At 40.3% G+C, this 72089-nt stretch overlaps 2 protein-coding genes across 2 annotated transcripts; both read left to right on the top strand.

Annotated features, from left to right (window-relative positions):
- Positions 1 to 29118: 29118 nt before the first annotated feature.
- scn2b (sodium channel, voltage-gated, type II, beta) lies at positions 29119 to 42030 on the top strand. Its single transcript, XM_084559141.1, has 4 exons — positions 29119 to 29259; positions 40644 to 40804; positions 40883 to 41099; positions 41665 to 42030. Exons 1-4 carry the CDS (start codon positions 29184 to 29186, stop codon positions 41859 to 41861), a joined length of 651 nt encoding a protein of 216 aa, XP_084415267.1. The 5' UTR covers positions 29119 to 29183; the 3' UTR covers positions 41862 to 42030.
- An 11358-nt stretch (positions 42031 to 53388) lies between these two features.
- On the top strand, positions 53389 to 71627 carry LOC311498390 (sodium channel regulatory subunit beta-4-like). Its single transcript, XM_084558948.1, has 5 exons — positions 53389 to 53689; positions 62798 to 62961; positions 63149 to 63368; positions 63575 to 63704; positions 64612 to 71627. The coding sequence occupies exons 1-5, from the start codon at positions 53596 to 53598 to the stop codon at positions 64703 to 64705; spliced, it is 702 nt and encodes a 233-aa protein (XP_084415074.1). The 5' UTR covers positions 53389 to 53595; the 3' UTR covers positions 64706 to 71627.
- The last annotated feature ends 462 nt before the right edge of the window (positions 71628 to 72089 follow it).

The raw sequence follows: 72089 nt of genomic DNA, 5'->3' as shown, positions 1-72089 counted from the left end.
CACTCATTGGAATGATTCCACAATTTCTATTTCACATAAAAAACTAATTTCACCAGCACTAAAACACCACATTTTAGTGCTTTACCAGCCCTGATATGAATGGCTGAATAGAGTGTTTTCGCTTAAAATCACAGCACTGAGCTGTCCTTAATGTCTCGTTTGGCACACACCTTTCTAATTTAACACAGATCATCACAGAAAGCAAGGTTAAATAACACTGAGCGGTGTTTGGTTGCCCAAGCCAAATCGAAAATCAAAGCCCTTTTCTCTCCGTTTTGTTGGTAGCAGTGACCATTTGTGCACTGGAACTCACTTGACAATGAAAGCATCACAGCAGAAAATTAGCTTTTGCTCAAATGCATTCACAATATGCTGAATATACAAAAGGTTTCATACTTCCTAGACTAACCTTGATATGTGTAACAAATAAACAAACAATAACACCATGGGAACAACACAGAATTTAAGATCCTTGAAAGAAAACCGCAGAGCAGATAGTTTGTTACTGTGTAAAGTGCATGTGCATGTGTCCTCCTGCAAGTTGCTGCATTCACCAAGAAAGCTCTATCATCAGCTCGTCTTCCTCAGTGCCCCCACGGCAGCAGCAGTGCCTTTAATATCTATCAATATTTCAAGGAATCGATTTGAGCAATGACTGTTCCATTATGCAGCCCTGTGTTAAGGTTCAGATTTAACCTCACTTAGCATGAGCAGGTATGTTCTCAATCAGCCACTGAAGTTGCTTATGCAAAACAGGAAGATCAAGAAGCCGGGGGGTTGCCAATTCTATCGTCATTCCTCTTTCTGGGGAATCCAATTCAGCTCTCGTCCTGCCGGCAGCATGCATTATAGATCAATATGCAATCCAGCCTAGCCCCAGTTAGGATGTGCTGTGCTGTTGTGGATGTTGTCTGTCAGCAGAGTAGCTGCCTGTTGAGAATATAACCAACAGGTTTCCGCAGTAACAAAATGCAAATTCACATTTGTTCCAATGAGAGCAAAGAAATAAAAATACTAATGAAAAAATACACTCAGTACACTCTGGAGCGTCTAGCAGACAGAACTGTCAGTCCAATAAATCCTTCATAGTGTATTTATGCGCATTCCTTCATCCTACATATGACCCTGCTGAGCTTATAAGCAGACATGTGCATGTCATTGGAGTGGGGGAGGACACCTGACACCCAGGAGAAACTTGGATAACACGCAGAAATGCTCATCTTGCATATGTGCTCCTCCACAGCATTTTGTGGCTATCCACCCCATCTTGCTCTTGTTTAGCTCTTCTTCTGGAGATACATTTTTGTTCAAGCCTTTTGGAGTCAGGTACTGACTTTTTCCATTTAGCTAACTCTCTGTTTCCATTTTCCTTTCTGTTTCAGTCAGATCCGTGCCTTTGTCCTCTTCTCATAAAATCCACTGACTCATCAGTTATCCTTGACTGTTACCAGGTTGTTTTCGGGATGCAGCTCTGATCTGGTCATTGTCCTCATTCCAGGAATCTCCAAGCAGAGCTGTTTGTCCCCTGTTTGTCTAGGTAAGACGAGTTCCCCAAAGGAAAGGGATTCTCCATTAGTTGACTTGTTTTATATCCTCCTTCTACCTGTGTTTGATGTTCAATTAGCTGTGTTTGCGTTCTTTGTTCTTCAGAGCCTTCTCTGAGTTTCTGACATTTTGTTCAGTCAGTGTTCGCTGAAGATTTATTTTCACTCTTAGTTTCTTTACTCTGTCCTCCCAACTGAGTTCCTTGCTTTTTGCCAATGTCTTCCCTCAGGGCTTCATTTATGTAGACTTCATGGTTAGGGCCTGTTTAAGTCCTTTCAAGAATAAGCTGGAAGCCCGTTGGTATGTGCGAAGCATGCTGCATGGCACTCAGACAAATACCTGAAAGGCACACATGGTCAAAAACGCTATAAGGGAGAGACAAAGAACTTTTAGAATCGTGAGTAGAAATCGATGAGAAAACTTGCTAAGCCACAGATGGCAGTTTTATGACACATGCCAACCCTCCTCCCACAACTCAAACCGAGAAAACATAACAAGCCAATCGAGTTGTTGCACCGATGCGAGTACACAGTTTAAGTTCATTACGGATTCAACTGCCTACGAGCCGGTCGTAACATGGTAGGAGAAGGTTAATAAGGACCACACCTAGTAAGTGTTGTTAGTTTATGGACTTATTGTATACATAACATGAATAAGCATGGCTAATTAGCAAGTACTCCAGTGGGATCAAGGGCGCTAGTCTTGTAATGCCCTATCATGGAGTCTATAAATGTGGTGTTGTAAAAGCATTTAAAACCTTATTTTGAGCCAATATCACTTTTTAAGTGTTTCATCCGATTATTTTATACATGCACTTTTTAGGTTCCAGTAACCAATGAAATTGCCGTTAAGGCTGTCCCCATTCATTTGGATGGGGGCCCTGGTCTTGTTAGTCTAGAGCAGGGGTACCCACACTTTTTTTCTTGAGTTGTTGTTGTTGATGTTGTTTATGGCTGTGGATGTATGCCACTGACCTGAGGGCACGTTTGAATAAAAAGTAAAAAAAAAGAAGGTGAAAGTTTCTCTTGTGTTCGTTCTGGAATAACATCTAAAACATTTTTTCAATGGCATGCGATCAACATGTCGGGCAACTGTACTCTAGAGTAACTGCCTGGTGACATTACCAAAATGCCTGCTGAGTGACATAAGCTGCTTAAGGGACTCTGTTTCACTGCAATTTGTGTAATAGTTACAATTTCATCAACTGATTCGTGTACCGTATAGGAATTGTTCCCTTTTTTTTGCAAAGAACGAAAAGTAGAACTAGAAACAATGTTTCATCATTAACACAATTTTCTCTTTTTTTTGTGACACTGACTTGTATGAAGGTGTGGTGTTTGCGTAGAAAGACTAACGGTATTTAATTTAGCCTTACTTAAATCAAGTCAAACACAATCACCAGATAATTTCACAGAGCCCAGATCCTGAGCAATCACTAAAACACTGGTGACAAGGAAAAATGAGAGGGACAGAAAAGAGGGAGATGGGAAAGAAAAGATGGTAGGAGAGCAGTAGAAGGACAACTCAGAAAAGGTTATACATGCGGCATATACTATACATGATACAAAATAAAGACACTTGGTGATGCATGACTCACTGGAGACTGAACATGGATGAAAAGGATGGATAAAGGCAGCATTCATGATATTATTACAGGACAGCTTAGTTTGGTATACAGTGCACACAGTACAGCCTTCAGTGTGTTTTAGCTGACAGTGCAGCCCAATCTCAACATAAGACAGCAAGTTTAGCTCTAATATGTACATATTTAAACCAATATGTTTTTCACATCTGCAGTTAAAGAGAAAGGCAACACACCTCTGATGACTGCTCAACATTAATGAACATTTTCTTGTTCTCTATTTTGTTCCCTCACCCAGATATTTCTCAGGTCATTACTTTTATCAGTCTTCACCATGAACACCGCTGAGTGTTCCTTGATGAGGTTCAGAGCTACTTCCATCCAACTACAGGTAATAGTCTTTTTAGATAAATGGTAATGGTAGAATAACACTACAGGCTGTTGATATATTTTCCTCATCCCCATAATTGTTTTTACAAGGGAAACCAAGCCTGTGCATGAAACAAGTTATACCATTTTTGGAGGCCAGGTTTAAAAGTGAGAGAGAGGGGGGAATCAATACTTGAACCTGAGCAGAAGGCCAGTCTATTCTTCTTGGAAGTGAACACAGCAGCTCCTGATGTTACACACACATCAGCCGTCAAGGAGAGTTTTGAGCTAGTGTGCGTGTGTGTGTGTGTGTGTAATACGCTTTAATGCTGCTGGTGGATGGGCCAGGTGGCCGTCCAGTTGTGTGGGAGGAAGTAAGTCTTGGCAGACGGATCCGATGGGCACAGCTTTCAAAGAGGACTCTCAGATAAACAAACTCATACTACGCGCCCATTACTGGGCCTCGGCGCGCAGATGAGGGCCAGAGGACTACAGCTCGTCTAGCCACAGTCAGAGTTTTTTAAAGGCTACTCTGAACCACAGAGCAGTCATAGTTGCACCTGTGTGACCAAAAGAATTTGAATATTTCTGCATGCAGTATTTCAGACATAAAGGATAAAGGAATAATCTAACAAGGCAAGGTAAATTCCCTGCTACATACCACATTTTTCTGTATGTTTTACACTGTTCACACAGAAATAGTTTTACCTGGGGACCTCTAGTAATTTGTAATAATAACAAAGGCTGCCTATGATCATAATCCCATGTGAATCGGCCATATCCACAAAAATGACACTGCAAATTATCTACCCTATTTCTCCTAACACAGACGTCTTATAATGATACTGTTCCAGCGCTAATTGGCATCTCTGTGGTTATTTTGTGTGATTCAGGTTTTTTTTCTGCCTCTTTTCGCTTAATTATGAAGGCTGCGTTATAAATCAAAGTTCGGACAGATGTCAGAGTGCAAAGTCAAGATGTCGCTAAACAGTTCGCAGAAAAAAGCAAACTCCAAACCTGCAGGTGAACTAAATGGTGGAGGATGATGAGACGAGGCGTGGCAGCATATATCGATGTGTTGGATTTATTTTTTTGCGATGCATTGATGTGTTCATCACATCGGTAAAGGAGGGGCTGATTTAAATGCTGACAGCTGGTTTGTGAATTCTCCCCTGGGATCAATACAGTCCCATCACATCATGTTTTATTTTAAAAAATATAATGTTATTTCTTATCTGACAATAAGCTTTATGCATAAATACACTGAGACCAAAGATTTTATCCTTGCCTTGTCAAAGCAGAGCATGGGGAGGACAGGTGCTTGACAGATTCATTGAGATTTACCAGAGATTCAAATAAATTCTGGCAGTTTCAGTCCCCTGTAGCTGAGGTATGCTGGAATCTTAGGCGATGCATTTGAGTGGAACACTGAACGTTAATGTTACTATTTTCTGTGTGTGATTTAGAATCAAACATTAGGTTTTAAGGATATTTATTCTGAACATATTGTGCAAGCAGTACTCAGATTGGGGCCGTCTAAGAAGAGATTAGCAACTACATGTAACCACGAAAGCAGAAGTTGCTTCTACAAATCATGTTACTAAATAGAGCAGTAGAAATGCAGTCAGTTTTCTTTTTAAAAGGAAATATTGTGGCAGAAAATAGTGCATTCATTTCAGTGCGAGTTTTTTTATGTACATACTCTGGATCATATGTATATGTACAGTATATATAAATGCAATTCCACAAAGCGTTGACTTGGCTTGGTCACTGACAGATGCTTGAGCGATGTGCAGGACGTTTAAATGAGGCGCAGCACAGCACAAAACAGACATTTACATAGAGTTCAGGTAATTTAGGAATAGCAGTAGTGTTGTTGGTAGCCTATGACTGGTCAGGAGTCTCCGAATGCATTTAAATGCAAATGATTTGGCCACACAATCATATATTGAGGACATAGTGATAAACATGAAAGATAAAAGAAATTAAATATACACATACATATTTACAGTACATGGATTTTAAAGACAGATATGAAAGCAAAAACACACAGCACAGCAGGATCACACAACTTGCCCAGAGCGAAAAAAGTGCAAGACAGCCCTTGCCTTCTGTATCTCTCTGTCTTTCTCTCTGGCGCTCAATGGAAAATATCTGCAGGGTTTCCTCTTCTTCTATCAAACAATTGTTTGTCCTCATTATCATAACTCATTAATCGTGATCAGACTCAATCCCACTATTTGTCCCGCTGTCTGTTTTTTCTCTTCTCCTCATCTTTCTCTTACACACGCAGTTACACACTTCATTTGTTTGTTCCTCTATTCATAATTCATATTCTGATCAGACAGAATGTTTGATAAGGTTTACAGTCTGGGCTTGCCCGGGCAGAGAGGGAAACAACGAAAATAAACAGTCATAAATATATACATGGTAATACCCAGTGGATGGTGTGGGAGGCAGAGTTAATGTAACAGTACTGTTGAAGCTATTGATGTGCCTTCTGTGCTGCATTCTCTGAGTGAGAGGGATTTCCAAAACATTCATTAAACATGTTTCTATAGAATACTGTAATGAAAAGTCTTGGTCTTTTCTAGCACAAAGTGACTTAACCAATATGTGAAGGTGAAGTCTCCCTTCTGACAGTGAGTATAATTAAAGACAAATTCACAACAGTGCACATCAGTATTTATTCTCGACATAAACTGTGAAACGTATAATTTTAGCCAAAATATGAGGCCTGCTCATTCAAACTAAGTCAAACTCAACAACAACACACATGTCCATTGTGAAGTGGATCAGATATACCACTGGCGAGAAGAGCAAAGAACACACACTTCCACATTAACAGAGTGGAAAATACATGATAGCCAGTGACAGTGAGTATGATCCTGTCGTCTTTAAGAGAAAGAATCTCAGGAAGTGGAGTGCGGTAAAGTTTCTCATCATGCCAGACCTATGGAAATGAATTGATTTACATGTGTAAATATCCAATGCCCGGCTCGAGAACTTGAGATGAAAATCAAAGTACATACATTTTCACTCAGCCTAAATGTTTATCCGCTGGCTTGCCCTATAGTAAATAAAGATAAACAACAGATAAACATTCACAATGTTAGTTAGCGTTCAGTTTCCACATGATTAGTACCTTGATGCTACTAGAATGGTTGCTGTACAGAAGTGGTTCTGAATGCACCCATGTTCTCAAACAGAAGATATAGATGTTAATAAAACTAGAGCCGCTGTGTTTATTTCTTAGGTTATTACAGTTCTATCTACATAGAATAGCTTTGTTTTAAAATGCACTGTCCTAGTGTGTGATTTTTAAAGTTGTTTAAGTACATATGATAGTTTGGGTCAAATACAATCATTTTAAAGCAACAGTACCATATTTCTTTGTTTCCCATCTGGCAAGACTGCTACCCACGACTTCACTGCTGTCCCATGAAGCTTTAAGCAGGAAGTCGACTAGTCGATCATGTGACAGTAACAACACAGACACCTCAGAGAAGACAGGTGAGGAGCCCAGTGGGTCATTGCAGCAAACTAGCAGCGGTTCATCAAGTGTGTGGAAATACTTCACTAAAGATGAAGCCCAGTCAGTCCTGAAATACAACAAATGCAGTACTGCAATACATACTCATCTGAAAAGGCATCAGCTAACACTAGCAGAGGAACGGTCCATATCCTCTCAACGTCAGTCAGTTCACCTACGATAATGGAGAGAAGGAGACTCCAAATCAACAATTTGTTGCTAGACCTTTAGCTGCTACACACAGAAAATGCTTCAGAGATATAATGCATGTGTTTTTTTATCCCGGCTACATTATGCTATCTATCAACACGCCGTGAAGTACTATTAAACGCTATTGATGGTGCCGATTTATATAGACAATACATATCTGTAACAAACAGTATTAATAAGTGCATGTAGTCTAATGGTGGCAGACTCATGGTGTTTACGGTGTTGACGTGGGCTAGGCCGACAGTATCCTGTGTTCAAGCTTCAATCACCTTGCAGAAAAACCTCCATAGCTTCCTTTGTGTGAGACTCTACAATATGTATTCAGGTCAAGAATATAGATTTCATTGTTGCAAAACATTACTTTCTACTGTGTTTTTATGTGTGACGTCATCGACTAGTCGCCGTCGACTTGATTTTCACCATATATTAGTCGACTTGAAGTCATTCAACACCTGCTACCCACCCACTGTGTGTTGCCTAAAGGCCATGACACACCAAACTATCATCAAACAACTACGGACAACGAAGGCCGACTCAAATCACCTGTTTGTTGAACTTTTTGTCCCAAAAGATTGCACTTGAACACATTGCTATAGGATGGGCAATAGCCAGCTAGCACATATGTTCTGCACCGGCATGAGAGGGTCCTTCATACCGGCAGGTGGCAGTAGTCTGTATTCGCCATTCAAAGACGAGCTGCAAGTAGCTGGAAGGCAAGGAAGAGCTACAATGCGTTGTACAGAGCTGACCTCTCCTAAATCATGCTCATCAGCTGGTCTACAGTTTATTCACTGGAGATGATAGTGTTGTTGTGGAAATATTCGTGCATTTGGATGTTCAGATTAGATGAAGAACTCAAATGAGAAGAGCCCTCTGTGTTTATTTACGTCACTTTCTCTTGTCATGCTCTGATTCCTTAGACTGAGCAGCCAATCAGAGTGATCCCTCTGACCGATGCCACCAATGTAACATGCCGAATGTGCTGAAAAGGCACTGATAGCGGTTTGTCACATACAAACATTGCAGGATGCACCACCCAACATTAGAGCCACAGACTCTTACCAATGGCCAGCAGCTGATTGTTGGCTCGGTGTGTCACAGGCCTAAGGGATTTCTCGCTGAATTTCTGTAAAATTTTATAGTGTTTTGCTGCTGACAGTCTCTTCCTGTGTGCACACCGAATCATTTGATTATAAAGGATAAAAGAGGTGCCAGTACAAGGACTCTATGTATTGAATTTAGTGTATGCATGGTTTACTGTTTATGCACAATACACTGTGTATACATGGTTGATAAATGAGTGCCCTTGGTCAGTGAATCCATTTACATGCAAATAGCTGATAACAGATTCTTTACATGGTTTAAGCAGATTAGCAGCACTATGTACCATTAAACAACTGACTAACAACGGAGAGGAAAAACGATAAACACAAAACTCAACATAGCCTCATCAAAAAGAGGTTTGTGTTGAATTCTGGGAAAGACAAACAAGGGCCCTGTTACTGTGTTGAAAACACACAGGAAAGGGGTTAAGAGATGTAATCTAAAGTTAGCCTCTATCGCTGTGCTTTGTCAGAATTCATTGCGAGCACTCTTCCTAACAAAAACATTGGACAGCGAGGCAGAGAGAGGCAGACGCACACACAGAGAGAGCAAGTGAGAGATGCGCTTGAGTATGAGACAGAGATTGATAGGAAAAGCAAATCCATCCCAAAAATAAAGACTAATCCAAACTGAGTCTGATGGATAAGTTCGGAAATTGCGTAAACAAACTCATCCCTCTCTTCGTTATGAGGTGCCAGGAAAAATCTTGTCATACTAAATGGAATCCAAAACAGGTCGGTTTGGTTCAGATGGGGATAATGTTGGATAAGTGTGAGCACCAGTAAGAAGGAGGAACGAAAAAAAAAAAAAATAAATCTGCCAAATAAATGATGATCTCAACTCAGATTGACAGACTCAGAGACACGGTAGCAACAGAAGCTAGACCAGATACTGTACAAGAGACAGACAGAGATATGGAGATATGAAGAACTGAAGAAAAGAGGCAACAGAAATGGTGAGAAAGGAGGTTATGGAGAGTGTGAAGCCAGCCAAACCAATTATTGGAAGAGGAATGTGCTCTGATAAGCTTGGGTTGTTACAGCATGAGGAGCTGTGTCTTGGTGTTCAAGTGGTAAAATCAGACATAAGTTGTGAGAACATCACTGCTAGGGAACAATTCAGAAGGCCCATGTCCATTCTCTGATGAGTCACAACTGTTTAGGAGGCACAAGGGAGACCTATACAATATTAGGAAGGTGGTCATAATGTTATGCCTGATCAGTGTATATTCTGAAATTTTGAAAACTCATTATGACTAAATTACAGTATATTAACTTAACACCCTTTCTGGAAGCGACAGCAAACACGCCGTGTCTCATGGACTCCGACTGTTCCAAGGTCGTGAATACTGCGCCATACCGTTCATGTGGACTTTTCTTGTGATCACTGTAAACACAACCCCTTTTGAAAGAAGTAATTTTCAGAAGGGGCCTTATTAGTCCCTTTGGTATCAGCTTCAAAGGCAGACGTGACATGAAGGAGTCCAGAACTCCAGCTGGAACGTGTTGCTAGCGTTTATGGGTACAACGCACGGCAAACTAATTTGATAACGACACATCACAAGGGAAAGTTTTTCACAGGCCACTGATGAAGGTTCTACACTGAGATTTTGCTGATGTAGGAAGTGCATCCCTAGGTCACTGATGGTAGGGGTTGTTCTGTCTAGCTTGTGGAAAGGAATGTAAATATTGCAGATATATCCATTCACCTTTATTTAACACATTGATTAGCATGTTTTACACTGAAAACCTGAAAAACACATCACATTAAAATGCATGTGTGTGACAAGGTTTTGTCATAAACAAAGGAAAACCAAGTGTTGGAGTCTGCAAAACTTTTTGCGCCCAAAACTTACTTCCATCAAAAGTAAAAGAAGCAAAAACAAGACTGATGTAATGTGTGCATTTCTTTTTTTGGTCCAAACTTTATTTTTTTTCAATTATTATTTTGTGTTTGGTTTGCTTTTCTCCATCTTATATCTCCTTTTTTATATAACACACACACACACAAACAGTTGCATTTGATCCAGTACACAAACATTCCAACAGGAAAAGTTTCATCCCTCCTGTAGAAGTAAGGATTGTGATATATGCCAAAAATCATCTGCCATATGGAAATCCATTCCTTGAGGAAAGTATGAAGCTAGTATAAATTTAAAAACAGTGTAGTTTTTTCTTCACTCTGAAGGGGAGAAAACAAGAATGGTGATGTTTCTCATTATTTATTTTTTTCTGTTAAGACTGTTCCTGACTGTGCTGGCTTTTGAACAGAGAAATGCATTAGCAGCCGAGAGTAGAGGGAAAATCTGTTGATTTTTCCCTCATTTACACTGGGACCCTTTAAGGCGAAGCTGAAAGCGAGAGGAGACATGTGGCTGTGGCAGAAAGGAACATATGGCATCTGCTCTAGTGGAAAACCTTAATACGGGGTGGAGTATTGGCACCCGTCGCCTCACTAGCATTAACATGCTGTCAGAGTTGTTCTGGCAGAACACTAAGTGGAGCACACTAGCCTAGCACTATTCCTCAGAGTGTTGCAGCATGTCCCCTCCCAGTTGCCATCCACCCTGGGCCGTGATATCAGCGCCGTTATAGAAAGGCGAGAATACAAACATGCTGGAGGAGCTTTGTTTATCTGATCTTGGGCCAAGGATCCAGTCATGCACACTGGTCTTGTTAACTTGGTGAGAAAAACAGTGGGGTCCAAGTGTCAAGGACCAAATCATAAGTCTGCCATATATTCATGTGAATCAGAAACACTCTTTAAATCACAGACAATATGACATGTTAAATGAAGGCAAATATATATAAAAAAATGTTTAAAAAGGCAAAATATTTACAATTCTGAACTATTTGTAGGTCAGAAATCAAGTCCAAGAATATAGAGTCAAATTAATGGTTGAAAGTCACAAGTCATGACCGACAAGCTCACACCCAAGTCCCAAGCTCTAAACGAGATCCATTGACTGTATATAACAATGGACAAACCCTCAAACTCACTTTTATAGCCAAAGTCGCGTGGCAATTCAAGGAACCCCCATTTCTGTGTTGGCTTCATTTTTCAACCCTTGAGATCTGTGCTTGGTCCTGACAAATCTTAATGTGCCTTTCCCCACTGTGGGATAAGGATTATCTTATCTTGTTAATTGGTGCTGAGATCAGTTTTCATGTAAAATGGTTCCGGCTCCCAAGTGTGGAGATTTGCTGCTTTTTCTTTTCTTTCTTTGTATTACTATAATCATTTTAATGTATTATTAATCACTTGTAAGTTTGGACTGTTGTGTAGACCATGTGCAGCTACTTATGTTTGTGTACTTGTTGATACAAAATATCAGTATGAGTACTTCATCATAACATTAGAGCTCTAACAATGATTCTCAATAAATACATCCAGTATAGACAACACATTTAACCTGGGGATGAGTATAGGTCAGTGCAATGCAGTTGACAGATTCCATATACAGTTGAAACCAGATTTTTACATACGCTGTGTTAAAAGACACTGTCTGAAGTTAAACCAGACTAAACCTCTCCTGTTTTAGGTCAGTTAAGATTACCAAAATTATTTCTATTTGCTAAATACCACAATAATGAGAGAGAGAATCTGTTAGTGAATGTTTTATTACTTTTTTCAAAGTCAGAAGTTTACACACATTTCCTTAGTATTTGGTAGCATTGCCTTTAAACTGTATGACTTGCTTCAAACCGTTTGGGTATCCTTCCACAAGCTTCTCGCAATAGTCTGCTGGAATTCTGGTCCATTCCTCCTGACAGAACTTGTGTAACTTAGTCAGGGTTGTAGGCCGCCTCACTCGCCCACGCCTTTTCAGATCGGCCCACAAATTTTCTATGGGATTGAGATCGGGGCTTTGTGAGGGCCACGCCAAAACATTGATTTTGTTGTCCTTAAGCCACTTTGTAACTACTTTGGCAGTTTGCTTAGGGTCATTGTCCATTTGGAAGACCCATTTGCGTCCAAGCTTTAACTTCCTGGCTGATGTCTTGAGATGGTGCTTCAGTATTTCCACATAATGTTCTTTCCTTATGATGCCATCTATTTTAGTCCAGCTCCTCCTGCAGCAAAACAGCCCACAACATGATGCTACCACCCTCATACTTCACAGTTGGGATGGTGTTCTCAGGCTTACAAGCTTCCCCCTTTTTCCTCCAAATGTAACGATGGTCATCATGGCCAAACAGTTCCACTTTAGTTTCATCACCCACGGGACATGTCTCCAAATATCAAGGTCTTTGTCCCTGTGTGTATTTGCAAATCAGGCTTTTTTATGTAGCTTTTGGAGTAATGACTTCTTCCTCACTGAGTGGCCTTTCAGCCCATGTCGGCAGAGAATGACACTCTCTTACCAGCTTCAGACATCCTCTTGACAAGCTCTTTAGCTTTTGTTTGGGGGTTGATTGGACGTTTCGGACCAAAACATGGTCACCTCATAGAACCCGTCTCCTTCCTGATCGGTATGATGGCTGGACAATCCCATGGTGTCTATACTTGCGTGCTTTTTTTATTATTATTATTATTTATTTTATTATACTTTATTGATCCTGAGGGAAAATTATGTTCCTGCTGTTTGACCCTGTTTGACCGCAGCCATGGACACGGCGGGAGTTGAACCTGGGACGCCACAGCTCCCCCAATCAAAATTGTTATAACTGTATAATTGTTTGAACAGATGAACGTGGCACCTTCAAGCATCTGGAAATTGTACCCAAGGATGAACCAGTCTTGTGGAGCTCCACAATTCTCTTCCTGATATCTTGGCTGATTTCTTTTGATTTTCCCATGATGTCAAGCAAAGAAGCAGTGTGTTTGAGGTGTAGCCTTAAAATACATCCACAGGTGTGCCTCCAATTAACTCAGATGTTGTCTGTTAACCTATCAGAAGCTTCCAAAGCCATGACATCATCGTCAGGGCTTTCCTTCATTGTTTAAATACATAGTAATCTTTGTGTATGTAAACTTCTGACTTTGAAGAAAGTAATAAAAAAAATTCTAAGAAATTCTCTCTCTCATTATTGTGGCATTTAGCAAATAGAAATAATTTTGGTAATCCTAACTGACCTAAAACAGGAGAGGTTTAGTCTGATTTAACTTCAGACAGTGACGAAAAAAGGTTTATGTGTATTTTAACACAGTGCATGTAAACATCTGGTTTCAACTGTAAGTGAAACACCTTTTGACAACAGATTGCCTTCATTGCTTTGACGCCGTTGGACAGAAGTCTCTGAAGTATGGTCAAAGCGACTGATGTAAAAGCATTAGAGGAGCTCACGTTTTAAGATCCAAGATTCACAACAGACAGTGTCTTTTCAAGAAGTCTGCACTGGTGAGTGGTGAGATTGTGTGGGAGTTCATAATTGGACCAAAATATTTCCAGAACCCACTTGTGCTCACTGAGAGGCTGCAGCATGCAGTGTGTGCTGAATGTCTTCCAGGCAGGAGTAGGCTAAGACGGAGTGTTTAAATTTTCATGTGCAACTGCCACTGTAGCTGCAACACTTCTCTGAGCAACACACACAGAGCCATGGAGTCCAAGTCTCACTCCTGGCCTTGATCATCTTTTTGGTGCTGTCCCAGAACGCAGCGTGAACAGAACATTTGGGAATGTCCCGCATCTGAAGTATATCTTCAAACGCACCTGCTCAGCGGAAGAAAGCGTCTAGAGACAACACGCTGTCTGTAAAAATATCAGAAGCTGTTACCTGGTGCGTAGTTGTTGATGACCAGTGGCTGTCAGTTGTAAGTAAAATGGGACTCTGTCGTCTTCTCATTTACCGGTGCTCAGGTATGAGATTCTCAGCCCAGGTCATGCTTGCAACTTCCATGAAGGACCGTCTACCCTAACCTGACTTTCTCTGTCTCCCCCAATACTGCATTTAGAGGAATATACACACACATCACACTTTCAAAATAAATAAATAAATAGGAAGAATATGTACATGTAAAAAAGACATATGCTTAATCTCAGTGCAAACCTGGTTAAATACAGCAGAAGCAAAAAAAGATTTCTGATCCCCTCTAGCTAAATATTCCTACAGTGTGGACAGTTGGTCACAAAATTAAAATTCTGCTCTATATAGTTGATCAATCTCCCGTCATTAGAGGAGGAAAACACAATCTGCTCTCTCTAAAGCAAATGCTAAATTCATTTTTGATTAGGGTGCTTTTCAAACCTATTATGAGTTATAGGAAGAAATTAGTTATAATTAACTGAAAATAATGTATGCAAATACTGCCTTTTTTGAATTCTTCAAAGAAGCAAAATAAATATACAGTATTATCAATCTGGATAAAAAAAAGACATCCAAATGTAAATCTGCACCGGTGAACTTTAGATGAAGGCCCTTTGACAGAATGTTAAACTACAGAAGTGAAGGTTAGGCTGCCGCTCTTTGCTTCTCATTATGCATTTTTCAGGACTGTTGACAAATGCGACCTTGTGACTCCAAGAACAGAGCGCCTTTTTAATTACTGTTGCCTTTCAGCATCAAATATCCTTTTAATGAACACACACGTTGCGCATGCAAGCAGTGTTCAATATTTATCAGACGTCACTTTGTGATTAATGAACTTAGCCAGTCAGAGTAAACCAGAAGCCATCATTATCCGCATGAGAAGGGCTTCTATTTCTACGTAAGGGGAAAGAAGTAATGAAAGGACATCTGCAAACGGATATACAAATGTGTCCTTTTCCACAACTGCATACACTCCGCATACAGTTTGCATGTTCTCCCTGGGTCTGCCTGGGTTGTCTCCAGGTATCCCGGCTTCATCCCACCGTCCAAAGACATGCTGAGTCTAAATTGGTTGTAGGTGTGCAATTGAGTGTGAGTGAATGTTAGCCCCATAGACTGTAAAAATGTGGACAGCATGACAAAAGCCACTCAAAAGTGAAGCCAAAGCATGTGGAGCTTCCCCTGGTGGGTGGCTGCAGTACAGGTCATAAGCCACACCTCCTCCATGTTAGTGGATGGTGCTTAGGCCAAACTAAAACACTAAAATACACATCAAATAATTGTTTTCAAAGGAAGGTTGTTAATATAATGCTGATGTACATTCAAGTGTCCATTGTTTTAATCATTTCTTTGATACTATAAAAATAGGATGTGACATAATAGTGACTGACAGTTGCCACTGACAACCACCCTGTGCAGTCCCATATTACCGTGCAACGTTAGGGCGATGCAATGATCACGTAGGACTGTGAGGCCATGAGAGAAGAGTGTGAGTCTCGGAGGGTCACTGTTAACACGGCTTCGCTCTCGGACAGTACTGCTCCGACTCTGGATCCAAACTGCCCGTATCCCTGGGATACTAGCTTCAGTGTGGCTAATTGGAGGAAGTGGGATTTGTCGTCCATTTTTTTTTATAGTCTGTGGTCCAGTTTTGGACCAGTGACCTGTCCAGGGTGTCTCACCCAATGCCTACAGGGACAGACCCCAGCTCCTACAACCCTCTAATAATAGGAAATGGATAATATAATATTCATTCATTCATTCATCTTCTGTAACCGCTTTGTCCTGTGAAGGGGTGTGGGGGGGCTGGGGCCTATCTTGTCATCGGGAGAGAGAATATAATATAATTTGTAGTATAGAAGATGATAATAATATTTGCTGACCATAAAAGGGGGTTGTGACCCCCAATTAAAGAACCACGGACAGAGCCAAATATACTACGCTACGTATTAGCCTCCTTATGGCTTCAATCTTCTACCATTCCAGTAGCGTATATATATATTTTTTTATACATGTTGCAATGATTGCTTTAAATATAACTGATTGTGCTGCTGGGGAGGAAAATGTTTGGTTCAGGTTGTATATTGCTCGTGGCTGCTCATCCAAATAACCACCACAAACAACACAGCGTATTTTTTTCACATAGTGCTGGTTCAAACTATGGGCTTATTGTGGCATTATTAGAAGAAATATGGTACTTGGAAGCTCTCGTGATTGATGAAGTCATTCTGTTATGGCAGTGTAACAGAAAGCCGCTCTTCCACTCGTCTTCAAACTTCTACAACCATAGTACAATGAACAAACGGGCTGTGGAGAAAAGAGAATGACTGACCCACATACAGAGATTGCTTCCTTTATTAGTGAGGGTGTAGCTATAGTAACTGCTAGTGAATATAAACTGACAATATCAGCCATCTACCATAAAACAGCTATTTATTTTTACTTGTTCTTTGGACATCAAACAGAATCAAATGCAGACAGGTGGAGTAAAGGGGAAGACTGACGTTCAAAGCAAAACACAAGACACGCCGATGTGTCAATATACTGCAAAATGCTGATGGTACAGTTTGAAAATGTTGCTTTGCTGTGGACCTTTGAACCCCCCACAACGGCTGAATGACGCTGCTCCCTGGGAACCAAATTGGATCTGTATTTGTCATTATGACATTAGCTCTGCGTCAGCTGTCAACAAAGGGCCACAGTATAGGCAGGCTTGTTCTCTTGCACACACACACTCGTTGTCTCTATTCTACTTGACTAATCTCCAAACAAAGCTGGGAATGTTAGCCTCTAAAATCCTTTCACTTTGAATTTTGTGGAGAAAAAAAAATCCTGGGAGAAAAGCAAGAAAAAAAAAAAAAAAGGGACGATGCAGGCAAAGAAAGAGATGAAGGGACGGACGGGTGTGAGCCAACTCCTGCTGAGACCTCTTTGATAGATGCAGAGTTTTTCTAAACGGGAGTGTGGTTCATTTGCAAATCTCTCCACAAAGACTCTAGGCATTTTGTGTGACTATTTGCACTTGTGTGTGTGTGTATATGAGTTCATTTTTTCAGTCACTGAGTGTAGACTACATGCATACAGTACATGCTTACTATGGAGCAGTGCAGGGTTTTCTTTGTATCCTGCATGTATCTGAAGTTCCATGTGATTTTTTTTGACAGTCCCTTGTGTCTGAATGCTGGAGTTCTCATTGTGTAATCTGTCTTGTATCCTTTGGAGAGCCATTAGATTACCTTGATGTTTTACAATGCAGTAAATTGGGCTTACTGCAATCCCACCACTAATAAGATTAAGCTTTCCTTTTCACTGTTAAAAAGTGCAGTTGCTGTGCAAAACTGACAAAGCTGGGGAGTCCTGGTTTTACCCTCTCCGCGTGGCAGAGAAATAATAAGATCACTCAACTTTGGGCCTAGATTTAAATGAATGGAGCACAAACAGGGTGAGCTTCATATTTGATAAGAGCCTCTATCCTCTGCTAAACCCAGAATCAGTAGAGAAGAGAAGAGAAGAGAGTACTTTTTATTCAATTAGGGAAAGAAGTACAAGTTATAAAATAAGTAGATATGCATGAGATGACAAGCAGTGACGGTGAGGTTTGAAACGGGAAGAATGAAAGCAGTTACTGAGGCTTTGCATGAAATTGTAGATTTTTGTTAGGTAATGTTTGGCCTAATGGAATATCTGCAAGGCTCCCTATTATGCACGGAGTGAACAGCTGTTAATGTCCTTGAGGCTGCATACCTGCTTAGGATTTATCTATGCAGAATTTTCTTGTAGCATAATTATTTTCACGGATTTGGTTCGGATTCAGTGTTTAAATCCGAGCAGACTTCGTATACCCTTGCTGGGGTAAGGATACCTCTTGTGAGGCTATTAAAATAAATAAAAATGTTATGTATCACCTTGGCTTCATGTCAAACGAATGAAAAACACTTTACAAAGTTTACACTGGTGTGTGTAAAATCCACCACATACAGCAAATGAAGAGTGGAGTTTAAAGTGGTTAAAGTCGGGTATAGATTGAGTGTTATTGTATTAAAAGTTCATACAATCCACGCAAGCCTTTATTCTTGACTTGACTCTGCAGATTCTTATGCCAGCTCCTGTTTACTCGCCACCCTTGTCTCTTCCCATGCATGCAGAAGTGCAGGGTGTATGCTGTAGAATACTGAACTCACCACTCAGATAGGATGGCCTCCTGTCAGGTTTTAGGTCTGACAGTCCGGTTTTGAGAAGCCACGTCCATCTGGCATCGCAGCTTTGAGGTGGATGCTCACCTGTGCTGTTTTTGACATCGACTCGGTTTTATATTTCTTTAATAGTTTATAATCAATAAATATACAGGCCATAACAAATAAATGAGCTAATGCATCGACAGATAGGATTAGTTTTACACTACAGCCATTTGACTTAATAAAACTATAAGTGAATGTTTTAAATAAACATTGGGTGGAACAGTGGTGTGGTGGTTAGCACTGATGCCTCACAGCAAGAGGGTTCTGGGTTTGAGTCCGTTGGCCTTTCTGTGTGGAGTTTGCATGTTCTCCTTGTGTCTGCGTGGGTTCTCTCCAGGTACTCCAGCTTCCTCCCTCCGTCCAAAGACATGCTGGTTAGGTTCATTGGTGATTCTAAATGGCTGTAGGTGTGAGTGTGGTTGGGATAGGCTCCAGGCACCCCGCGACTCTCCAGAGGATAGTTGGTAACAGAAAACGAGATCGAATTTCAATGAATTTCCTTGGTGAGCTGAACCAAATTAGCCACTGGAGGTCACTCTAAGCATGCAGTGTATAGACAGTTTCTGCTGTTAGCCTGGCGATGCCAAACAAAATCTTAACCTTTCAGGACATCCATTGCAAACAAAAAGCTTTTAAAAGCAGCCAGCAAAGACCAAAAGGAATAGAAAATAAATTCCGTGTTGGCACTAATTTTCAGCTTCTCTTACTTTTATATAGTTTCTCTCATCTACCTTATTCAGTTTTTTGTATCTTTTTGTATCTTGCACTGTTCCCTGCAGCTGTAGCACCCTAATTTCCCCACGAGGATAAATAAAGTCCTGTCTTATCGTATCTAGTTTCCACAAACCGTCCTCCTCTTTGGTGTTACGGATCTGGCCACTCTACACTAAGGAACTCACCAGATCTGGTCAGACGGTCAGACTCAATGCTCTTTAGTGGAGATTATATCACATGTCTGATTACACAGGCGTCAAACACTTACAGGCAGCATGGCTGCCTATAAACATCCTGCTAATAAGAATCGAATGTGTCTAATCTTGAGTTAACCTATTTGATGAGTAAAGCAGTTGTGGGCTTATTAGCTAGCCATCTAAACAACTATAAAGCTATTCTTCTGGTATTCATTTTAGCATTTGCAAAGCTGCTTAAGGTGCATTAGGACCACCTGCTGGGCTGGAATGGGGTATAGCCACTTTGTATTCAGATCATGAAACAGCAAGGCAGAAGCAACCTGATTGGAGATGAGGTTAACTGGGATACATATACTGATTTTCTTTCTGCAACAGCACCACCCACAGTAGGTTCTCTTACTTAACATGTTGGAAGCGTGAGGGATGTTGTTGAGCGGCTTTGGCTGTTCAGTATAAATGTGGCTGAAGGTAAACCATAGCGTAAGTATAGTCTAAATTGGATCTTTGTCCAGATATGATAAATAAGTGTAATGTTGCCCTCTTACTTACTGAATCGATCTGTAAACACATTCAAGGGGACAAAACAGGAAGTTCAGTTAATTTTCCACAAGTGACAATATTAGTTCTCCACTCAGCCATCGAGGGCGGAGAGAGGATATCATGGAAATCATGACGTGATTATTCAGCACTTCACCCTTGTGAAGGACAGGATGATGTTCCTCCCGGTTAGCACAAGTCAGATGTTCCCACTCTCTCTATTTCTGTGTCTCTTGGCTGGCTATTTGGATTTGTAGACGGATGAAAAGACCACCGTGGCTGTGTGTGTTTGCCCCTATGTGCCCCAGATAAATGTGCTCTGTTTCTTTATTTGTATTTATAGGTGTGTGTTGTGTTTTATTGTAGGCAAGACACAGGCAGAATACACACTATAAACTGTCCAATTTGACGATTAAGAATTTGTTGTTATGGTTTAGTCCACCTTAAAGGCCTGTATTGGCCTCACCCGTGGCCACTCCAAACTTAGCAGTTAACCTGAAATTGAACTCAGGAAGACACAAAGTCAATAAATCAGCAACGGAATCTTCAGTGGAGGAAACTGGCAGCTGTACTTCTTGTCACCTTGACAGATGAATGACACATCTCCTTGTTATCCCATTGAACATCTTTACTTTTATCATTTCTTTGTCTCTCTCTTATCCCCTCTACCTCTGTTATCATTTATCTTTATTTCCGCCTCTTGCACTGGGTCTCAGTCGTGTTCTCCACCGAGCTCTAATAAATTCTTTCTTGTGCGTTTTATTTTTATTATTTCTTGCAGCCTGCCTTTTGTGTTTTTGCTTCCCGTGTTTCTCTTTTGTATTTCTGTCCTTGCATCCCGGTTGTTTGAGGACGTGGTACGGCGTTGTGTCTCAGGCCACTGGAGGACTTTTAGAAGTCGACAGAGAGAGAGAGAGAGAGACTGGCGTGGTCTTCCTGCAAGCGCACACTCATTCACGCACAAATTCAATCACACACGCCAGTGTTAAGCTCTCGAATTCCCCTCAAAGAGTTTCACTCCCACAAGGCAAGATGCCACAGAGAGAAAAAACAAAGAGATGGAATATTCTCTCTCCATCCTCTCCGTTCCTTCCCTTTCTCTCCTCTCGCTGTAGTCTTCAGTGGTGCTCTGCAGTGCAGTACAAACATGCCGCGTGATCAAAGAGTGTGGGGTGTCAGGAGCGAGGGACAACTTGGGACGCGTGTGGAAGGCAAGATGAGAGAAGAAGGCAGTGGAACAGAGCTGTCAATCAAACATCCTATCAAACTCAGTGGAGCTTGTATGCCTGTGGCTCACCTGTGGACTTCTGAGCTCACCTGGGGGACCATTGGTGTACCATCATACCTTCTGATTTGTTGCCATTACTGTGCCATTATGACTTCATTAGGGACTTTTAGGAATATTGCCAGTGTCTTCCCTTTCTAAATAAAAACCATGCACATTAACACTAAAACTATGACACTGTGTCCTAAAACAACCTAAAGTCAACATGACAGTTTAGTTGTATTTTTCCTCATGTCTGATCTAATGAGAGGCAAAGTAAAAGTACACTCATTAGGGAAAACTAGCCTAGACCACCATTAACAAACTCAGTCAGTGAGAAACTCTCACTTTTCATTTTGAAGAAGCATTTTATCCGCAACTTGAATTCTGATACTGGTGCTTATTAAGCTCAAGAAAACTTGCAGAGTAAGTTTGCTCAGAAAGAAGTCAAATTAATAAAGTTTAAATGATGACAAGTTTATTGCAAAGCATTGCGGTGTGAACCGTGGAGTCACAGCACCCTCTTCTGGATCCACAGACAAATGCATTTACAGTTTTGTGCATGTGTGTGTTTTCTGCGTTTGTGGATACTTGTCTACAATACAAACATTTGGGAAAATGATGTCTTATTTAATTTTATAGAATTAACTTAAAATAGGTACAAACTACGTACATAGTGTGCTAATCAAGGAAAGCTTTCTTACTCTTCTGCATTGCTCTTCTTCCTCAGTCTTCCTCTATTCCTCATGCTGCAGACAGGAAGGCTGCTGTCTGTGTCCCGGTATCTGTGAGTGACCAGTGTCACCATCCACCTGTCCTTTTTTTAGTGAGGTGAAACTGGACATGTCACGCTGTGCATAGTATCCCTGACAAATCATTGATCAGTTTGCATGAAGAGAACTGGTCAACATGATTTAGCAACATCCGTAGTTACTGGTAGTACCGAATGCATACAGAGCTGTGGGATCAGCAAACGAATAACTACTGACATTGTAATAAAGAAGTCAGGCAATAATTGATCTTTTTCCATCATTATGTGTGATATCGTGATCTGATTTTAAAGTTGCATCTGTGCAGCCTTTTGTCTGCAGCTCTTCAGCAGACAACTCACTGTGGCTGCTCCCTCCTGTTCCATTGCTCCCTGTGATATTTCAAACTGATCCACTGACAAACAAAGGGCAAAAATAATGGAATGGTTGTTTTGCAAACTCATTGCAGTACCAGTGGCTACTTCCTAGTGAGCTCAAGTCAGCTCATGTCTTACCTGCTACATGCTGTTAACTTGGATCTTCAGCAGTTGGAAATGTTCAGTTTGCACTGTCTCTGAATCCACTGGCTATAGTCGGATGTAGTCTCATAACCAGATATATGTTTACTGAGATTACTTCAGCAGTTACTTAATACAGCATTTTTCCCAAGAATGTCGCCACAGACATCTAGTTCATAATAACTTAGATATATAACTACTTCAGTACATTATTCATTGGGCAATGTCTCAGTTATTGTGTTAACTTATTTGGTGATAGACAGTGACAGATATTTATTTAAATGAAAAGTTCAAGATTGCTACTTTAACCACTAAACTGTACAACTAGATTAAACACATTAAAGTTTTGAATGAATATATGTTTATTTATTATAGAGGTGCACTCTGACTTCAAGCACTATGCAGTGTACCATGGCTTACTTTACCATACCATCCAAACTCAGGTGGTTGGTGAGATGAAGAATACTGTCCACAGTCTGGAGATGGAGGTCAGTGGAGAAGAAGACCTGGCTGGGTGTGGTCACCAAATTGTAGTGTCGCTCAAAAATAATGGTACATATGGATGCTTCTCTGTGTGCTTGTAAGGCCAAACATTCTCAAGTTTAAGTTTTGTTTAAACTATTAAGAACTTGTTAGGAACATTTTCTGGAGCTTCGTTTCACAGTCCAGATTGTTGCATTTCAAGAAAGCATTGTAAGACAAGGACCGTTAGCATTCAAGGTTAATAGTGCATAAACTCCAGTTATCCAAGTAGCCCTGCGTGTCCAGACTGCTAGCAGGAGCAGCAGTGGAGTTTGGGCCTCACTTCCATACAGTATACTTGTGTAATGGGGTTTCCACTGGTGCAAACACAGCCTGTATATAAATATGGACAACGTGTCCCCACTTCCTTGCATTGACCAAACTGATGCTGTCAGGTTGGTTCCAGAGCCTGCACAGTGCGCTCTAAAAGTGGAGCCAGTGGAGCTGTGTTATCGATGACCCGCCCACACTTCCTCCAAACTTACTTGCTCACATTTTTGTTTAATTAATACTGTGTCCTGCTCTATCTCCACCAGTTGCAAACCAATGTTGAATTATACACTGTACTTACAGTATTTTTTTTTTCCACTCTCACAGTCCTACGGTAGTCATCATGATGTCACATCCTGTTTCTATAGAGCCAAATAACTAACTGAAATTAAACTTATTTGAAAAATGGAAACTTGAACATACATCGATATTACATCAACTACCTAAAACGACTGAAACCATCCTTGATTTATTTATTTATTTATTTATGTGTACTGTAGTGTTTTAGTTTGACCCAAGTCCCATCCACTAACATGTAGGGGGTCGGGCTTATGACCTATACTGCAGCTAGCCACCAGGGGGAGCTCTATTCGACTTGGCTTCACTTTCTGTCGCTCATCTTTATACAGTCTGTGGGTACAAATAACAGTCAACACACAAATAGTAATACATGTTGGTCACATTTTCCTTCTTGCCAGCAAGTGGCCTTACCTGATTGGTGGAGCTTGATTGTCTTGACTGGAAAAACAATGCCAATATTGTTGGCTAGCTTTGGCTTTCGCGTTATTATTTCTTGAACCTTTTCCTGCAGTTGCATACCTCTGCAAAGCATTTTTTCATATGTAATGTATAAAAGTTTCTATATTTTGCCTAAGCTTAGCTGGAGACTATCCTTGAAAAATATTTCACTGCAGTTGTAGTATATGTTGTATGGGACAAATAAAAGTCTTCAATTCTTAAAGTGACTTTATTTCCCACAAACACAACTCGTGCTACTGAGTCAAAACAATCTGCGTGGCCTGAAAATGAGACAAACAGTGGTGGACAGTAACGAAGTAAATTTACTTGAGTACTGTACTTAAGTACAGTTTTTGAGTATCTGTACTTTACCTGAGTATTATTTTTGGGGGATACTTTTACTTTCACTCCACTACATTTGAAGGACAAATATTGTACTTTTTACTCCACTGCATTTCTGTTGATGCTCTCGTTACTCGCTATTTTTGAGCTTACGTCAGCTGATTATTTTTTTATTTTATTTTTTTTTCAAAATTCTGAGAAAATAAACTGTTTCTGTTTCAGAGAGAGAGAGACCGAGACTGAGACTGAGACAGAGACAGAGACAGACTGGGTGGGTGCGCGCGCGCGTTAGTGATGTTCTTTTGGCTGTGATGCATGATATAAGTAAAGTAAACTTGCCAGTAAGTTGTTTATCCGTCAATATAAGTTATTGTACTGCCTATTTAACTGAAGATATTTAGTTCATATTTTCTATCTTTTTTTATGTAGAGAAAGCATGGATGTCAGATGCAAAAATATACTGAACTGACTGCAGCTGTCTGCAAGAGAAAGAGTGAGGCTGTGGATTGTAGAGTGGATTGTATAATGACAATAAAGCTACTTTCCTTTCCTGTATTTCCTGAGATACTTTTTAAATACTTTTACTTAAGTATTTTTTTAAGCAAATACTTTAGTACTTTACTTAAGTAATATTTTGACAAAGCTACTTTTACTTGTATTGGAGTAATATTTGACAAGGAGTATCTGTACTTTTACTCAAGTAGTGAAGGTGTGTACTCTGTCCACCTCTGGAGACAAACTAGTATATTATAATAAGGTATGCCACTAAACTAATAAGCACTAATAGCAAAATAAAATATTTGTTTAAAATTGCACTTAAAAATGTGTTTTAATATTGTTTTTAAAGCTGGAGACCTTTAATCCTGTGTAATTTATGTGGGAAACCTTTTGAGCCCATTACCTTAACCTTTGATGTATATATAATACCAGTACCAGTACTGCAGGGTTGCACTCTTGCACAATATCCCTGCTGCCTAGGAACAAAGGGCCATGCTTTATAGCAGCATTTCCTCTCCCTGCAGAGAGAGAGAGAGACAGAAAAAAAAACAATCCTTACTTTTAATAGCTTCCGTTTGAGAAGTTCTAAGAGGAAATGTGTGTAACTAATCATAATTGTCTGCAAAAGGTTTGTTCATATAGTAAGTTTTCATGTTGAGCAATAGTCACAGTGACATAGTTTAACAGAGATATGCATAGAACAAGATGAGTATCAGATATGCTGATAGTAATACTGTAAATACTTTTATTCTTTCTGTTCTGTCAAACCCAGTCTGAACATTTCATTTCATAGAGCATATTGCCTCTAATGCTCCACTAGATCATACAATGGATTTTTTACGCCCCAAAACAAACAAAAATAATAAAAGATGTACACAGAATTGACCTTTACCACAAAAGGAAAATACATCACTTACCATGTTGCTATTTTTTTCAGTACTTCAAAACTCCAATGTGAATACTGATATAAAAAATACTAACTGTATACTGCACTAGTTATCATGCTGGAACAATGTTAAAGATCAGGCACACAACATTATACACTGCCTCGCCAAAAAAAAAGTCGCCACCTGGATTCAACTAAGCAAATAGATAGGAGCCTCCTATTGGATAATTACTGCATGGGTGATTATCTTTCAGCTGGCAACAAGTTATTTAACCCCAACTGATGCAATGAGTAGCTTCTCATTTCTTAAACAACCATGTTGAAAGACACATCCGTTGTCGTAGAATTGATGTTAGTCTGTTTGAGAAGGTTCAAATCATTGGCATGCATCAAGCAGAGAAAACATCTAAGGAGATTGAAGAAATTACTAAAATTGGTTTAAGAACTGTCCAACGCATTATTAAAAACTGGAAGGACAGTGGGGAACCATCGCATCAGGGTAAGAAGAGAGGCAGATGAAATGATGCACCCATCATGCCTAGTGTCTACTGTACAAGCCTGTGGGGGCAGTGCTATGATCTGGGGTTGCTGCAGTTTCTCAGGTCTAGGTTCAGCAACATTATGTGCCCAAAGAATGAGGTCAGCTGACTACGTGAATATACTGAATGACCAGGTTATTCCATCAATGAATTTTTTCTTCCCTGATGGCACGGGCATATTCCAAGATGACAATGCCAGGATTCATGGGGCTCATATTGTGAAAGAGTGGTTCAGGGAGCATGAGACGTCATTTTAACACATGGATTGGCCACCACAGAGTCCAGACCTTAACCCCATTGAGAATCTTTGGGATGTGCTGGAGAAGGCTTTGGTCAGTGGTCAGACTCTCCCATCATCAATACAAGATCTTGGTGAAAAATTAATGCAACACTGGATGGAAATAAATCTTGTGACATTGTAGAAGTTTATCGAAACAATGCCACAGTGAATGCGTGCTGTAATCATAGCTAAAGGCGGTCCAATGAAGTATTAGAGTGTCTGACCTTTTTTTTTTTTGGTGGCGACTTTTTTTTTGGAGAGGCAGTGTACATTATCGCTAATACTTCCTGGTCACTCATCTTTATTCACTGACGGCTCAGACATGTGAATGAGTATAGTGACACCCAGCAGGCGGACTGGAGGTGACATTGCACGTAGATGCAAATTTGGAAATGACTGATAGAGAAATTTAAAGAGATCTCTGACCCTGTATTTTTTTTTAAACCTATTCAACTATTTGTTGGTTGAGACGAGGCATTCATATGTTAACATGCTAAAATGGAACATCGTGACATGGAAAAGTGTAATTTTGTAAGGTGCAGAGAATCTACTCATTCGGGACTCATTTTAATGCAGTCCAAAGACAAAATCTCTAATAACTGCTTGTCCTGTGGAGGGTCGTGGGGGGCTGGAGCCTATCCCAGCTCTCACTGGGAGAGACGTGGGGCACACCCTGAACAGGTCGCCAGTCTATTGCAGGACTAACACAGAGAGACAGACAACCATTCACACTCACATGCACACCTACGGCCAATTTAGAATGACTCAATCAGAAGATGCAAACTCCACACAGAAAGGCCCAAGTCAGTCAAGATCCTGAAGAACACAGCCTTGACTGAGGCAGACTGTGAAAATGTATGTTTCATCAGATGTACTCTTGATTCACTCTAACTTTGTAATTATACCAGTTCAAATAAATGAAATAGACTTTTCTGCATCTTGATCCAAAGGCTCTTTGTGTTCTTTAATTTCCTACTCAAGAATCTAAAAATGTGTCTGCAGCAGTCTTTATTTAAAATGCACTAAATACATAAAATATTTGACAAGCTCGGATAAACGAAGGACGCCATCTTGTAGTATTCCCAAACTTGAAAGGGTTCACAAGTCGAGACGAGCTTGATAATGTTTTTAAAATGCTAGAGGCCATGGAAGATGTATTTTGTCAATATATATCAGTTTATTTCCATAGTTTCTTCTTAATTTTTTATAATATGTCAGGGGAAAATGGTGATATTCCCCAAGGTCTTGTCTCCTCGTATCTGCCCATTCTCTCCATTCACCGCACTTATTAATCATTTGGTAAGGCTTTAAGCGGTGATGGACAGAAGAGCAACATGGCATCTGAGTGCCAGTGAGTTGATTTTGTTTGCAACAAAACAGCTGTAGTCTGAGAAGTGAGATGTTTAGATTACACTATGGCATCTGTTGTAAAAAAAAATTTAAATGTAAAGACTGAACAGTTGGAGTGATGAAGGCATTTGTTATGTCACGTAATCTGCTGTTCTGACTGATTGCAGGACTATCCAATTGCATGCGGAGGTGTTTTTTCTCTGTGTCAGTTGAAACACTAGATGTAGTATGTCATAACCACAGGTGAGCCCAAAAGCCGGTGTCAGGATCAGCTGAGTCACACACACACACTAACAGCCTACACAGCTAATGACTCTTTAAGTGGACTGTGTTTATGGCTCCTACTTCATATGGAAAACCTCCACGGCTTTGACTTTAGAAGTGCTTTCTTATTGTAGTCAGCAGTGTTTTTATGCTAACCACAGAGTGGCAACCACCCCCACCCTCATCCTCCACTCTGCGCCTAATGGCTTAATGCCTTTAAACCACTCTCCTGCTTTCCCCTCCCTCTTCCTTTTCTCTAATTCACCTCCCTTCTTTTTATCCTGACAACACCAATTTGTCAGGGAGCTGAGATTATCTGTCCTCCTGTGCTTCATCCTTTCCTGTGCTTCATCCTTTCCTCCGCCTCACTCTGGCCCATGTCCCGTTGCCAAACATATGGCACATTTGCCAATAAGTGAACTGACAAATAGAAAGGATACCTGTGACTGCCAGTGAGTGTTTGTTGTGTTTTGTGAAATGTCGTTGTGTTTAGACCTTCAGGGCCACCGTACTATCCTCTCCTCCTGCCTCCCACCCTGGTAGGATCATTGACTGTATATACTAGGGCAGGATGGATAGAAGCTGGGGATGGTCCCCCTGCTTAATTCTTTGTTTGTCTGCACGCCAGCCTAATTCCTCCGAGCACTGCCTTAACACCCAGCTTCAGAAAATTACATTGACAGCTGTTGCTCCTATACTACAAATATAAAAGTGTGTAACAGCTTTACACAAAGGCACGAGAAATAACACCATAAAATGCTAAGCTTGTTCACAGTCACTCACATGATCTGTCAAAATGACATAAAACCCGGCGAACGTGAATATTCCTGCTTTCATGCATTCCAGGGCTCTCTTTATCATCCATAATTGTCTTTAAATTAAAGTGCTCTTGCACTTTAATGTACTGGGTGCAACATGTTTGTTTATGGGCTGTGTCTTCATGAAGTGTTTTCTGCCCTCCTCTGTCTCCTCCATCGCTAGCAAACCTACAACCACGAGACCAATCGTCATAAGGCTACAGACACTGCCAGCCATGTCCTGCCTCTAAAACTAAAAAAATACCTGTTTTTAGCATTTTAACGCACACGCCAAGAGGAGACTTCTAATTCTTTTTTTTCTATTTGACTATATATATATTTATAGAGATATAAACGTTGATTTTTTTTTTAACCAGAAGGAGAGAAAATGTCTTCCCCCGCGCAGGAGAGATCTGGCGTTCAGCTGGCGAGCGCGCTGATGCTGCTGCTGCTTTCGCTCTCCGGTAAGAAACACAGCAGCCGAACCGATCGATGCTCTGATGCATTGATACGCGGATCAAAAGCCCGATGGGATGAGATCTGCTGTCACCTCCTATTGTTTCTGTGTGTGGTTGGTTGCAGAGGATTAGAGAGAAGATGGGCTAATGGGTGTAATATGAGATCATGTCGGTTTATTGCCAGCGTTTTCCACAGCTCTACAAGGCCACCCATTAAAACGAGATTGTTGTCTCCCACGATCGAAAACCGATTTCTGATCGGTTATGCTCCCCACCACTGCGTCTCCGTTTATCCGCCGATGACAGCTAAATTAGTGCCATGGTGCGTCGCGGGCTTTAAACGGGAACGTGGTGCGCTATGTAAAAATAAATATTGGCTCAGTCTGCGCACATAATAATAGTGTTCAGCTGGGTGACTCAGTGTTGTGAGTGCTGCAAGTGATAGATGAAAACAGGCCTTTAATGAGGAGCTAACAATGTGCTACTCATATTTATAGTTATCAGTAGCAGACATGTAAACATGGGTGTCATGTCATTAATAGAGCCAGAAATTTACTTAAGTTCCATATGGTTATATGTTTGGATAGTTGCACTTTTTTGTTATATTTGCTATTTATCAAATCACATTCATGTTACAGTTATATAACCAATATGGGCTTAAAGTGCAGAGGAAGCGTTAATTTGGTGGTACTAAAATCCATATTGGAGGAAAACGTTTAGTAGAACTCCTTTAAGAGACCAAAGGTGATTGGACACTTAGTTCAAAAGCTGTTTCATGGACCTACCCAGCTGCCAAATCACAACATCCTTCCACAAAAGGTGGCCAACAGCATCATATCTCAGACTGAGGATAGGCCAAATATGAAGCCTGTGCCTCAAACAATGTCAGCTTCCTACAGTGAATATACAAGCCAGTGCTGTGTTGAGACCATAGGTTGTAAATAAAGATGTTGGCCAACAGCTCCCCAAAAGTGAAGCCAAAGCAAGTAGAGCTCCCCCTGGTGACTGGCTGCAGCATAGGTCATAAGCTCCACCTCCTCCATGTTAGAGGATGGGACTTGGGCCAAACTAAAACACTTTTAGTAGTAGTAGTTAATATAATACTGGTGCATACTCAAGTGTCCAAGTTTCGTTTTAGTTGGATGCTATGGAAACAGGATCTGACATCATGATAACTACAAGTCGCCATGCCAACCGCTCCATGAGGTGGTCCAGTAGGACCATGAGAGTTGGAAAAAATGCATAGATAAATAAGTACAGTGTATACCGTAGACTGTACCGTACTGTGCAGACTCTAGCTCCAAACTCGCAAGATGGCACCACAGTATGCCCTGGAAAATAGTGTCACCTTGGCCGATGCAAGGAAATGGGGATGCATTGTCCATATTTATATACACTCTATGGTTGAGACATTAAAGGTAAACACACCAAACCAACATCAAAGAACCAACAAAGGTCTGTACCAAAAAGATGCACTTGAACGCTAGACAAAACGTGAGATGAAATAACTCTCCATACCAGCAAGTGACAGTAGTTTGCATTCGCTACTATTTGACAGGAGGCTATGAAGAAACTGTCAAGCTGCTCTCCTGTTGGTCCCTCAGTTGGTCTTAAGTTACATTCTCGATGATCAGGTTGTTCTGAAAATATCTGTTTATTTAAATGTTCACATTAGATGAAGATGTAAAACAAGAAGAGCTTCTGTGTGTGCCCTTCCAACGCTGTCATTTTTACTCTTGTCCCTTTTCGTTTCTCAACTCGAGCGCTGGTTTGGTAAGCAGAACAGCCAATCTGACTCTGGCCTCGAGGCCGATTGAACATGCTGAATGGGCTTAAAAGCTGCTAACAGGGGTCCAAGGGCTCACCGACGGTTGGGCACTGGCACACGGCCAAGCATTGGGTTGATGTGTCACAATTTTAACACAGCTCTCTGTTCTCTTGCAGGAACAGTATAAAAAACAACAAAAGCGACCTTGTAACATACACTTTATGTTAAGCATACAACTAGAACTCACAAGTAACTTCTTCCTAGTTCTTTAAACAATAAGTGCTCATGTCTTTTGCCTAGATTGACACCATCATTATAAAACTACCTCATTAAGTAATACTATTTGCGGAAGGAAATGACATTTAATGATTTTTTTAAATTATTGATTTCATTGTAGACTACGCATTTACTTTCAGCTACTGTGCCTCTTCACTATGCCATTGTAAACAGGATGTTATGCTGGATCATTAGGAGAGTACATCAAAGACACAGAAGTATATTTAGGGTAGATTTAAAATCTACACTTTACTCATTTCAATTTGTATCAGTTGTTTTCTTATGTGCCACCATGCCACGCATGAGTTAAAATTGGGTTTTCAATATATACTGTAAAAAGTAATGGGAGAGAACAACAACATTATCCTGGTTTCTAGGGGGGCATGTTTTTTTTTTCTTTTCTTCCACATGTTTTGGCAGGCAGCTGCTTTTTCACGTTTGTCTACTGGAAATAGATATCCAAAAGCTTACTGTTGCTGGGAAGTCTGTTGCATGGAGACCAAGCTACTAAGCTATGACGTTTTTCAACAGGAAGAAATACTAATAACAAGAGATCAAGATTTCCTTCCAATTCTTATGTAAGCTGTGCTTTTCTCATGAAAAAAGACCTAAAATACAACTCCACGGGCCTGTAAATTGTAAGACACCACAGCAAACAAAAACATTCAATTGTTAACAATTGAACTAATTAACCAATCTTAATTCAGCAATAGCGATCCACAGTTGGACATACAAGGTGGTTGAGGCACTGTGTAGCATGCTACCTGTTTGAGTAACAGGTGTTGCCACACCCTGAGCTCACTCAGGAAAACAGCTCATGTTAGTACTGCTTACCCTGCACACATGGGACAAAGGAAGGGACATTTTGCACTGAACAAGCAATAATATGTTGTTTCATTCAACATACCCACTGCACTCCATTAGAGGGATTTAATTCAGACAGGAGGTTTATAGTAATACAGTTTTCATGCTTTGTATGCTGTATTGTAAGGGGCCACCTGTAGTCTAGGCTAAAAGCAAATCTGTCACCAGTATTTTGCATGTCTATCTCTTTAGTGCTGCCACACAGTTGCAGTTCTTACAGAGAGGCACTAGAGGGCAGCAGTACAATAAGAAGAGGATGCATGTACTGTAAATACACTGGCATGGACTTTGGACATGCCAAAGTACAGCCTTGCATTACTACGTACAGGAGGATTAAATTACAGCAGCTGACTCAAAAATTCAACATACTGAAGTGTGCTGCAACAGTGTACTGATTGCTTCAACATCCTGATGCCTGAACGTGAATTTGCACCAATGACAGTATGCCCATGGGCGCTGTGGCTTAGTTGGTTAAAGCGCCTGTCTAGTAAACAGGAGATCCTGGGTTCGAATCCCAGCAGTGCCTTTTAACTAAATAAAAGAAATTTAAACTTTTCAAACAGGGGAGCAACACGTCAAAAAGGTGTCATTTAAACAGAGCAGCTTTCCAGTCTGAATTGTGTTTTATATTTAGATGAACTACAGTACTGTGTAAAAAACTGTTTTAAGCAACTTTCAATATTTATTCATTCATTCATTCATTCATCTTCTGTAACCGCTTGTTCCTGTTAAGGATCGCAGGGGGTGCTGGAGCCTATCCCAGCTCTCAACGGGTGAGAGGCGGGGGTACACCCTGGACAGGTCTCCAGTCTATCGCAGGGTTAACACAGAGAGACAGACAACCATTCACACTCACACGCACACCTACGGCCAATTTAGAATCACCAATGAACCTAACCAGCATGTCTTTGGATGGTGGGAGGAAGCTGGAGTACCTGGAGAGAACCCACACAGACACAGGGAGAACATGCAAACTCCACACAGAAAGTCCCAGTCGGCCCATGGATTACTTTCCATATTTAGATTATTAATATTCAGTGACAAGCAGAACAAGGTCTCATGCAACTGAAGAACTATGGCAAGATGACCAAGATGTTTGAACAACCTTTGTCAAGGTTTGCCAAGTACCATGAAAAATTCAACATCCAGTATAAATTGTGTGCTTTAAAGAAAAGAGAGTGGTCATATGAAATATTAATTTAAATGTTATTTGAGTATTGTGTATCCCTAGCACATTTGTTTCTATTACACGAGTTAACCGAACGCTAATAAACCTTAGTAAATCACTTTATAAATATTAATACATCTGAAAGCGTAAGAGAACTTCTCTGATTCATTGTTTAAGATGCTGTATCATAGGTTAACATGCACCTTGTTGTAGCTAATACGAATATTAGTTACAATAAGACCAGTGCTGTCCAAAACTGCAGTGAACTGTGTTGCCCATCTTTGCAAGGCTTTTTCACATGTGCTGTGGAATTCACTGAAACCCTTTGAGTGCTATAAAGTGGACCTTAATGCAGCTAGACTTTGTGACTCTACCATAAGCAGACACGGTTGTCAATAATGCATAGTAGCAAAAGAGTGGAGTGGAGAGGAGGACACGGAAGAGGAAGTACCTTTTAAACAGTCCCCCTCAAACCACTGGTCAATATTTACCATTGATATTTAGTCGATCAGAAAAGCAATAGTGCACATGCTGTTATTATACCTACACTGCAGAGGAATGAGGTCAGTGGTTGACATTGTGTTCTTGCCTGCGGGGCTGTGTTTTGTGTCGCCCGTATGTAGTCGTACGATGCAGTAACATACAAAGATGCAGCCTCACACTGCCTCTCTTGTTTACTGGGTTCTGAGCCCTCTCCCCCAGTGAAGTCGTGACACCATCAGAGAGAAGCATCTCTGTCCTACAGGATTACTGCAACTCCCCCAGGAATTCTCCACATGGTCATCCGTTTTTATTAGCTGCATTGGCTTCTGGCTGCTGCAGTGTGCAGAATGTAGTGTGTCTTTCTCCAAAGCAGGGGGCACTAGAGACAATCCCACTAGTGCAAAACGTGACCAAATCAGGAGTTTAGTGTGTATATACAAGCAATGACCGGGTTATAAGATGTCTGTGCTGTATTTAAACCACGTCCGACACCAAATAGGTATTTGTAATTTGTCACTTGTAAGACTTATCAATCAATACAATGAAGTGGAGGCTAAGTGAATACAAATAATGTTCCAACATAACAGATCTCCAGTGGACATAATATATTTGAAAACTAAACTGGATAGATAGATAAATAGATACTTTATTAATTTCAAACTGGGAATTTGAGGTGAACTTGACAGTCAGTGTCTCTGAACGATGTGGAGGTCAGAGGCCACAGTAAAAATAACATCAAGATCTTCAAATTCAATCTCCCCTTCTGCTTGCTGATACTTTTAAGGATTGTATCAGCGACTCCTCATAAATGGTGTCATGAAAATAAGCTCAAAGGCCAAATATTTTTGGAACATCCTTTAAATACTTAGCTGCAGCCCTTTGTGCCGCTGAAGCAGCTTTAAATCACTTGCAGAAGAGATGATGTCTCTGGTTTTGTCAAGTTGGTCTTTGGTGGATTCTCACTCTGAAAAGCTTGTCCGTGTCAAAGAGGCCTAATTGGATTGAGATCTGGAAGTGGGTTTAGTCTAGTCTAGAGTAAAGAATACATATATAAGCTCTATTTGCATGGGACTAGTTTTACCTGGGGAACACTAGTAATTTGTAATAATTGCGGAGCTCGTCTGTGATCTTACCACTGTGTGAATTAGCCATTTCCGTAATCTGTAAATATTACACTGCAAATTACCTACCCTATTCCTCCTAACTCAGAGGTCCTGTGATCAAACTAATCCAGTGTTTATTTTTTTAATAGTTCTGTTTGAACTGTAGTATTTTTTTCTGCCTCCTATACTTTAAGAATTATGAAGTATGTGCTATATATCAAGTCTGGGCAGATGTTATTGTGCAAAGTCGAGATGTCGCTGACCAATTCATAGAAGAAAAAGCTCAAACCCATCAGACAAACTTAATGCGTGGCAGCATATATTGATGTCAAGCATTAATGTGTTCATCACATCATTAAAGGTGAAGCTGATTTAAATATTGACAGGTAGTCCATACATTGTCACCTCGGGATCAATACAGTCTCATCGCATCATGTTTTATTTAAAATAATATAGTTTTAAAATAAAACATATTTTTAGAACATATGTTTTTCTAAATCACATGACATCTCCAGGTAATACTAATCCTGTGCAAATAGGACTTGGGTGAGAATCTGCTGGCTAACCCAAGGACTGTCGTTTGAGGAACTTTCTTCTCTGTTCAAATGAAAAACAACTTACGTTTTTAATTCAAATCAGAACAGTACATGGTGGTCATATAAATTTTTGTAAGATTATAAGCTCTACTTTATTTTTTACACTAATATGTGACAAATTGCCATATCACCTCTTGGTCAGTTAGCTTTACCAATTCAGCTCCATAGACTGTACAAAGGTGGATGACGGAACAGCTCCTCTAAAGTGAAGCCAAAGCGAGTAGAGCTCCCCCTGGTGGCTGGCTGCAGTATAGGTCATAAGCGCCACCTCCTCCATGTTAGTGGATGGGACTTGGGCTAAACTAAAACACCAAAATACATGTCAAATATTTTTTTCAAGCATGGTGTCTGTCATTGTATGTAGTTACAGTGTATAATGCAACATTTCTTTGTAACTGGTGGAGGTAGAGCAGAGCGCAGTATTAATAAAATGAAAATGCGAGTGAGTCTGATGGTGTGTAGGTCATTTATAATGTGGCTCCACATGGCTCCACTCTTGGACTGTGAGACCTGTACAGACTCTGGGTCCAACCTCGCAAGGTGCCGCTGCCCGTATCTTGTTTGGTCAATGAAAGGAAGTGGGAACGCATTGTTCATATTTATATACAGGCTATGTTCAACTCGATTAAAATATATATTTCTTTCCCAAAATACATGTTTACCGTGAATAGGTTTTTATGAATAAATCATATCTAATGAAAGGTGGTCGCTTAGAGTTGGGTAAAAGGAATGGAGAGGCCACAGGAAAGATGTAACATGCCTACCTTCGTCTTTCCATTTCATTTTTCCTGCATTGACCTTGTGATACAAGAATACAATTGTAGGTAAGAGAAGGGCGCAAAAGAGAGAGAAATGAATGGAAAGTAAGACGTAGGTGGAGCGAGGTGGCACGGGGGGTTGCAAAGAAAAGGTTCTGGGAAAGGGGCTTGAGAGGAGGCAAGGGAAGTGGACAAAGACGGGTGAGGAAAGAGGGAGGGGCAGAGAGAGGGAGGAGTCACATGAGGGTGCTTCACTGCAGTATTTCATCTGTTAGCAAGTCTCTGCATCTGCCTCCCTTTCTCACTATCCACAAGACTGCTGAGTCAGCAGGAGTGGGGGGCTGTACTAAACCATTTCTCATGCCGCATATCTTCTAGTAACACACGCTCATGTGTGCATGCAGCATTTATGTGTGTGGAAGTGACTGCGACGGCTGCTTCAATGCTGTTTGTGAATAGATAGGCTCAGTAAGCAAGGATGACATTGACAAAGCACAGCTAGCGAGGTTAGCTCACTGCTGACAATGCACACCTTGAAGGAGGGTGTGTGCACGTGTATATTTGTATATGTGTGTTTAGTAGAGAGAGGATGAAACAGGTGCTGCGCCGCATCATAAGACACCTGCCTGTGGTGGACCGTGCGCATGGAAAATTGTGCGTGAGTGTGTGTGTGTGTAAATAATATATAGGAACAGTGGGTGTAGAGCTGTAGAAGGTGCATGGGCGTGAGTGCGTGTGTGTGTGGTGCAGAGAGGCAGGCCTGTGGAGTGGTGCAGCAGCAGTGGGAAGGGAGCCAGAAACACTCGACTGCAGAGGAGAGAATGGTGCAGAGTCCCACCACACACGCACACACAGACACACACACAGACACGCACACAGATTCCGTCTGGGGAGTGTAAGCCCATGCCGAGACCTAATGTTAGAAGGGAGGAGGAACCTAAATGATACTTTCATTTCAAGTGATATTTTATTCAGTTATGTGCATTCGACTTCAATTTTAGAGAGTTAAAACACTTGCTGAAGTGATTTGGTGGAGCTATGGACTGCACGCATATAATATGTATCCCTCCATCAAATCACATACACAGCATCTAGTTACTTCTAGAGGAGTTTGTCTGCAATAGATCATCATCGTAAGATCCAAGAAAAAGGAAATAGCTACACAGCCATTTTGACACTTAACCCTGTAAACTGTAATGATTGGATACAAATTAAACATCAGCACCCAAAATACAGCAGTAACATTTAATAATTGAGCTTATTTCCACTAATTACACCATGCTAAGTTCCCACATCTCACAGTTTTAAAATCAGACCAGTCATAATTAAAATATTAAAACTGACAAGAATTTATGCAAGAATTTATTTTTTATTTTTTTTTAAGTCCTAAAATTTTAGCACTGCACACATCTTTAGCTGGAACTTTTCACACGCTGTCACCCTCTTTGAAATAAAGAGATAATTGAAATCATGCTTGGACTGCCAGCTATAATAGAGGAACGATTTGCGGAAGTCTGTTCTTTATTCACTGCCGTTTGTAAAATGGACAGTTGAAACCCATTTGTCATACTGAGGCTGTAGATTTGAATGATTTGATTAAACAAATATGATCAAACCGCCACTCTCAGTGTTCTGTTTAAGTTTTGAACAGACTTGAATGGAAAGTATACAGTACAGCTGGTATATTGTTGGGCATACAGTCACTTTGCTGGTTATTCTCACACTTAAATGAGTTCTGTGAGTTGAGGAATGTGGATTGAGGAATGTCAAATGCCTGAAAGACTCAGAAGAAGAGTTAGCAGCTACATAGAACAAAATAAATGGCCCCACTATAATTGAAACAGCTGAGGGATTGCACTTTTAGTTTTCTTAACCTTTACTCTATAATCAAATCTCTAACCCTAACCCTAAAATATCAACACTTTATACACTACCGGTCAAAAGTTTTAGGACACCACACTTTTTCCATTTTTTTTTTTTCCGGTGTCTCATTGCACTCTGAAATGAAGGCATAGGACAAATAAGCAATCTGAGTTGAAAAATAAATCATGGAATCAATTTATAGACCAAAATATATTCTAAACTTTTGACTCATCAAAGTAGCCACCTTTGGCAGATATAACAGCTGAACACACTCGTGGCATTCTTAGGTAGGTTGCTTGGCTTTCACTCTTCTGTCCAGTTCATCCCAAACCAGCTCGATGGGGTTTAAGTCTGGAGACTGTGCTGGCCACTCCATGTTTTCAAGCTTACCATCTTGTTCTTTTTTCCTGAGGTAGTTCTGGCATAGCTTGGACTTGTGTCATTATCTTGCTGTAGGATGAACCTCTGACCAACTAGGCGCATACCAGAGGGTATTGCATGGCGCTGCAGAATGCTGTGGTAGCTGTTTTGGTTCAGGGTGCCTCTCACTCTGTACAAGTCACCGATCCTGGATCCAGCAAAACAGCCCCAGACCATCACACTTCCTCCTCCATGTTTGACAGTTGATGTCACACACTGTGGAACCATCCTCTCGCCTACTCGACGGCGTACAAAGATCCTGCGTGATGAACCGAAGATTTGAAGTTTTGATTCATCAGTCCATAATACCATCTTCCAGTCTTCAGTAGTCCAATGGCGGTGTTTCATGGCCCAGGCGAGCGTCTTTGTCTTATTCTGACATCTTAGCAATGGCTTTCTTGCTGCAACTCGTCCTGTCAAACTTGCAGCTCGAAGTCTTCTCTTCACAGTTGAAACTGAGACTTGCTTACTACGACCACTATTAAGCTGTGCTTGAACCTGTTGTACTGTGAGCTGCCTATCACGCAAGCTGTTAACTCTCAGAAACTTGTCCTCTGATTCAGTTGTGGCTTTGGGTCTGCCAGACCTCTTCCTGTCAGAGTTTCCCCCAGTTTCTGAGTGCCTTTTAATGGTGAAGAAAACTGTACTCACTGCCACCTTGACTTTCTTTGCAGTTTCCCTGTAGGAAAGACCTACATTGGTAAGTGTTATGATGGTCTGTCTCTCTTCCATTGTTAATTGCCTTTTTTTCAACATTTTTGTAGCAGCACACTACTTTCTGCAGTACAATACTGTTCACCTGATGCTCATGAGGGTCTGGTACCACAGTGTGTTCCAACACTGCTTTTATGCAGACAGAGGGGGTTGTAAGTAACCGAGAAAAGTTGGAACACCTGTAGGAATTAGTAGCGCCAGCTTTCAAGGCTGATTCAACTTTCATTGCTGCAGAACAGCTTTAAGTTGTTAACCCACTTCGTGTTCCCTGAAAGAGGCCTTTTTGTATAATTCTGAAATGTACATTATTTTTCAGATTTGGGTAACCAAACCTTTTTTTTTTAACCTCTGGCTGTTCAGTACTTACCTTTGTACCATTTCAAGCTATTCATTGGACTTGCATGACTTTAATTGCAATAAATAAATGGAAAAACTAGGGTGTTCTAAAACTTTTGACCAGTAGTGTATATGTATACAGATTTAACATCAATTGCTATGTTTAATATGGACACTTATATTCCACTAATAATCATTAGAAGGAACTGAGGGAATGTAAACATTTGATTATCCATTCAAAAGGAAAACATTAGCAACTAGATGCTTGAGCCAATTGTTTCTCTTTGGTTGGAATAAAGACATTCTTTCTGGGCTTGGTTTCCCCATATGGGGAAAACATCATGGTTTCTGAGGGGGAAAGAAACTATGATTTTTACCCCTGAACATGAAATTAAGTAGGAATCTAAGAAAAGCTGTCCATGTAAAAGTAGCCAGTGACTGGCAACTTTATTTAATATAAGGAAATTGGGTTCCATTTGAGCTTCTAGTATCAGATTTGCAAAAGAAAAAAAAAAGGCTAAATTTAAACTGGCAATAGATTTCTTTACATTACTTAATTATGTATTATTTTATTTTAGAGTTGTAAAGTTCGTGAATGAACTGAATCTATTGACCGGCTCTTTAAAATGAACGTCGGGAACTGAGTCGGAGTTGCAGTTGCTGTGTTTCAGCCGAAGAAAACGCAGCAGCATCTGGATGGACTTTTGTGATAACACAAACAATAAAGCAAAATATCATATTCCCAGTTAATGCAGAGATCTTTACTGAATTTCCATGCGATAAATGAGGTAGCAATCTAGAATCCATATTTCAGAATAATAAGAGTCATGTAGCCTACCAATTGAATACAACCTTGAATGATTCTGATCCAAATCTTACCCTATTATTCCCTTCAGTGAGAACCCTCAGGCTGGCATCTTGAAAATAAACATATATCAAAATGAGCCCTTTGAACGTCTCTTTATTAGGAACGGATCCACTCTTAAGAGCCGTAAATTACAAATCTATTAATTGCTAATGCTTTTATGGTTTTATTTATAGGTTGTTCCAGCATGGATGTGCTCGTGCCCAGTTACATTAACGCACTGAACGGAACAACCATCAAAATCCCCTGCTCATTCACCTCCTGCTATAAGATGGACGCTGCCAGGTTTGCCATGAACTGGACCTATCAAGAATCCCGCAACCATACAGAGGAGATGGTAAGATGACTAATTCCTATGTGCTGACTGTGTACGTCTCAAAACTTTGAGCCACGTCTAACCTAACTCTCTCTACAGTTTATGACATACTATAGGAAAAAAGGAGTGGTGCCGCTGCGTTCAGAGCAGTTTGGAGAGAGGGTCATGTTTGCCGGGAACCTGGATAAGAACGACTTGTCGATCACTCTATCAGACGTGCAAGTGGAAGATGAGGGGATTTACAACTGCTATGTGAAAAACCCCCCAGACCGCAACCAGGGGCACGGTGTCATACAGCTCAATGTTGTCACAGAACGTAAGCATATCCTCCGCAGATACCAAATTATTAAGCAAAAACCCTTTAAGATGCACTCCTTTGTTTCTTATCGCTAACAACTGCAGTAATCCAGGTAGATTGTAGCTATTATTTCTGTTGTGACTGCATCAAAATAGTACTCATAGCTATTTGAGAGACATTACTGTTTTTACAAGACAGAAAACTTCGCTGCAAGCTGGTAGCATCATGGCTGTCTCATGGCTCATGAATAATTTCCATAGTTATGCCTAAATATTTCGTTACACAGGACTAGATGAAATATAAAAATCATATATAACATACTTGTATGAGACTGCGTGTGTGCTTCCTGAGATCTACTGGTGATGAGTCAGCTTTTTTAATTATTAATGACCAACAAGAGGTTGAACTTAGTTTCTCAGCATCTCTCTCTCACGCACACACACAGGTATGACCAAGGCTAACTCAGCAGCACTTCTTTATTTCCACTCTGTTTAATCGGCCCAGTAGAGCTTTTAGCCAGCGTTGGACTTGTCTCCATTCTTATGTCTACAAAATAGTTAACCCTCTACTCTCCTTTCCTCAGTGCCCCCTCCAAGGGATTCAACCATTGCAGTTGCGATTGGTGCATCAGTGGGCGGAGCATTAGCGCTGCTGATCCTTTCCATGGTAGTGGTAAAGTGTCTTCGTCGACACAGGAAACAGGAACTGATTTCAGAGGAAAAAATGGAGGAGGAGGGGAAACTGGAGACCGAAGCTCTTGCAGAGGAGGGAACCAAGTAATACATTTCGCCATTACATCCTTACTCTTCAATTTTAAACTGCAAAAAGTAGCTAGTCATGAATCACTCCTGTTTTGATTGAAGGGCAGTTTAGTTCTGGCAGATACCACACCATCATCTACTGATCTACTTGTACAGGCATATTCTGCTGCTGTTTCCAACATGATATCACAGGCTGCAATAGCATGGGCAATATTTTGTCACCTTAAAACTTCCAACGCCAGTTAATGTGTGTATACCCCACAAGGACAATACATATTTTTTGTTTTGTATTGTTCTATTCAAGTCTAAAACTAGCCAATATTGATGACACATACAGTATATGTGCATGTAAAGGTAGCAACTGTGTGCTAAAGTGAATCATTGCCCTGCTTAGCTACCACGTATACTGTAACTATACACAGTATGTGTAGTGTTAATGTTCACAAAAAAGGCAAAAACAAAAGGAACCAGTGAACACGAGGAACAACAGCAGGAAGCAAAGGTGAGAACATCCGCAGAAAAATTGACAATGTGTCAAAAGGAGGAAGAAACAGAACTATATAGTATACACATAGAACTAATGGGAAACAAGGGATAGGTGAAACCAATTAGGGAGGAAGGAGCATTCACAGAGACGGGAAAAAAACACGAGGACAGAAAGCAACTACAAGCAGGTGGCTGCATCTCAAAAGGTAGAGCAGGTTGTCCACGTACCAGAGGGTTAGCGGTTCGATCTGCGGAATGTGCCACATGCCGAAGTGTCCTTGATCAAGACACCGAACCCTCAGTTGCTCAAAAGGGCTTACTCAAAAGAAGTAATGGACACAACCGTGGCTATGGCTTAAACACTTTTCAGTCATTCTGTTAAAAGCTAACCTTGTTGCCATGTTGTTGGTTCCCTCTTCTCCTGTATTTATAGACAACCATAGCTGGATCTTGTGACTGGACCAGCAGACTTTTGAGATCCTACCCTCAACGCCTCATCTGGTAAACACCTGCTCATATCGACTGGATTGTTATTGCCCATTGTAGACTTGAAGCATGAAGAAAATCATGAAATTCATCTAAGACTAAAAATTTTAAACTAAAAAAAAAATCTGTAGCAACCAGCACTGAACAACACTGATTGGGCACTGCTGCCTTAGCATGGTTAGTTTCCCACAACATGTGTCCTGCTACATAAAAACTTTAATTTAGTCACATGGAATAAAAGGATTCCATAATAAAAAATAAAAAAAAATCCATCTACAATGTTGGAAGATTGTGGATGTGCAGTATCCTCATAGGTGGTATATAAATAAGAGCTGTGTCCATGGGTGTTAGATGTGCTTGTTCCTTTGTGTGTGTGTTGTGCCCCAGATATTTCTACATCCTGGCGTTATCTCTTGAGAGATTTATTTATTGGGGCATCTACCGAGCATATTACAAATTTAAGTTTCTTTCTTCTTTTCTTTCAGACATGTGCACCCCTTCCTGAAGATCTAGAGTTAACTACTGCTTGAATCGTTGTCCCCTGATACGTCCATCTCTTCTGCATGTGTATGTGTGAGATGCACACAAGTGCTTTTGTGTGAGTGTGTGTGTGTGTGTGTACTGAATCCTGAATGTGTTTTATGCGTGTTTGCATATTTCTATATGTCTGTGTGAGTTGTGACTTGTTCCTTGAAATAAGCCAGGGAGTACTAAACTCATTTTACTTAACTTCAAGTTAAGGTCAACAGCATTAGAAGCCTTTCTTTTGACATAGAATGCCATTTTCATATTACGATGTATGACAGGGTAGGGTTGGGCGGTATGACCTAAAATTTATACTACAGTATATTTTGAGTTTTTGGACAAAAAAAAAAACATGACGTTACAGTAATTTTGCTCTAACAATTTCAATATATGTGATTTTAAATTCAGTCCAAAGGTATGGGAGAAAAGAACTGTCTGCAGAGCTTCATATTTAATGGAAGTTAAAACTATCTCAACCATCACACATACAGTATGTTGTGTGTATGTCTTACGTTAGCTTCACTATCTTACACGTCCAACGTTTTGGGTGAAAAGTTTCATTGTAACACGTGGTTGATCCAACTTTTTGTTAACATTGCCTTAAAGCCATGTCTTTAAACTACATGTATATGTGCCATGTCTTAACATAGCAGTCTGTACAAGTGAAATGTCCTTCCACGGCCAAGGACGGCAAATAGTTAGTAACTCAGCCAAGTGATGTTTACATATGTCAGTGTCTACTTGTGTCTTAGCCGGAAAATTACTTAAACATTCCTAACACCCGGAGTTTTGACAAAAAAAAAGTCACCCCGCGTTTTCCAGTGTAAATTGTAAGTGTATGACTCCTTCCAGAGCAGACATTCTGATTTGTCACAGTGGGAAAAGCATGTGTGCTTCTAATCCCAATGACAATGGCTCCACGTCACAGTCACAGAAGCTGTCAGAAATCACTGCCTATATATATATAAGTATATAATAATAATGTAAAATGTATGCACTAAAATATTTCCACAGCAGAATTAAAGAAGTACAGTGACTGTAACTTTCTACATGTTACACATACACTGTGTGTCATTTTGAAGATATCACCAGTGTCACTGGTTACTCAAAAAGAATGATATGAAGTGTTGGGAATTTCTATTTATCGCTTTACTGTATAGACTAAACTACAGGACCTAACTATACTATGAACCTTAAACTGAAGCAGCTCAATGGAATTTAGTCAATTTAAATATTTAGTTACTCATGTGCTTTCCTGATGGTGGCATAAATATCTTCTGTGGAAAGGGCTGGCAAATATTTTCTAATTCTTTTTACTTTTTCACCCGACTCTGTCCTCTGTCGGACGTCTACATCCACTTTTTGTTAGCTGTGTATTGTATTGCAAAACGAAGTAGCACGCAAATGCTTGTATTGTCCTGTCAGCAAACATCAATGATGACTGCCCTGTCACTGGTTACTTTACAAATGCCAAATTTTTATATTTCTACTGTATGTCATACCGTCCACCCCTATGTTAGACATTAATGACATGTTAGAGTGCCTGAATACGGACGTTGTAGGCACAGATTTCAGTTCAGTTTCCGATATTTATGGGGTTAAAATAAGCATTAGCATCACAACAAAAAAATACTATGACTGCAATACATTGCACATTAATTTGCACATACACATACATGAAAAGAAAATAGGCTAATCAGTGATAGTTCACTGTGTTCTTCCATAGAACACATTTCTGGTAAAGTAAAATGAAAAACAATTGCAACCACAATCATAATTCATGCTAGTGCCAACCTTTATTAATATTCATGGTAGAATTTAATGAAGGTTGTTCGAACAGAGACCTAAGCACACACAGACAACAGTTTACTAACCGCCAATATTACCCAGATCACTCATAAGAGTCCCAGAGGACAGACATTAGGAAATAATATCACATCAGACACATTAACATACAAGGCGCAAACACTGGGTTATCGATCTAATTTAGCAACTGAATCATGTACTGCCATGGATGCATGTAAAACATTGCACATCAAAAAGAAAAAAATGTAATATAATGGTGAGAAACATCATTAGGTCTTTTAATTTAATGCAGTGTGAGCCATGCATGTCCAAGCTTTCACTTTCTGGCACTCTTCATCAATCACTTAATCAACAACTGAATCAGATTTATTTATTTTGATGGACACATGCATATATTTGTAATATTAAATTTATTGAGTCAGATTTATTTTGTCACACTTTAACATGTTTCATTTGCCTCCTGTAATATATACATTAAAGCTACAGTGCGGAACTTTCAGGTCCCCCTTCTGGAAGTGAGAGTTATTACACAAACATTGTCACTATTCCTACAGTGTATAGTCCCTCAAATCTTTTCAGTTAGGAAAAGCCACACTAGTGTCAATCACCGTTTGTCCTTAACGTTGTACACTTTCTTTTATGTGGATGCTTTGTAGTTTTAGCATGCTTTGACAGATATATTTGTTCCAATTCAGGGAGTAATTGATACAATATTTTTACAATATTGGCTTTAACCATGGTTCGGTTTGCAATCGAGGCAGTTTTGACATGCCCTAAACACTATGCCCCTATAGTTTTGTGATTGCTCTAGTTTTGCAGGAATCTTTAAATTCAGGAAATTTAGGAAATTATAATAAAAAAAAAATTGAGCATCAGCAGCATGTGGCATTGATTGTTGTTCTGTGGTTCATGCGCCAGTGTTCTGCAGGTGGACAACATGTTCAGCTTGATTGAACATCTAGCCAATGCGTACATACATAATTCATGTGTTCTGTGTTCAGAACAAACGAAGCAACCTGCCATGGAAACGCTCCAGGTTTCAAAACAACGAAAACAATGAAATGCCCTTCGTTCATCCTTCCAGACTCCCAAAGAAGTTAAAATTCATAGGTTACATTAGTAACTCTGGTTTCTCTGCTGGTTCAGTCGCTATACTTGCTCCTCTCTCCAGCTCATTGCTGGTTGCCGTAAAATGCATCACTACTGGTACACCAGGACAGGACTGTCACCACACTACTAAAACCACAAATACAGACAGACTTAATCAGCATTGTGTGAACTTGTTTGGCATGAGCTGGAATGTAACAGACAACAGATTTGTATGTTAAAGTCCTGCACTGTAGCTTTGACAACTAAACCTTAAATATTTAATAGAACAAATACTTCCATGCAGACTGGTCGGAGTTCTACCCTATTTTATTAAGACAGAAAAAAGAAAAACTGAATCCTTGCACCTCAATACACACACTTTTAATGTGTATATAAAAACAGATGAATATATAACATAGTTATAAGTTTAAAAATAAAATCTCCAAAGTAATGCCTTTACCTCAACTGTGGTGTGTAAAACTATAGATATTGTTTTGCACATTAACACATCGACATCTGTTCTAATATATTCATAGTGGCGAGCATGTGACTACAATGGATGTGAGGAGAACGTATAAAGTACTTAAGTTCTAAATATGTCAAGTTAGGTCTTTTGGATCGTGTGGTTGTAATTAGTTGGAGCACCTTGAATGTTTTTAAAAAATGTTCTTATCGTCACTACTTAATGTCCATCTAGCATGTGAGCTTTGTTAATCTCTGAATGTCAAATGATGTTTTAATTGTACTGTGATAACAGGCCAGCTGTGTCACAAAGGGATGGTCGGCACTTCCAAATCTGGTGGCTTGGCCAGTCCTGGTTTCTGGTTTTTCTAGAAACCGTGTACACGCTGTGTTTAGATCTTAGGCCTTAATTTGTTTGTTATTATTATTGCTTATGGTTTTATAATTTGTAGTCCAACATTAAAAGCACATCTTTAGCATTACAATGATATTGTCACAATTCTAGCTTTTAATTGCAGAGATGTTTGGTTGGAAAAGCCCTAAATCTGTCACATTTCCTGGGACACTGCTGTCTGTGTGTAATCATGCATGTTTAAGTTGCAGGGCTCGCAGACCCATAAAGTGATGGCAGGTTAACATTTGGGGCAAATTTAATTCTTTTTCTACATTTATTGATGTCATATATATTATTATACAATGTGTATACTGTAACCGTCTATCAGAGAGAAAAAATGGACATACTACTATCATGTACTAGACAGATCTATCATTGTGCATTACTATTTGCCACCTCCAGCTACGAATTTGCCCTGAATAGTTGCTGTTGTATCACTTTAAATGTTAGTGGAGACCAAACTAATGCTTGCACTGTGCTGCCTCTGAACAAGCAGCCATCATTACATTATGTATTTTAAATAAAGATTTAAGAAGATTTTGCAGTTTTTGTCCTTTAATAATAAATATATATGAATTCATTATCTATACATGTTTATCATGGCAAGTGTTAATGGGGCTGAAGCAGCGTACATCACTGCATATGACCATATGACAGACAACTGTTTTTAACTGCAGTCCATTTACAGTCCTCACATTACCACACTAGCATGCTTTTGCACTGTGACAGGAAATATCGATAAATACATGTAAAGAAGTCAAGATGGCCAGTGGAATTGAGCCCATCAAACAGCTACCACTGTGCCACCTTATAACGTCCTCACAATCTTTCACACGTGCTGTCTCATTCAGTTTAGCAGTCTAATTTAATGTCCTCCAGAGGGTCACTTACAGCAAGCCCACACTTCGTGTCTTTCTTTACCGGTATACAACATCTCTTATGTAGTGTATCACTGTGTATCTGTGGACCGCTCCAAAGAATGCACATATGCTTTATCTCTGACAGTGAAATTATTTTATGTGCCGTGTGTGAACTAACACCAGTCTCAAACGTAGAGAGCAGAGCTGCACTCTGATCTCATCAGGGAGGAGGACCTGGTGCTGCTCCACTGAGAATCAGTCAGAGGTGACTTTGTGAATGTAGAGTATGTATTTTCAGCAGCAAAATATGATTAATTTTTGTTCTTGACTACAGCCCAGACTAAAAACAACCCTGCATCAAAACAGTATGATGTCGGGGAGATGAGACAGATGAGACAAAGAAATACGACCCAGAAGGGCCTGTTTGAGCAATTAATCTGAGTTTGAAGGCTTATCAGACACCAAAATAGTGCAAATACTCTTAACAACTCTGGAACAATTATAAAAGTAATTTTATCTTTTACTACAACAACTCTGAGACAAAAAGCAGACTTAACTGCATTCAGATCACAAAGCAAATCCACCAGCTGTGCACTTGCGCAGCTTTGTGCAGCACCGTTCTGCACGTGCCACTTCAAACAATATAGGTGCTACAGATAAGTAGGTCACAGTACAGAAAGTTAGTTGTGCAAAATTAGTTTTATAAAAAAATCTAGTAATATATTTAATTGCAATTAAGCATTTTTTAAAAAACAAAATGGTCTATTGCCTATTCACTGTAGTTTTCTTTCTGCACATTAAAAAAAAACAATCACGGTAAAGTCAGCCATTAAAATGTGTGCAGCTATTAGTTGTGGTGTTAGCATACACAGAATACTGTATCAGATTATACGATTATATAAACTGTTCTAGTGAAGTCAGTGAAACGGCATGTAGCAATGTAGCAGTAGGACATGTAGGAGAAAAAAATGTTAGAAAATAATAACAGAAAAGCAAAAAGTGTATTCAAAATTTATAGTTACACTGCTGCTACCAACAATCACACATAAACTACAGAACCTGCAATCTTTTTCCTTTTTTTTTTAATTTTTTTTTACAATTTTTGTAATTAAAGCTTTTCACCAATGATCCAAGATTTGCCAGTGCTTAGCAAATCGCATGCATTTTCAAACTACAATGCAAACTACGTCCAACTACATACCATGAGCCCACGTATGGCTGCCCACCCATCAAACATCCCAACACACAATCTCCAACAAGAGGCCAGCAGTATGTTCTGCACAGGTTTCCTTACACAGATTTCAGCACTGACATCTGGTACTTCACAACTTCCAAAGTAGGTGTATGTGCCGGTCTGTGAATCAGTATGTACTGCAGACCTGCTCTTAACTTTAGACAAGACTCACCTTTAGATGGTCGCCGTTCCCCACCGACAGACAGATGGATGGACAGACATAAAAACTACAGGAGGAATGTAACAAACAGAGAAAAAGAGGACAAGAATGCAGAGACAACGGACAAAGCATGCAGAAACATTTGAAAAAATGCAAAAAGAAGCTAAAAAGAGAATGGGCACTGGAGAAACAAATACAGGTAAAGAAAAAAGAGGAAGGACAGGCAAAAAGGAGAGGTAGAGGGAGGCCCTCCCCACTTGTCCTCCTCCTCCTCTCAGATGCGCTCTGAAATCTGCTCACTCACCGGCTGGTGCAAAGAGAGAGAGAGAGAGAGAGAGAGAGGGAGGGAGAGAGAGAAAGAGAGAGAGAAGAGAAAGAGGAAGGGAGGGTGGGATAGAGCAGGTCGAAGTGGGGTGAGATGAAGGTTAATCATGGAGGTGGAAGTGGTGGGTGGGAGAAGATGGAGGTATGGAAAGAGTGAAGGATGGGAATGAGAACCCAGGTTTCTCTCAGTGGCTGTGTTCGGACCAGCTCAGCTGTATGGCTTCACTGCAGCATTTCACTGCCTTGGCCGTCCCAGAAACAGATCCTCCACTCCCTCCCTCTCTCCGCCTCTCGTTTCACCTCCCTCCTTTGCCTCCTGTCATCTCTCCTCCTCCCCTAACTCCTGTCACCCCCCCCCCCCCCCCTTTTCCCCTGCTCCCCTGTCCACTCTACCATCCTTTCCTCCTGTACCGATCCTGTCTTTCCTACCCTTGAACTTCTCTTACGTCTCACCCATATCCTGCACTCCTGATCCCTAGTGTTCTCATCAGTGTAACATCCTTTTTCTTTTCTTTTTTTTTTTTTTGTTGCTCCGCCTTCTTTTCTATACACAGCATCCAAGGTCACCCTGTCCTGAGGCAGGTGTGTGTGCATGTGCTCCCATGTGAGTGTGTTGGCGTGCTCATGTATCATTACATGTATGCGCCACATCCTCCTTGTCTTCATTCCCTGTGTGTATCTTTACAACTAGTTTCTGTCAACATATTTGCCTACATGTGTACATGTAGTCTGCTGGACTTAGATACAGCATGTATCCCACTATCTATCACCCCCCCCCCCGCCCCCCCTCCCCCACTTGAACTTGGAAATGACATCAAATTCCAAGAGATGGATCACCTGACAATGTGTGGAAGTGTGTGGGAGCACGCATAGCTGGATGTGTGAGAGTTGGGTAGGTCAAGCATCCATCATGTCTGTATGGATAGTTATGGAAAAAAGGACGCACACAGAGACACACACACGCACGAAATAAAAACTATAAAGTCGTGAGCAGCAGCAGAAATCGTCTACAATACACGTCTACATAATGCATTATTACTATGAACTGTATTATTCTGCTTATTGAGAAAACACAATAACAACTGTATGACTGTGATAATCACAGAATACAACCTACAGTGTACAGGGAGCATAAAGATGACAAAACATCACACATGTGATGCCGAGACATGTGCGGTATTAATTTCGAAGCTATTTGGGGTTGTAAAAAGAAACTCTGTCTACGTGAGAAGTATCTAAAAAAATGAAAGCTTGTTAGATAGATAGATAGATAGATAGGTTTTATTTGTCACATGCACAGTTATACATAGTACAATGCACAGTGAAATGTATTGTTGTACCTGCAGCCAGTAGTAAAAAAAATATAAATACTACAGTTCCTACATTAGATTAGAATTCTCTGTAAGATGTAGATGGCCCAGATGGTTGGCTTCAGTTCACGAGATATTCTGCAGCACACCAAGTTGTTCACAGTGCAATTAGTTCATCTACCAGTGCCCAACACTCTTCACACTAAGGGTGATCATGACAGACGGAGGCTGGCAGACCTCAACTTGAGTCAGAGGCTAAATCTCTTGGTTCAGTTTTACCTTTCCCACTGTCACTTTTGTACTGCATTAGATATAGAGATACGGGCCTCAGATGTGGCCCCGCGTGGCTCTGACGCCGGTGAAGACACTGTTAATGTGTTTGTCGATTGGTGAGGAAGTCATGAATCCTGCGAATGAGGTCAGGCTGCACATTCAGACTGTGGATGTGGTGGTGATCCTTCACTGCCACAGGGTTGTGTTGAAGGCTGAGCTCAGATTGATGAAAGACATGCTAGGGGTGGGTAACGTCCACACTTTGTAATGCGGCATGAAGGACACGCTGCTACTCCCTCTAAACACCTTGTAGGTAGAGAGTAACAGAGGCACAATTTTGGTTCTGGAATTTTCTGGTAGTGGTTTGTAGTCATTTTTAATTCGAGTAATACTGACCAATCACATTTGAGCGGGATTTGGTTGCATGCAATGAAACAGTCCATGTGAGAGTGCAATGTCCTGTCAGCAAGCAAGCTAACGTGCTAATACCAAGCAAATACCTTAAACAAAGCCGCTGAAGTGTTTTTAAACTCATGCATCAGACGTTGCTAATGGGACCATAAACAATGACTGGTGCAGAGAACAGGCAGTCTCGGATTGCATATGTGTTATTAGGTTTGTGGTTCTAAGTCAGAGCTAGCTCTCCTACACCGTAGCCTATGTTGTAGCCTGCGCAGTAGCCCGACATGGATGCTCATCAGAAATTAAACTACACGTTGCAGCGATGCCGACTGCAACAGCTGTGAATGGTCTGGATTGCATTAACTTGGCCATGTGTCTAAGTGGCGGCTAAAACACAGAAAATCCTTCCTCTTTCTGCCTCCTACACGCCACCTACTCCAACGCCTCCTCTCTATTGTGCATTGCAGTGTGTTCAGCATTTATTAGTTCCAACATGAGCCCCTCAGTTCTAATTTCAACTGTTTTAAGCAGACTGAGAAATTCAGCGAGACTGAGTAGTCGCCTACTAGTGTTCTAGCGGAGTAACTGCAGAACAATGTCAACACGCCAGCGAACATGTAAAAATGCTCACTACGGCATACGCCTCTCCCACGGGCTCCAGTCTGGGGTCTGCGTATCTCCTTTGCTGATTTAAAAACCAAGATTTAGTCATCAGAATAAAGCTCTTGGTTCCCAGATTGTTCCCCTACCAACTCAGCAGCTTATTTAAATAAAGCAGGTGTCTTTAAACACAGTATCACTGTACGTCTGACCAGGGAAAAGGGAAAGAGAGAGATAAAATATGAGTCACTGGATAGAAAACTTGCCAGGGGACAAAATCAGATCTTCACAGAGCATTCGCCTGCCAACAGAGAGGTATCGCAGAGCCGTGAAATGGGAGAAGCTTGAAAGAGGAGACAGGAGTAAAGGATGCAGTAAAGACAGGGGTATGTGGTATGGGTGAAGCACCCAGCCGTGTCCGACTCTGAGACCTTCGTCAGTTCAGCTGACTCAGCCTTACTGGCTGCATATGAGTGTGTGCATCCATGTGGCAGTCGACATCACCTCCCCGCCCCTCACCCCAACTCACTCCCCAATTCATTCTATCCCCTCCGTCTCTCTCTCTCTTTTTTTCCTCTCTCTCTCTCTCCCTCTCCCTCTCTCCCTCTCTTTACCTCTACCTCTGCAGTAGCCCTCTCTCTCTCATTCCTCCCTGTGCCGGCTAGGGAGACACGCACTTACTGCTTTTCTGCCTGGCTGCTGGCTCGACTCCAGCATCTCCCCGTGCCTCTCGTGTGTTCTCCTCCCCCCTCCAGCCTATGTCTACCCCCCTATGGGGTTTCTTGGCCAGCCTGCTTCCCTGGCTGTTGATGCTGCTGCTGCTGCTGCTGCTGCTGGAGCAGTGGAGCTGTTTGACACTGCGCTGCTACACCGCTACCGCTCTGCCTCGCTTCTCCTCTCTGCCTTTCGCCTCACACTCTGCTTTGCTGGATAGTCACCACTGAGACTGCCAGAGACAGCGGCAGAGGACAACTGCTGCATTCTCCGTTCTGTCTTTTCTTGTGCTTCCCAAGACTGCTGGAGAGCCGTGCAGGGAACAACTGGACAAGAGAGAGCTGCCTGAAGGAATTTATCCTGCTCTCTTTTGCGCTTCCTCCCTCTGTTCATTCCTGGGACAGAGTGCAGAGGAGGAGAGAAGAGGGAGGGACTGAGAGCAGGACTTCAGACTCTGCCTTCAGCTGCACAGCTCAGTGTCCCACCTTGCTCCAGAGGCACATAAGTCAAACACACACAGAGTCACTGGCAGACGGGAAGACAGACTGACTAGGACACACACTCTGAACGCACAGAAGACAGAAAAGACCCCAAACAGACAGACAGACAGACAAGTGGTGACGGTGTCATGGCGTCAGTGGACAGCAGTGGTTCGAGTGTCTCTGGTCGGCTGAGATCAGGGGATCTACTTCACGCCGGTTTGGCAGTTGCACTGCTGCTCGGTGAGTTATACCCCTCTCCATACCTTTAGGCGCTATGTCATTCGTCTCTCTTCCACTGTATCTCTACATTGCACCAGGACACTGTGCTTGCATTAGTCTCTAAAATCCTTTCATACCAGCTTGTGGTTAATCTCACCTAGTTGTGTATGAATTAAACTTCTCTCTAGGCCTTCGCCTTTGCTCCTTTGTTTCAGTGTTGTTTTTTTTTACACTCTGCTCTGGTGATTTACAGCTGCCACAGAAAATCTATAGCTTTTTTTCATTATAGCAATACCAACACCTGCTGTACTTTTGCCTCTGCATCCACTCTCATGTCTACTAAAATGTATGGTTGCCGTTACAGGTGATGTTTACTTAAAGCGCTGAGGGCATCAAGGTCAATAACATACAACCTTCAGCTGATTTGAATCTGAACATCTTGGATATTTGGTTTCTGGGTTAAATGACACTTGAATGTACTTAATATGAATTTATGTTTGTCCTTGTCAAACAGAAATTCATAAATGGGTAAAATAAACTTTCGTTTCTTAGAATATATATAAACACATTTGCAACGAGCTGTTTAAGCACTTGTTCGTTTGCCTGTGTGAAGGTAGTGTTACTGGTAGTGACGTATTGGTGCAGTGGTGATCCGTGCCTTTTGCTCATGCCCTCCTGGATTTTGTTGTAGCGTCCAATAGTGCCCCCACATCCCAAAATTTCCTCTGTGCTCTCAGGTGTTTTGAAAGTTGAGTCTTGAGCTCAATGACACAAAACAAGACAAATATGTGAAGAGCATAAAGTCTGTATCATAATTAGGTGAACCATACTGTCCATTCTAGATATATATATATATAATATATATATATATATATATATATATATATATATATATTATATATATATAAAAATCCCATTCAGAAATAAATTCTCTTAATGTGTCCAACTAAAATCAAACAAAAGCTGTCTGTTTTTTATTTATTTATTTATTTATTTATTTTATTTTATTTACTTTAAGTCCTAATCTTTGCGGGACTTAGTAAAATGGAAGTCCTGGTAAAGCCAGGTTATTACTAAATAAATGTTTCTATATGCTATCACTGTCACTAGTTAACATGATTTTTATCATTTAACATATGTAAAATAAGTCAAATATTCCTTTAAGAAAGAGGAATAAAACTGATTTTGGAATTATGCTGCCCCCATTGTTGTCTGTAAGGTTTTAAATCCCAAAAAAATAAATATAAAAAATAAAGGACCAGTCTTGAAAACACAGACCAGGTTTATTTCAAATTTTGGGTTTTCCCACATCAGAATGTATCTTTTGAACATTACTTGGCTTTAGTTGGTTTGTTTACTGTGGAGCTGTCTAGTTTTTTTCTCTAGTGTTTTCTCCTTGGGTGGAGGCTTAGGCCTTGCTCTAACTCATAAAACCACTGAAGTTCTAGTGGCAGCCACTTTGAGTGCTTCATTACTCTCACTCAGTCATTGTCTGTACCTTATTTTGGTATTGACCTTCTAAAGACTATGGAAATTAATGATGAAGGCTATCAGACATGTTGTGGCAACCATCTCGAGGTGTCAAAAAACACTGTGATTTGTTTAGGTACTGCCATTCCAGTCTTTGCAGTTCTTTGGTTTGAGAGTCATGATGAATTCCTTCACTATTACATACTACATACTTTCCATTTGTGGCAGCATTGTTAATTTCCTTTCTCTGTTATTATGTCCATCTGGGAACCCACTGGCTGTCTTCTGGTGGCTTAGCCTCTGTGGGCAACAGTTAATGTTTTGAGGGCTTTTGGTAGAGCCAGCAGATATCCGGATAACAGATGTCTGGGATGAGACTGCTTATTTTGGGCACCAGATGTAATTTACAGTGCAATTAGCAACTTGAGAGGGGAGAATTAAGTTGGAGCTTAAAGACAACATCTATGACTGTACAGTTTAAACTCAATCAACGGTTTAATACCACTACAACAACTTTGTTAATTCATTTGTTTGACAAATACGGCCAGTTAATGTTCTAGCTGACAGGTTGTGACGAGGCATTCTGTCTCGTTTGTTTGCCACCGGGGCTTTTTAACTGCATGGAGCTAAAGCTTGGTCAAACATAACTGATCAATAATCAGACGGAAAACTGAAACTAGGAGGGATCTAGGAAAATCTAGACAACAACAACAGTTCTCCACTTTCTCTGTGTGCTTGTACCCACACCACAATCACAGGCAGTATGTAAGTACTATGGTACGAACAACAAAAAACTATGAGTGGGCGGGGGTTACTCAGTGATAGTCGCTGGATTGTTAGTGAGAAAATAGCTGAAAATATGAGGATATTTATTTTTACCACTTTCAATTCAGTATTATTTATATGGCGTCAATGATGATACAAATTGTCGCTTTACAAAAAACCCCCAGAACAAGCCTCAGTCTGTAATGATAGAACTACTGAATTGGAGTCAGAGGGCTAGACTAAATAACAGAAACAGCACCACACACTACATCCTCCAAAATGGTCATACAGTTGGATTACCACCTTTAACACCATGTGGTAAAGAAATGAGGATAACAGACGCAGCCAGGTTGTAACACAGCAATTACCAATAACATTTCATCAGTCTGTCTGTGGCTTATTACTTGTTTGTGTGGCTATCGCATTACATAAGTGCGTACCCGTATGTTTCGCGTAAAAGGGAACCCTGCTGACACCAGCACCTCTGTTGATTGAGTTACTCAGCTGCTGGTGTAATTCTCTGCTCTGCTGTCAGTCATTCACCTTGGAGAGGACATCTCACTTCCCTACTCCCTAATACACATTCCCCTATTCTTCCCTTGTGACCCCTCCCATCACTTCCTGAACACCGTACCTCATCCATTACCCCGGTCTCCCCTGTTCATCTCTCCTCCCTTCTATCCCACCTTCCCCATCACTTCCCTCTCTCTCCCCCCTCCCTCATAGAGTTAATAGTGTCCTCGGTCAGTTCTCTATGGGTTCACTCAGAAATACATTAACCCTACAATCTCTGGCCTACTTAAAAAAAAAAAAGAAAAAAAAAGACATCTCACCTTGACAGTCAGCCAAGGACACACACATACACACACACACTCAGTCAGTTGCTTTTCCTACCACCAGTGATTCAGATATTGATGTTTCCCAACTGGGACAAAGAGATATTTGATAGTGGAGCTAAAAATATACATTCTAGCCTATTACACACACACGCACATTCTCAAGTGCACAGCATATGACAAGAATTCACAGGCACACATATAGTATAACCACACACATTAAAAGACAACCATGTATACAGTACAGAACTAGCATAGTACGCTATTACAGTATGTAAATGTGTGGGTGTTGTCAGGACAAACTGTGAAGACGGTATAAGTGTAAAGAGAAGAGCAAGGGGACCAAGAGAAAAGTGATAGGAGAGAGCAGAGGTGTAAAGCGAGGGAGGTGCAAAATCTATTTCTAGGCATGAGGGGGGGACACTCCGCTCAGATATGAACACCACCATCAAGATTTACATTAATGATAAAGGCTTGTTTTTTCAACATGCATCCATCTGGAGCTTTTGATTTTGTAAACTGAACACTTGCACACCGCCAGTTATTATTATTAGAGGTTAAAAGTTTATACATTAATGCACTTAGCAGAGAGTTTAAAAGGCCCCCGCAGCATTTCAAGCATCTAAGCTTGAAACATCGCCTATTCCGCCCTTGCAACGCTGTCTCAGACCAAACATCTGCCCACACTGGCTCCCCACATCTCTCCACTGCTCATTTAGTTATAGCTTCCCTCAAGTGCAAGTTCTGAGAGCTATTGTAGGAGCCCATTAAAGGGAAGCAAAAGCAGGAACAAAAAAGAACAAGCGTAATCCAAATGGCCCAAAATGCTTCTGAAAGAGGACGATTCGGGATCTGATATTTTTCGGGGTGGCAAAAATATCAGATGTAAAAAGACAAGAAAAAGGACCGAGAGTGAAAACGAGCAAATGCTGAAAACTGACCAAAAAAACACAGCCAAGTAATAGAATGATGGACTTTTAAAGCAAACTCTGACATCATCACATCTCTGTCCATATATAGTTAAGATGCACCTTAAGGGTGTCCACATACTACACACTCACAGGATAAATTTAATTAATCTTTGTCATGTTGTGCATGTCTTGATGTAGATATTTTTCTTTTTACTTGGTACATTGTATATTTTGCAACATCTATTTCTCTTTTCTTATTGGCAGTATGTTAGCATTTGAGTATGCTAACTGTTTACTCCAAAACAGAGGTACATATTGAATGATGAATTTAGTGGGCCGTTACTACCCTGACATGTACAAGATATATGCACTGCATGTAAATGAAGTACTCATTCTTTCTTTCGTATTTTCTACATTGTAGAACAGCACAGAAGACAGGCTATGAAATAAAACCTAGTAACTACTGTTTGACATGATGATAAAAGTTGCACAGTTGAACAGACTTCATGAGGTCGTCACCTGGAACTGTTTTTAATCAACAGGAGAGCAAGTTCAGACGTTAACATAGTGGTAGTGGTGTAGGTATACAGTAAATAGTCCTATTTAACTACAGATGTAACCGATAATGAAACAAACTTTCAAACACTACAGACTGCCCAGGAAAAGGAGACAAAGAGTTACCTCTGCTGCGGAGGAGGAGTTCATCACCCGTCTTAGAAATCGCCTCTTAACAGCACCTCAGATTAGAGTCTATATCCATACTTCCCAGAGTTCTAGTAGCAGACACATCTCAACATCAGCTGTTCAGAGGAGACTGTCTGACTGTATCATGGTTGATCCACATCAAAGGGAGACCAATAAAAAAAAAGAAATGAACTACTTGGGCCAGGAAACCTGAGGAAAGGGTATATATCAGTGGAAATCAGTGCTTTGGCCAGATGAGTCCAAATGTGAGATGTTTGGTTCAGTGTCTTTGTGAGTTGTAGACAGGGTCAGTGGATGGTATCCGCATGCATGGTTCCCACAGTGAAGCACGGAGGAGGAGGAGGAGGAGGTATGAAAGCGTGTACCATCTTATGAGGGTGACACTATTGGCAGTTTATTCAAAATTCATAAAAAAATACTTGGCCAGCATAGGTAGCACGGCATTCTGCAGTGGCATCCCATCTCATACAAACGTTAGAAACAATCCAAGAATATGTAAAAGTTAAACACCATTTCATTACCCCTCAGTGGACAATTAGCCAATTTAGAGTCCTGAGACATTTTCCTAGATCCCTCCATCTGTTCGCAACAACAGTTCTCCACTTCCTGTGTGCTTGCACCCACACCACAATCACAGGCTGTATGTAAGTACTATGGTACAAACAACACAAAACTATGAGTGGGCGGGGGTTACTCAGTGACAGTCGCTGGATTGTGAGTGAGAGATTGGATTTCCTGGAAACTGAATAAAGGATTACGCAATGTATCTTCATGTACAATTTGATCTCTTTTCTGTTCTGTTCACCAGCTGTGACCTCTTCCCTCACATCAACAAGTACTGAATTAGCAAAAAATGTGGTGATAAAGTCAGGGATTGTGTGTGTGTCTACATATTTGTAACACGCCTGTTACAGTCAGAATCTAGGATTAATAGAGGGACTGCAGAAACAAGAGTAGTGATATAGATGTCATAACAGTAATTCCTTTTCAAATTACTGTGCTTAATTTTTTCTCCAATACACAGGTTCCCTGGTTTAAGTCCCAATTTCAGACCTTTTGACAACGTATATAGCTGTTAAGTAACAATGTAATCACAGTTACAACAATTTCCATGTGGTAGAAGATCAGTGCACTGGTTGCAGTTGTCCAAACCATATTACAACCAACCAATAGCAACTCACAAAAGTAAACAAGTATTTCATCCAGGATGACCAGAGAGATTCCATTGTGTGTGTTTAGTGCTAATATTGATGTCCATGCAGAAATGCAAAGCAGGTGGTGAAAAGTCAATTCTGCATAAAAATCAGTACATTTTACATACGTCCTGACAAACAAATGAAACAGAACTATTATGCGTTTTTGTTTGTTTATTCAAGAAAATAAATCATTTGTACACATCTGTGAGGTCAACCTGTGACCCCCTTGTGCTGCAAGAACAGCAACTAAACGTCTCTAATAACTTCTGAGCAGTCGTATACATTAGCTGGGACAGATTTTAACTCATTCTCAGTACAGAACCACTTCAGTTCTGACAAGTTGGTGTGTTTTCTCACATGAACTGCTTGCTTCAGGTGCTTCCACAACATTTCTATTGGGTTAAGCTCAGGACTTTGACTTGGCCCTTCTAAAACATTTATTTTGTTCTTCTTTAACCATTTTTGAGGAGAGCAACTTGTGTTTTTGGGCTTGTTGTTTTGCTGCATGACCATTTTCACTTCAGATTCAGCTCAAGGACAGATGTCCTGACATTTTCTTTAAGAATTCACTGTTATAATTTGATACTCATTTGTCCATCAATGATGGCCAGCTGTACTGGCCCAGATACGGCAAAACAGGCCCAAACAAGGACATTACCTCCCCCGTGGTTCACGGACAAGATGAGGTTCAGATGCTGGAATGCAGTGTATTTTCTACCATAACATGATGCCCTCTCATTTAAACCAAACTGTTCTACTTTGGTCTCATCCGTCAAAAAACCACGTTCCCAATAATATGCTGGCTAGTCCACCACATGTCTCTGAATGACACCCAAGTCTCAGTACATAGAGTGGAAACACTTCTGAACAGATGGACTCCAATTTGGCCTTGAAATGATCTTGGAATCCCAGAGATGTACTTACTTTTGCGCCTCCCAGACATGTAATATTGGCTAATTTTCCTGAATACACAAATATCAAAGTATAATATTTCTGTTTGATTGGGTTCTCTTTGTCTACGTTCCGGATCACTGATGTTTTGAGTGATTTTTATGCTGAAATGTGGCTGAGGCGTGCAAACACTTTTAAGTGGCACTGTAAGCCCCTCACAAACACATAGGGATAAATGTATTCTAAATCCGCCTGTACCATGTCCAAGTGCAATATGATCCCGAGCAGGTCAGTGTGCTGGAGAGGGGTTATAAATAGACCCCAAGTGTGTGAGAGACACCAGAGCAACAATCTGAGAATTACACCAGCTGTCATTGCAAAACCAACATAACCTGTCCAGCAAAACCCAAATACAAATAAAGATGGGCTGTTACTTTTGGAAATGAAAGACTTGCCATGTGTTTTCTCCTTTGCACAGCAATAATAACTTGTAATGAACTGGGTAGATATTTTTGCTTTTATTTGGAGGGATTTCTGTCTCACTCTGCTGTAAGGGATTCATTTCAGTCAATTACCATCTCAGTCTTACACACAGTTCAGCCGCCTTACTTGTTGTGAAGAGAAGCACTGAAGACACTGTTAGCAGTTAATAAATTAACTGAACTGCAGGGAATCTATCGGGAGTGTGACCTCAAATCACTTGACTTATTCACTAGTCATAAATTTGAAAAACACTTTGCCAGTTGTTGGCTAGTCGTGAGCTATGAAATATTAAAAGTGCTTATTATCATATTTACAATGAGGGCCCTCTCTTTTAAGGATTTACAACAATGAAAACGTTTGGAAATGTAAAAGTCTGATTAACCCCCTCCCACCCTTGACGTTCCTATACTGAGACATGCCATAACAAATATCAAGCAGTACCAATCATTAAAGAGGCCATTTGGTACTACGTTGTACTTTGACAACTGCAGATGTAGTATTTGTTGGATTTCATTTCTTTTGCATCAGGCTTTGTAAAGTTGCTGTCGAGAAGAGGAAACTTCCCAAAATAGGCTTTAGGAGGTTACGTTCATTTTGTATTTAGCATGAACTGAACTAATGCCTCATACCTTTTTGCCCAAAAAGGGTTTGAAAAAACTAATCTGACTAATATGGATATGTCGTTGGCTATAAATTGAATTTAAATTGAGGGAATTCAAAAAGTCTGGAAATTCAAACACAGCAAAGAAGCTTTTAAGTTCTTGAGAAAAAAAATCTGCTGTTAGAGTTTCTGTGTGGTGCTGTCATTTACTCAGCGACAGTTAACCTCTATAAAGGATATCTGCATATCTATACACAGAATCCATAGTAGTTCCTGTGATATGACAGTAGGGCTGTCATATCTGAGTGGGCACTGGTTGCATTCAAGTAAATGATCCGTGTTGCAAGCAAAAAAAGGCAGAACACCTTTTCAACTGTTGACCAAGTCCAAGTCTATTCTCGTCTTTTAATTGTTCTATAAACAATGACAAGTGCATGGAACAGAGAGTCTTGGCCCAGAAATCTGTTGTGTGCTATCCAGATATCCACTGAGTATACCAAAGGTCTTTAGACCTATAGGTCTCTTTGACAGTAAACCAATGATTTAATGCATTTTCAATAAGGACAAATCATATGGAAGCAGAGCTTGTGGGATGAAATATTTTGGCAGTTTGACTCCAGTGAGAAAAACACAGGATCCCAGTTGAAGATAGGGATGTATAGACTTTTGTGGTGCTTGTGAAGCAGTTATGCTGATGAAGACTTTGGCTGACAACCAGGAAGAGGTAGAGATAGAGAGGAGGAAGGCTTCACGGTAGACGGTCTGAAAGGCATAGTGACAGAAGACATTTTAAATACTTTGAACCGATTAGCTCAAGGAATGTGAACAATACAGTGATACTGGCATTCAGAAAGAGGGAATTTTGCAGAGGGGCAGAAATATCCCCTATTCAACATAGAGGAAGATACAGAACAGATCTACCTTACACAACTTGTGCACAAGTTTTATGCTGAGTAATGAAGCTTACGCATGCGCTTCATTACTCATAAGTTGCTTTCATCATTTACAGCAATCCTCGGAGAGCCACAGTCTGAGTCCCAGTGCGGAAACTTTCCTGTGCCCGTTGTCATTTTTCCTGAAAATATATTGATCTGAACTAGAATTGTACAGTTGCTTTTGGTCTGTCCTGAATATTTGTGTTTTTACTTTCTTTTTTTTTTTTTCTTTTAAGGTTATGTTATTTTTGTGTTAATCAAAAAAAGTCCTTTTGTGCTTTTCAATTTGTTGCTATTCTTAACTTCTTAACTCTTTGTGCTTCTCCTGTGGCTCAGGTGTATGGAGTGTTGGTGGACTGGAGGTTTCGACAGGTAAAGTGTCTTCAATTGAAGCAATGAATGGCTCCACAGTTCTGCTGCCCTGCACCTACTCTTCTTGTATTGGCATCAAAAACCTCTATTTCAACTGGCAATATAATGACAATGGATCCCTCATAAAGGTACACATGTCAATACACAATCGCTAGCATAAGCAACATGGTGATGCCTTATAAAAATGGCTTTTACTGATTTTTAGTGTGTTGCATGCATAAATTGCTAATCTCAGTCTCTGAGCACAAGGGAACATACCTTACTACCTATGTTGTACATCTAAGCAGATGTGTGTGTGTGTGTGTGTGTGTGTAGTTATGTGAAGCAGATATTCCTATGGAGGGTGCAGACCCGAAGCTCGTGGTGCACCATGACCGTGTTGAGTTTGTCGGCTCCTCAAAGACTAACAACATCTCCATCTTGCTGTGGAACATCACCTTCGAAGACGAAGGAGAGTACATTTGTTTTGCCAGAAACCCGAAAGAGAAGAACCGCAACCACAGTGCTGTCTTCACTCTCAGAGTGGTGGACCAAAGTATGTGACACTTCATGCATATGCTCGCATACAATTGGCACTCAAATATACAACTTACTCAGCCCTAGGGCCGTGATTTAGACAATAAAGCGAGGTCTTCTGCTGCTACTGCTGCACTTTATCTAACTCTTGTTAAGACATTGTAATTCATCTCCATATTCTCATATTCAACCCTCACAATGTCTTTCCCTCTCTCCTCTTTTCAGTGAAGGAGGTTGACAATACCTTGACAGTCATTATTGTCTCAGTGCTGGGTGGAGTCATTGGCTTAGTTATCATTGTCATGGTGATAAAGGCCTTGGTTGTTCACTTCCTGCTGAAGGGTGATGAGAAGAAGTGAGTAACTCACTGACTATGGTTACAAGGGCAATGGGGGCAAATGAAGAATATCTTTTGTTCTGGACCGTGGTACATTTTTGGCTATTAGCAAATCAATTTTGCATAAACTCTTTGTGCAGAGCTGTTGTTTGATGACAAATGGGCATAACCTCAGACAGCATTGGCGCGTCATCAATCAGTTATTGTTGTATGGATTGAAAAATGCTGTGAAACTCACAATGAGAGACGGGGATCAATAATCGCTGATTAGCAGATCCGAGAGTAAAATTGCCTTCAATACTCTGACCAAAAAATGGAATAGTTAGTAATGTATACTGTATTAATATTTACTTTGTCTTTACAAAGTGTCACACTTGTATTAGTAAAATATGAAAGAAATCAGTGATCAGGCATAACATTATGACCACCTTCCTTATATTGTGTAGGTCTCCCTTGTGCCTCCAAAACAGTTGTGACTCATCAGAAAAAAGAACATGGGCCTTCTGACGGTGTCCACAGATACTTGGTCAGTTTGGGATCTAGGGAATTTGGAGGCCAGGTCAACACACTGTGCCGTTTCTCATGTTTTTGAGTGTTTCCTAAACCGTCTTTGTGTGTGTGCCAGCTCCAAAGTTTCCCTGCAGAACATTGTATTGTCACAAGATGGTTAATGTTAGTGGTCATAATGTTATGCCCGACCGTTGTGTATATAAAAATGTTAATAGTGAGATAGGCAAAAAGCATTAAGCTCTTGTTTTGTAAATTTAATTTCTTTGACACGTTTCAGCAAAATCCTAATTACGAATTTGTGTCCAACAGAAGATTATTATTTGGCATTATAAGGCTTAAGTTAGCGCTTATCATTTTCATATTTCTCACTCTATAGGTGCAGAACCTAACCCTTGCTTTTTTTCGTCCCCTGCAGTAAAGAGTGCCTGGTGAGCTCCTCAGGGAATGACAACACAGAAAATGGACTTTCAGGAGCCAAAGCTGACAACAAAGGGACACCAAAGGCTTGAGCAAAATGCAACGTATGTCTGTATGTTTGTATATATGTTAGACAAATGTACACGCTCAGAGAAAAAGCTGTTATCAGTGGACTGTTTTATCTTACTAGTGGCTAACTAATACAACTTGTAAATGTCTATTTTAAATCATGCTTGAGATTTGGGAAGTGTGAAATATGCACAGGCCTGGATCGCTCTCTCACCTACATGGCAGCCCATTTGTTATGCAGACTACAGTCTGTCTTTGTTATTTAATTCTACTCTGAGTCTACCACTTTCTTTACAGTTATTAGTTTTTTTTTTGCACAGTTTTTTTCTCTTTTTGTAAAGAACATTATGTTTGAAATTTTCAGGGCTCAAGTCTCATCCACAACCCTAAGTCTAACTTGGACTCAAACAAACCTGACCAATGGGAACACAGTCACTCTGGTGCCATAATAAATTGCCATACTCTATAAACTGCCATAATGTCAATTGAGGTAAATCCAACAGTGAGTAGTTGCAAACAAAACAGGAAACATTTTAAACACTGCATGTAAAATGTCATTTTAACTTTTTGTCCTGATCAATCGACCGTAGCCTCTTTCAGCTTGAACTTCCGTGTTTACTGCTGGGTCCAGGTTAGACACATTGTTGGGATGTTTCCTTCCTCAATTGCTGATGGGAGATTTTAAGTGAACCGCTGGCTAGTCGAGGCTGACAAGTGGGCTTTTCCTAAGGTGACTGAAAGATCCAGCTCTGCACAGGTTTTATTGTTTTGCTTTAGATAAACACAGGTGCCTGTTCTGCTTCTGCTCCCCCTGCTGGTGGGAGGATAAAACCACAGAAAATGTAGAAAAAACAAACCTAACCCTCATCAAAGACAATCCCCTGACTGCCCAGCTCCCTATAGAAAGGAATGAACTTAACCATGCTGCTTCTGACTAATAACCAATGCATTTTTAGCATGTGCGTATTTTATATAACTTCATGTAAGTATATGTTACACCACAGTACAGGAACATTTCTGTGTGTCTCTGTATAGTCACGCCACATCAGGAGCTCTGTCAATGTCCCTCCCAACATTGCTAATGCTTAGTTTTAGCCCCTTAACAGGTCAGGGTGATTGAAAATGAAATTATTATAGTGGCTTGTGGGTATTATTGGGAAAGTACCATTGAAAGACATTTTACAGGTATTTAAAATGTAAGAATGTTTTAATAAGTTCATACAATTGCACATTTCAGCTAAAGGAGTTTAAGACGGTATTACATTACTTTATGGCACGTCAGCAGGATATGCTGTATTGGTGTCCAGATATCAATTTCCTTTAATATCTCCACACTTACAGTGCCTCTTAAAATTATTCGCGCCTCTCAGAATTTTCTGCATAAAAACTATTCAAAACACTAGCTGATTTTCACGCTAGTCCTGAAAGTAGTCTGCACCTCACAAATAAGTAATATTGGCTAACTTTCCTGAACTAAAACCAAAGTATAATATTTATGTTTCATTTGTTTGATTAGATTCTCTTTGTCTACTTTCAGGACTTGTGTGCAAATCCATTGATGTCGAATGAAACGTTGAAATTTTGAGGGTTGCAAATACTTTTAGCACCACTGTATATCTGGGCAGCACTAGCTTCCAAAACAATCTAAAATTTCAAGAAAACACCTTGACAGTACAGTACATATTTGCGACTGTGCTATGGGCACACACGCTAGTAGTGCAGGTAGCACAGCAGTGGTGGAGATCACTACAAAGAATGTAAAGACAGTCAGGGAATGCACTGTCCTGAAAGTATTAATTTAATGTATTACAAAAATTATATCCAGTATATTCACAAAAATGTGTGATTATCTCACAAGGCCAGTAGTAAATGTTTCTTTTGTATTATTCTATTATTCTAAGCCTACAAATAGCCAATACTGATGCTGCGTTTACATGGACAATAGTTTTTCAACCTCACTGAGATAATTTAGATTAAAACATTCCAATTTACATAGCATTTATATGGACTCTACACAAAATGATCTGATTAGATACATACTGTATGTTTACACCAGAACTTTATTGATAAGGAATTCATTCAATAGAAGAGGATGACTAAAATGAGGCCATGTGTTCAATAGCGCCGTCTACATAAATTAAGGCTTTGCTCATCTTTTTTATTTTTATTACCACCATGTTTATGCACAGAGAGAATGTATTTATTCCAACCAGATCAAGCATTTACATGAATGTTTTCATCTTTGAACAGATTTCCATAGGTTTACACCACCCCTCTAGCTCCGAAAATTCCAAATGGGCAACTCTGTTCTGTCTGGGGCACTTACTTGAGGTATCTCTGCTCAGACTGGGCTTTGATTGTGAATAATAGTAGAATACTATTGTCCATATAAACACAGCAACAGTTTTACTCAGTCCAGAGTTCAGATTAGCCAACAACTACGCGCTGTGACTGCGTATTTTAACAGGTCTCATACAATTCGATAGGTATTGTTGAGACACACATACAGTATACACAAACCTAAATGGTAGAATGTGCCCACTTACAATTTTTAAAAGAAAATCAGTGTCTGAAAAAAATAATATCACGTCTCTTCACCTTGTTATTAGTCAGCAAGGATGACTTTGTGCTAAATTGCACCCAGAAAACTAGAATCCCCTCTCTTAGCAGTTTACAGTTCACTTCTGTGAAGCTGGCGGACATGATGAGCCACAGCCGCACACATAGCCGGAATAGCTGTAACAGCTGGCAGCCGCACACAAACACACGTGTACTCACATTGTAAAAGCCACTTGATACCAGAGAGCTGTACACTGGCCTTGCATACAAACAATAGAGCACTTTATCAGTGTTCAAAGTGGCTTCTTAAAACAGGAAATCATAGAAGTGACCTCATGCTGTTTGTCATTTTCATAGAGTACCTGACAACAGCACTGTGTAGAAATGGTTTTACAGCTGAGTGCATTGTGGGCTTATTTGAACAGAGCTCTATGACAAGATTTTATTTTATTTTTCTAATCGTTCATTTCCGTCAGAATGCTGCTCTCTAATACTAGAGTGCACTTCACTTCTTGCTTTCAATGGAAGCAATAAGACAGACATCAGATTATGCAATAACCTGTTATAAGGCACTTTATAGATGTGTCCGGACTGGCTGGAAACCCTGTCTGTCCAAGGCACTGATGTATGTATCTACACTACACAAATGTATTTCAGGTGGACTAATGTATCGACATCAGGATCATATATCCGAGTTAGACAGATTTATCTGCGTTGGATCAATCTACATTAGGTCCCATTTACAATTGGCATGAAGTTCTCTGAGCAGATGGACAATATATCGTGAACTCGATCTCCAAACAACGTTATAAAACACCTTTGGTATATTAGCCCTTCTGCACCTTGTTGTTTCATGAAACTTGTATCTGGTCTGAATTCTGATACATTTAACCATACTGCATCTATTTTGAAAGTCTGATGAACGGTGTCCCTGAAAGCTCACAATGCACCTTTAACAAAAACACAAGCAGTGTCAGAAACCATCTTCAGCAATCTGATAAGATGTGCAGTGCTTAGATAAGAAAATAGCACTACTTTGCTCTCGGGACTACCATACTAATGGTTTCCAAGAAGATTGATTGAAATCTGATTGCTAGTTGGCATTTCCATGTATTATAAATTGCATATTTCTGTGTTTAATATACAAGGGGTGACCGATATGTTCATGGCCTACAATAGATGCCGTCAATTGTAGCCCCCTCCTACATATACAGACTTCTGCTGCCATCAGATGCGGTTGTCTATACCGGCTCATGAGAATAGACCATATGAACAGCCCCCTTTTGTGGTAGTCAGAGGAAATATTTCTGGAAAGGTCAGAGTAAATGAGTTATGACCTGTTTGCTGAAGTTTTCAGACACGCTAAAACTGAGTTGTCCGTTTTCTCGTTTAGTGCTGAATGGCAATTATAAATGGCCCCAAAAACCTTCAAACCTTCTGGATAATGACTCGAAAGAGCTGAATTGCACTTACATGTAGAGCTCTTATCCTTCTGTGTTAGGCCATGAACTTATAAATCCTCCCTCGTCACAGAAACTTTTTTACAAGCATACAGCTCTTGCAGAGATGGATGAATTTACCATGTGGATGAGTGTGTCTCAGACCACTCACTGAGTTTGTTCAGGCAATCAGATTTCATTTAACGAACACATACAATGCAGATACTTAGGCAGCAGGAAACAGCCCACGATAAAATGGGAAATACATTTGTTTGAATGTCGCTCACATGGACAATTGCAGTGTTTATGAGATTGGAAATGGAATTTTATTGTTGGCTATACATGGTATCTAGATCTATGTTCACACAGGCGACAAAATGGTTCATTTGTGCTGAAGGAGTAGTGGAATAGCTACTGACATTGTAGTGTAACTGTACATTGTTAGAAGGCACATGTGATTCTTGCTTTGATGTAAAAATGTGAATGTTGTGGATATGAGGAAGCACCAAACACACACACACACTTAAGCATCTTGTCAAAACACACGTGCTGATCCCTCTGTAAGGAGGGCGCATGTATACATCCAAAGTCTTCCTATAGGGAAAAGCAATATTGTGGACTTGATCTGTCTGTTAGTGTACTTTCCTTACCCCATACCTTAAACACTGATATAACAAAGCAAATACAGATGTTGGTTTCATGTAGGGATTGTGATGCATAACTTGAACATGTGTATTTGTGGCCACAGTTCTCATTGTTTTTGTTTTTTTGTATAATCCCTAACTTTATGTTCATGTGTTACGAAGTGAAGCCCCTTAACTCTGACAGGAAAATAACTTTGTATTTGTTTTAAATTTAAGTAAAACTAAAGAATAAGAGAAAAAAAAAATCACTATCTATGTAAATACACTATATATGTATAAATATCAATATAGAAATCTGCCAAGCAAAATAGATTTATGAGATGGAAATGAGGAGGGTGTAAGGGTAAGGATGATGTGCCATTTTAGTGAAGGCCAAGCATATGTATGACATATAAAATAATGCCACCTAGTTTAATTAATCCACATCTAGTTGTAGTACAGTTGCCTTCACAGGCCTGTGACACTGCACCTGGTTCTGAAAGCATCAAAAGTATTAATAGTTTTAGGTTTCTAAAATCTAATTTTGTTTTCTCCTTCTGATCAGTCTTGTCTTCCTCCAACGAACACCTGTCCTGAACCTCGCACGACTCTTGAGGTCAGCCACCTGCTTGCAGTGACTGCTGCAGTACAGAGTTGAATGCTCCTCTGCAGTGGCGCAATACAGCACTGTAAATACAGTATGAGTGCCACCTTGTGGTAAAGGCCCGACATACCGGACTGTCTCCACTTCAGTGCATCTATTCCATTCTAATTAGGACCAAACTACCATACCAGAAAAGCAGCATCATTTAAAACCTCAGCTAAATTATACTTTTATGAAACTGTGGGATAAAAGCAGCGCCACAACCTCCACAGTCAAAACAACAAGACATCACATAGTATTGCAATTATTGCTACAGCTTTATACAGTGCAACTAGTTAGATTGTTTGTAAAAATACATGATTTTAATCCATATGCCAAATTAAAGTGATACCTACAGCGAATTAGGCAATGTTCAGATAAAAAAAAAAAAATGTACAAATGTTGTGAGCTGACAGCTACACTGAGCATTATTACTGCAACATAATTCACTAAAATAACTGTGTTAGGATTTCTGATTGACCACTATGATTCCTTAGAGTTAGGATTGCTCTTACTGCCAGAGCGGCTGAAACTCATACTGCCAATCCAAGAGTCTCATGTCTGCTGTAGTTACAACTCTATTACAATAACACACAACTCACTTATTACACTTAACTCTACTAAGATATGTTGTATTGCCGTCTGCCGCTGTATTAATGGCATTTCAGTACTAAATTGTAAGTGATATCGCTCTGTACTACTTGTGTATTCCTAGCAGCTGAAACTCACACTGCCAAGCCAAGAGTCTGTCATCTGCTCTCCGCCTCCCACATTCCACACCAGAGCTGCAAAGATTAGTTGATTACTTGATTAGTCATCAGAAACTAAATTCACTGGCAACGATTTGAATAAGTGACTCCCATCAAAAAAGCCTAAATTTGGACGGTTCCAGGCTCTTAAATGTGAGAACTTGCTGGAGACCACACAAATATTTGATTGGCTGTGAAAATCACTGACAAATGAATCGATAGTTGAAACTTGCAGTTAGCTGCAGCTCTGTTCCACACAGATCTTCGTCAAAAAGGAGGGTCACGGCTGAAGTGAAACAGGAGCAGCGTGTACTTATTCAGCCACCAACAAATATTTGAATTTTGACAATTATGAGATGGTTAACTATGATCAAATTGTTAGTATGATGCATGATGTGATCTATTACCTGTCAATATGATAGTTCACGTCTTGCAAACTGCCTCCTGTAACTGTGCGAGAGATTTTCTAAGACTAAGGTTAGCTAGAGGTTTGAATTATAAGCACAGGCTGACACTGACCTCTCCACGTTTTCACACTGCAGTCCTGCATTTTAAACTCTTTCTACAATATTTTTACACATCCAGAGACTGTCAGACATAATTCTATCGTAATATACGCATTTAATCTTGAGCCGTCTTAGGCCACTGGCGCTCCATAAACGGTAGTATTTTATAAGTTAAAATCTTGCAGCAAATTCCTGCATTTGGCTTACATTATATACTACATTACCAACCCCCACCCATGCAAAACGAATCTGCACCGCCAGTTTTCTCTGGATCAGCCTTCCTGTGAATGTTCAGCTGTTTGTCTGTGTTTGTGACCATGTTGCTCATGCTCCCTTCATGACTATGCACCTCAAACTTTTGACTTGTTAAAAAAAAAAAAATATATATACTGAAAATAAAATGTTGACTGAATTTCCCAGACCGCTGTTGAGTCTCTGTGTCTTTGTCCTACTTTGGAGAAGGCTTAGAAGGTGATGAAAAAAAAAAACGCAGTAACTGGGAAGGTGGTTTTCTTTTTTTGTGTGTTGATGTTATTAAATGCAGTGTGTTAATCAGTATTTGACCCATAATGTTTCTGATTTAAGCCTTTTTTCCTTTCCTATATAAAATCCCATAAAGTTGCATTCAAGACAACAACAAGTTTTTAATGCTATACGAATATAAGATGATATAAGATGTCTGCTAAGCTATGACAGCTGCTCACTTGCACAATGTCTTCCAAATTTTGTGGAAGAGGTTCATGTCTTTGTTGGCTTTCTGGAACGGCCTGTCAGGAACTTGCAGACAAAGTACTGTACTAATTAAAAGTACACATCTTACCAAGTACAGTCAAAATGCCCGGATGCATCCTTGTTCCCGCATGCATCGGGAGGTAACTTGTGTGTGCT

The sequence above is a fragment of the Chelon labrosus genome, assembly GCF_963514085.1.
Source record: "Chelon labrosus genome assembly, chromosome: 13".
Lineage (NCBI taxonomy): Eukaryota > Metazoa > Chordata > Actinopteri > Mugiliformes > Mugilidae > Chelon > Chelon labrosus.
This window is presented reverse-complemented; position numbering and strand designations above follow the sequence as displayed.

Excerpts from the sequence above, each read along its gene's own strand:
- scn2b (XM_084559141.1), top strand. The coding sequence starts at position 29,184 with ATGTCTTCCCCCGCGCAGGAGAGATCTGGCGTTCAGCTGGCGAGCGCG. Across the intron at positions 29,260-40,643 it reads GCTGCTGCTTTCGCTCTCCG|GTTGTTCCAGCATGGATGTG; the intron begins GTAAGAAACACA and ends TTTTATTTATAG. Across the intron at positions 40,805-40,882 it reads GCAACCATACAGAGGAGATG|TTTATGACATACTATAGGAA; the intron begins GTAAGATGACTA and ends CTCTCTCTACAG.
- LOC311498390 (XM_084558948.1), top strand. The coding sequence starts at position 53,596 with ATGGCGTCAGTGGACAGCAGTGGTTCGAGTGTCTCTGGTCGGCTGAGA. Across the intron at positions 62,962-63,148 it reads ACAATGGATCCCTCATAAAG|TTATGTGAAGCAGATATTCC; the intron begins GTACACATGTCA and ends GTGTGTGTGTAG. Across the intron at positions 63,369-63,574 it reads TCTCAGAGTGGTGGACCAAA|TGAAGGAGGTTGACAATACC; the intron begins GTATGTGACACT and ends TCCTCTTTTCAG.